A 60948-nucleotide genomic window follows, 5' to 3' on the forward strand; every position below is an offset into this window, starting at 1 on the left:
TATGAAGGGAGTGATGAGCATGAAAAATAATGAGCGGATGTGCAGATTTCTACAGATGACCTTCATCAGACTTCTTCTTTTCTCTCTGTCACTCTCTGACTGTGGCCATTGGGCATTATTTCACATTAGCAGTACTTTACAGGAAGTATTGCGGAAGACATCAGACAAACTGCCATCTCCGATAGGCCTCAGTTTATTGTATGGAGCTAATAGCTAATTCACATACAACATGGTCGTGTTGCCGTAAATGAGATCAAGCATTTCCTCATCACTCCCTGATAACTACATCAGCACATATGAATATTCATGAGTTGTCTGACTTTAGGAGCATCCACAGCACACTCTGAATGACCAGACTTTATATACGTGGGCCATACACACCAAAATGACCAGAGTTTATACAAGTGATGCCGAGCGCACACATCAAGACTAGTTATGATATGATGGGCAAAGGTGGCAAGCTTGAAGAATGGAAATTAATGGGTCTTCTGTCATTAATATGACTTGTCTGATTAAGCTTAACAAACTAACTTAATCAACATTGCTCAAGTCAAGACCAGACTCACGAAAAATCAAAGTGAATTAAATTCTGTGCAATGGATCATTAAGAAGTCTTGGACAACCTTGTGGCGATGCCACCATAGTATCTGTTATTCCCACTTATGGTGAGCGCAGTGGTTTCAAGAACTGATGGAATTAAGAGAAAAAATAGCCTTCATGAAACCTAGCTGATGTCTTACAGAAAAAATGCTGATACTCTTCTTTCCAGTCCATTAAAAACTGTTTGTGAGAATACATGTCAGCATGTGTTCATGTGAATTCCCAAGTGTGTGTGTGTGTGTGTGTGTGTGTGTGTTAGAGCTGGAAGATATGGAAAAAAAATCCATATTGGGATAAATTGCCTGAATTTACATGATAACGATAAATAGAACGATACGTTTATAACATTAATGTGCACCACAGTTAATTTTTTGATCGTATGAAGGAGGAAGAAGGAAGTGTAAAAATGCAAGAGGGGCCAGTAAAGAAGTAAAACAGAGGAAGGAAAAGAGAAAGTAAACTGAAGAGGGTTTATATTGAGAAGCTAATAAAGGCCCTCAAGGCAGGGCAGATTCCAACCACTCTCCCCATACGCGTCCTTACATTTCTATCAGGGCAAGGCTTTTTATGGCATTTCTACTTGGCTGGTATGTGATCTCAGCTGTGAGCGAGTGTGTCAAGTCAGTGACATATGAGCGTCTATAATGTCAGTGAGTCACTCCCCCTCTTCCTCGGGCCCGGCAGCTGTGTCAGGGACACCTGTTCAGACCACAGGGAGAATAATGAGCGCAGGCACTACGCTTCATGGTCCAGACACAGAACTGTCTGAAGACTGCACTGTAAAGGGGTTACTGTGAATTTTACTGTTTCTTGGTTGCCAGTATGGATTAATATTTTCCCGAAAATCTACCAAGTACAAAACAGCGCAGAGAAGCGGGGGAAATGTTATAGCGGTATTTAGACATGCATAGGCGAGAGACGTGCTTTGATAGTGCAAGCCATGGATTACAGAATAAAGTGAGGAATTTTCATGCTAGACCGTAGTCAAGAGTAGTAGTAGTCCTCTGTCGCTCAGCTGGTAGAGCATGGCGCTTGTAACGCCAGGGTAGTGGGTTCGATCCCCGGGACCACCCATACGTAAAAATGTATGCACACATGACTGTAAGTCGCTTTGGATAAAAGTGTCTGCTAAATGGCATATTATAAGATTTTGGGTTTCAATGGGATTGGGACTGGATAGGAAAATAGCCTAGGCTCTAGGACAAGAGAAGATACAATTTTCCCTCATGCCTCTGAATTGTTAACAGAAGCCTATGTAGTGAATTGTGCATAGGCCTATCAAATTTGTGACTGTCTGAAGAGTCACAATGACAGCTAAAAGAGGCACACGTTTTTTGTAGTCTATACAGCGCATTCGGAAAGTATTCAGACCCCTTGACATTCTCCACATTGTTACGTTACAGCCTTATTATAAAATGGATTAAATATTTTTTTCTCTCTTATCTACACACAATACCACATAATGACAAAGTGAAACAGGTTTTTAGAAATTCTTCCAAATGTATGAAAAAAAAAAAAAACGTATTCAGACCTTTTGCTATGAGACTCGAAATTGAGCTCAGGTGCATCCTGTTTCCACTGATCTTCCTTGAGATGTTTCTACAACTGGATTAGAGTCCACCTATGGTAAATTCAATTGATTGAACATAATTTGGAAAGGCACATATCTGTCTATATAAGGTCACGCAATTGACAGTGCATGTCAGAGCAAAAACCAAGCCATGAGGTCGAAGGAATTGTCTGTAGAGCTCTGAGACAGGATTGTGTCGAGGCACAGATCTGGGGAAGGGTACCATACCACTTCTGTAGCATTGAAGGTCCCCAAGAACACAGTGGCCTCCATCATTCTTAAATGGAAGAAGTTAGGAACCACCAACTCTTCCTAGAGCTGGCCGCCCAGCCAAACTGAGCAAAATCGGGGAGAAGGGCCTTGGTCAGGGAGGTGACCAAGAACCCGATGGTCAGTCTGACAGAGCTCCAGAGTTCCTCTGTGGAGATGGGAGAATCTTCCAGAAGGACAACCATCTCTGCAGCACTCCAACAATCAGGCCTTTATGGTAGAGTGGCCAGACGGAAGCCACTCCTCAATAAAAGGCACATGACAGCCCGCTTGGAGTTGTCTCAGACCATGAGAAACAAGATTCTCTGGTCTGATGAAACCAAGATTGAACTCTTTGGCCTGAGTGCCAAGCGTCACGTCTGGAGGAAACCTGGCACCATCTTTACGGTGAAGAATGGTGGTGGCAGCATCATGCTGAGGGGATCTTTTTCAGCGGCAGGGACTGGGAGACTAGTCAGGATCGAGGGAATGATGAACGGAGCAAAGTACAGAGAGATCCTTGATGAAAACCTGCTCCAGAGCGCTCAGGACGTTCCAAGATGGCGAAGTAGTGCAGTCCTGTTTCTGTCGTGTGTCTGTAAATAGCCTGTAAATACCTTGTTTTTTTGTATTTTTCGTACCTATTTCCCTATCAGACTTTTCATCCTTCTACAAAACATACTTTCCTGCAACCCGCCTCACTCAATGTGGAACGGATTCTATTATTGACTTACCTTTTATCTAGAATCTCCAGTGAAACTAGCTAGCCAGCTAGCCAGCTAACTAGCTACTTGCTATTAGCCATAGCTAGCGGTGTTTCACCCAGAACATTGGATTTTTTTCTGCGGGATTAATTTTAATCACTGGACATTGATCACCGGATATTCGGCCAGTCTGCACAGCGCGTTATCGACCCAGAACATATCAGTTTTTCCGCCGGAATCATTGAATCACTGGACCTTTAACTCCGGATTCGTCGCTACCAGCTAGCTACAACAAAACGGACGCTGTGGTCTGGCTAATTATCCTGAGCTAGGCCCATCTCCCGGCTATCTACCTCTCTGTCAACCGGACGGGACCACCTAGTGTTGATACGGAGCCCCGCCGATCCTACACGACTGGTCTGCCGACGAAATCGTCTGATGTGGTTACGACGTTAACCACGAAGATTCCATCCATCTGCTAGCCCTGGCCCGTTAGCCGTGGCCTCTTACTCACTAGTACTTCACCACCGGACCTTATGATAACTCAGCTATACAGCTGATATCTGCTGGACTGTTCCTTTTTACGGTACTACATCCTGTTTATGTTTAGCCTCAGCCCAAACATGGTTAGTTTATTGTTGTTTCGGTTATTTCTAATTGTACTATATCACTGTAGACCCCCCAGCCTAGCTAAACCTGCCTTAGATAGCTCCTTTGCCCCTCCCCCAATACACGCGGAGACCGACTCAATTGATGCCTCCAGCGATGCTATCTCTTTCATTGTTACCCAACGCTTAGGTTTACCTCCACTTTACTCATATCCTTCCATATCCTTGTCTGTACATAATGCCCTGAATCTTTTCTATAACACCCGGAAATCTGCCCCCTTTATTCTATGTACCCAACGCACTAGAAGACCAGTTCTTAAAGCCTTTAGCCGTATCCTTATTCTAGTCCTCCTCTGTTCCTCTGGTGATGTAGAGGCTAACCCAGGCCCTGCAGCCCTCAGTATCACTCCTACTCCCCAGGCGCTATCATTTGATGACTTCTGTAATCGCAAAAGTCTTGGTTTCTTGCACATAAATATCAGAAGTCTACTTCCTAAGTTTGAGTTATTCACTGCGTTAGCACACTCTGCCAACCCTGATGTTCTAGCAGTGTCTGAATCCTGGCTCAGGAAGGCCACCAAAAATTCTGAAATTTCCATCCCCAACTATAACATTTTCCGTCTAGATAGAACTGCCAAAGGGGGTGGAGTTGCAATCTACTGTAGAGATAGCCTGCAGAGCTCTATCATACTATCCAGGTCTGTGCCCAAACAGTTTGAGCTTCTACTTCTAAAAATCCACCTTTCCAGAAATAAGTCTCTCACTGTTGCCGCTTGCTACAGACCCCCCTCAGCCCCCAGCTGTGCCCTGGACACCATATGTGAATTGATTGCCCCCCATTTATCCTCAGAGTTTGTACTGCTTGGTGACCTAAATTGGGATATGCTTAATACCCCAGCCATCCTACAATCCAAGCTAGATGCCCTCAACCTCACGCAAATTATCAACGAACCTACCAGGTACAACCCTAAATCCGTAAACATGGGTACCCTCATAGATATCATCCTGACTAACATACCCTCTAAATACACCTCAGCTGTCTTCAACCAGGATCTCAGCGATCACTGCCTTATTGCCTGCGTCCGTAACGGGTCCGCGGTCAAACGACCACCCCTCATCACTGTCAAACGCTCCCTAAAACACTTTAGCGAGGAGGCCTTCCTAATTGACCTGGCCCAGGAATCCTGGATGGATATAGATCTCATTCCGTCAGTAGAGGATGCCTGGTTGTTCCTTAAAAGTAATTTCCTCTCAATCTTAAATAAACATGCCCCATTCAAAAAATACAGAACTAAGAACCGATATAGCCCCTGGTTCTCCTCAGACTTGACTGCCCTTGACCAGCACAAAAACATCCTGTGGCGTACAGCATTAGCATCAAATAGCCCCCGCGATATGCAACTTTTCAGGGAAGTTAGGAACCAATATACACAAGCAGTCAGGAAAGCAAAGGCTAACTTTTTCAAACAGAAATTTGCATCCTGTAGCACTAACTCCAAAAAGTTTTGGGACACTGTAAAGTCCATGGAGAATAAGAGCACTTCCTCCCAGCTGCCCACTGCACTATCTACACCGATAAATCTACAATAATCGAGAATTTCAACAAGCATTTTGCTACAGCTGGCCATGCTTTCCATCTGGCTACCACTAACCCGGCCACCAACTCTGCACCCTCTGCTGCAACTTGCCCATGCCCCCCCCCGCTTCTCCTTCACACAAATTCAGACAGCTGATGTTTTGAAAGCGCTGCAAAATCTGGACCCCTACAAATCAGCTGGGCTAGACAATCTGGACCCTTTCTTTCTAAAACTAGCCGCTGAAATTGTCGCTACCCCTATTACTAGTCTGTTCAACCTCTCTTTCATAACGTCTGAGATCCCCAGAGATTGGAAAGCTGCCGCGGTCATCCCCCTCTTCAAAGGGGGTGACACTCTAGATCCAAACTGCTACAGACCTATATCCATCCTGCCCTGCCTTTCGAAAGTATTCGAAAGCCAAGTTAACAAACAGATCATCGACCATTTCGAATACCACCGTACCTTCTCCGCTATGCAATCCGGTTTCCGAGCTGGTCACGGGTGCACCTCAGCCACGCTCAAGGTCCTAAACGATATTATAACCGCGATTGATAATAGACAGTACTGTGCAGCCGTCTTCATCGACCTGGCCAAGGCTTTCGACTCTGTCAACCACCGCATTCTTATTGGCAGACTAAATAGCCTTGGTTTCTCAAATGACTGCCTCGCCTGGTTCACCAACTACTTCTCAGATAGAGTTCAGTGTGTCAAATCGGAGGGCCTGTTGTCTGGACCTATGGCAGTCTCTATGGGGGTGCCACAGGGTTCAATTCTTGGGCCAACACTTTTCTCCGTGTATATCAATGATGTCGCTCTTGCTGCTGGTGACTCTCAGATCCACCTCTACGCAGACGACACCATTTTGTATACATCTGGCCCTTCATTGGACACTGTGTTAACAAACCTCCAAACGAGCTTCAATGCCATACAACAATCCTTCAGTAGCCTCCAACTGCTCTTAAACACTAGTAAAACTAAATGCATGCTCTTCAATCGAACGCTGCTGGCACCCGCCCACCCGACTAGAATCACCACTCTCGACGGGTCTGACCTAGAGTATGTGGACAACTACAAATACCTAGGTGTCTGGTTAGACTGTAAACTCAACTTCCAGACTCACATAAAGAATCTCCAATCCAAAGTTAAATCTAGAATCGGCTTCCTATTTCGCAATAAAGCCTCCTTCACTCATGCTGCCAAACATGCCCTCGTAAAACTGACTATCCTACCGATCCTTGACTTCGGCGATGTAATTTACAAAATAGCCTCCAACACTCTACTCAGCAAATTGGATGTAGTCTATCACAGTGCCATCCGTTTTGTCTCCAAAGCCCCATACACTACCCACCACTGTGACCTGTACGCTCTTGTTGGCTGGTCCTCACTACATGTTCGTCGTCAAACCCACTGGCTCCAGGCCATCTATAAATCACTGCTAGGCAAATCCCCGCCTTATCTTAGCTCATTGGTCACCATAGCAGCACCCACCCGTAGTCTGCGCTCCAGCAGGTATATCTCACTGGTCATTCCCAAAGCCAACACCTCCTTTGGCCGCCATTCCTTCCAGTTCTCTGCTGCCAATGACTGGAACGAATTGCAAAAATCTCTGAAGCTGGAGACTCTTATCTCCCTCAATAACTTTAAGCATCAGTTGTCAGAGCACCTTACCGATCACTGCACCTGTACACAGCCCATCCGAAATTAGCCCACCCAACTACCTCATCCCTATATTGTTATTTATTTTGCTCTTTTGCACCCCAGTATCTCTATTTGCACATAATCTCTTGCACATCTAGCATTCCAGTGTTAATACTATTGTAATTATTCTGCACTATAGCCTATTTATTGCCTTACCTCCATAACTTGCTACATTTGCACACACTGTATATATATTTTCTGTTGTATTTCTGACTTTATGTTTTTTTTTTTTACCCCATATGTAACTCTGTGTTGTTTTTATTGCACTACTTTGCTTTATCTTGGCCAGGTCGCAGTTGTAAATGAGAACCTGTTCTCAACTGGCTTACCTGGTTAAATAAAGGTGAAATAAAATAAATAAATAAAAGGACCTCAGACTGGGGCGAAGCTTCACCTAACAGGACAAAGACCCTAAGCACACAGCCAAGGCAACGCAGGAGTGGCTTCGGGACAAGTGTCTGAATATCCTTGAGTGGCCCAGCCAGAGCCCGGACTTGAACCCGATCGAACATCTCTGGAGAGACCTGAAAATAGCTGTGCTGCGACGTGCCCCATCCAACCTGACAGAGCTTGAGAGGATCTGCAGAGAAGAAATGGGAGAAACTCCCCAAATACAGGTGTGCCAAGCTTGTAGCGTCATACCCAAGAAGACTCGAGGCTGTAGTCGCTGCCAAAGGTGCTTCAGCAAAGTACTGAGTAAAGGGTCTGAATAGTTATGTAAATGTGATATTTCCGTTTATTTTTAATACATTTGCAGAAATTTCTAAAAACCAGTTTTTGCTTTGTCATTATGGGGTATTGTGTGTAGATTGAAGAGGAAAAACAACAATTTTATCCATTTTAGAATAAGGCTGTAACGTAACAAAATGTGGAAAAAGTCAAGGACCCTGAATACTTTCCGAATGCACTGTATATAGGAGTTTTCTGTAGGGTTTATTAATGGCATTCAGGTCGCGTGTGCAGTCCGGCAATGTCAATTGTGCGTGTGCTTTGAATTTATGGCGACTTTGTGTGAAGTAAATAAACTGGGCTAAAGGCTTCCATGTGACAAACTGTTTGGATAATGTGCCATTTAGTTTTTTGCTAATCTGCTGCTGCGAATGTTGTGTATTTTGTGGAATTGCATTAGTGCGACATTGAGGAAATGTTTTACTTCCCAGGTCTTGTAAATGTAAATGTCTTGTCATTTAATTATTTCGGGAAATGTGAAGAGTGATCCCGGACAGTCCCAGGATCCCGGTTACCCATGTTAATCCCTAGTTGCCAGCTAGTTACTGTATTTCATATTACAGTACTTCACCAAAACTGTCTGAGCATTTCCCAACACGAGATGAACCATGTAGAATAGAGTGCTAGTTCCATCTGAGTTATCATATTCAAGGTGATTACATCACATTCCATATCATGGCGCATTAGACCTATGATGGTCAATGGTGAAACAGTTTAAAACATCCATCAGCAGCCTCTAGCTGTAGTGTTCAAATGAACATGAAATGTCTGGTGCTCTCATTGGTGGTTCTCCCGAGTGGCGCAGTGGTCTAAGGCACTGCATTGCAGTGCTAGCTGTGCCACTAGAGATCCTGGTTCGAATCCAGGCTCTGTCATAGCCGGCTGCGACCGGGAGACCAATGGGGCGGCGCGCAATTGGCCCAGCGTCGTCCAGGGTAGGGGAGGTAATGGCCGGCAGGGATGTAGCTCAGTTGATAGAGCATGGCGTTTGCAACGCCAGGGTTGTGGGTTTGATTCCCACAGGGGGTATGAAAAAAAAAAACGTATGCATTAACTGTAAGTCGCTCTGGATAAGAGCATCTGCTAAATGACTAAAATGTAATGTAAAAATGTGTTCAAAGGGGCATGACACGTCTAGCTACCTCCCATTGGGGTTCAGCTCAGTGGAGGGGAACAAGGCCCAGCAGCAGAGCAGAGCCCATTTTACTCTCTACCCCCTGCAGGGATGTCTAGGGGTCACTGGGTCACATCTCAGGGAGGTCACCGAGTCAAACTTAACGAGGCACTGTACAAAACAACAGGAGGGGGGATAGTCACAGAAGAGTGATGGAAGGATGTGCAACTGAGTGTGAAGAGTGTGAGTGCAGAAGGGAATGAGCAAATTAGGAGCTGAGCAGCAACAAAGGGAGAGCGTGAAGAGACCGATCCCAGGGGGACGCCGTGTTGCCATGGGTACTACAACAGCACTTAACATCCACTTCCTGCTTTCTCCTCATATCCACAGAAGCAATGCTATGCTAGCTTGCTATGATGAGTGCATCAGCCAGGGAGAGGATTAATTAATAAATAAATAAGACTCTCCATTCCTTCTGTTCTTGGCCCACATATTCAAGAGCGAAGAGATGTGATCTAACATGTTACGTGTAGACCTATGGAATATACGGGTGGTGTAATAAGCAATACCCAGACAAAAACATAGGGCAAGGCAGATAGAATACAGTGACACACCTTACTGTATGCTAGCGCACTGTCAATGACTGTTAATGATGTCATACAATGGGGTCACATGTGAGGAGAGTGACAGCACAATTGCTTAAAAATACATAATCTCCTTGTCTCCTCCCCTTCATCTGACTTCAAGAGACTTGACAGGTGAAAACAATATGGTGGAAGCTCATCTTTAGGCTGGCTTTCACCTGGTCTGTTCTTCCAGATCAGAGTGATGAAGAAGAGGCGAAGAGAATATGGATTTTTAAGGCAATTGAGACAGAGCCTATGTCTGCACAGCATTATTTTCTCTTTGAGCAAATGGTTCATCATCTTCCCTTATGAAACAGCTGAGGATTCTGGGAGCTTCAGCTCTGCCAGGTACATAAATATTAAACGGTCCATGGAGCCAATAAAACATGTGTAATGCAGAGCATGAGGTGGGGACTGTAGCAGGAGAGTGTGAATTGGCAGGTGGGTGGCTGGGTTAGACAAGGTTCCTCAACAGAGAGAGGTACAGTATTAAGCATTGTATTCTTCTACATCCCCCGCCTGAGCCTCCTAAGGATGCATTACAGGATTCCAGAGCAGATTTGCAGTTTTCCGCTCCCCTTTACTCCGTTTTTTCCCCTTTCTCTCAGCCAGCCCCTCGGTCTCGCTCGCTTCCTCTTTCCCCGCCGTCTCCCTCGCTTCCTCTCCATCTCTTGGTTTCCCTCCCTCTCGCTCTCTGGCACTCCCTTCTTTGATCAGATGCTGAAGCTATAAACATTACCAGCTGGCTTTGTGCTCAGCCTAAAGAAGTCAGCCAGGGTGGGGGTGGAGGATTGGAGGACTGGAGGGGCTGCGTTTGAAGGGAAGTAACTCTACTCTCTGTGGCCTCGGCGCCCACAGTCGACATCTGGGAAACTTCTCCATTTCACAGTCCTGAATCAGCTAAAACAAAAAGGCTCTAGACATGGAATTGCAATCACACACAAAGGGGTAAACAAAAAGCAGTGTGAATCACTACTGATTAGTCGTTTTACGATCATATAGTTTCTCTGAAGAATGAGTTATGGCAGCTACAGATTTAAGTGGGAATAATGATTTGGAGTAGGTGGAAACAATAGGAACTGTAATTTGCTACACATGTACTTATATTGTATTAATGAACAAACAATAGGCCTATTGTACTATTTCTCAACCTCAAATCTATTCACATTTCACCGGGCGGATAATGTTTCAGTTCAAGACCTTGTTTGGACTTCACACAGCTAAATCAGGTTCAGAGGAGAGTGTTAACAATTCATCACTGCATATGACATGCCTTAGCTTCAGACCCAGCTTCAGTGAGTATGTGCTCTTACAAAAAAAAATCCACACAAAAACAAAATCGGTGTATCACATATGAGGATTCGACAGGATCACCAATACTCACTGAAGAACAAATCAATAGCATCTGTTGGAGACAGACAGGTAGCGTGGCGAATGAGGTGAGCTCTCTGGTCATTCTCGCTTCTCTTCTTCGCGAAGAGCATTACCCTCTAAGCGCTCCCCTGCACGACTGGATCCCTGGTTTGAACCGTGAAGGATATCGTTGCCGGGCGTACGTCTTTAGACCCCGTCGAAAGGTTGAGTAATGACCGAAAGTTTTTGCTTTGTGTACAAACTGCAGTCTCCGTTGGTAGCTAGCTTCATGGCTAGCTATTGTGACTCGGTTAGCCCATGCTGCAAGACTTCGGCTAACTAGGCTAGCTCCCGTGTAGCTCAGTTGGTAGAGCATGGCGTTTGCAACGCCAGGGTTGTGGGTTCGTTTCCCACGGGGGACCAGTATGAAAAAATATATATATGCACTCACTAACTGTAAGTCGCTCTGGATAAGAGCGTCTGCTAAATGACTAAAATGTAAATGTAAAAGCTAACCTGCACACACGGTAGCATTGCTAGCTCCCTTCTCTCATATAGCTTAACCTACGTTCACCCGTTGCGTTAAATAGACAAACTATCTCAGCAAAACGGCTCCTTCAGTCGCAGGAGCAAACTCTGCCCCCACGTGTTTCCCTTCAGCCATCACTGAGCTAGCTACGGCAAACCTTCACAACCATCCCAGGACAAGCTTAGTCCAGCACTCAAACCCCCACGTTCTTGTGCTTGCGGTTCCATGATTGCGGTGAAGGATTTCCACTCTCAATGCATCAAATGGTATACTTTAAAAGCTAGTATACTTTAAATGCCCGGATGTCATACTCATTTCGGCTTTGACAACAGCTGATCAATTAGATATGGGGATGCGCTACCGAAATCAACGAATAGCAGGAAACAACGCAATCACGCATGACACATTCTCAGTATGCGAAAATCGAGTATGGTTTAAATTAGGGTTGGGCCGATATATGATTAAAGTGAATATCGCGATATTTGACATTGATGATATATCGTATAGTCTTGCACGTCACTCTATTTGATCGCTTTCAACTCAAAACGGTGCAGTTTTATCAGTTAGACTGTATGAATATGTTGAAAATGAAGCCTTATGTTTTGCCATTCTAAGGTTATTTAATTAGAATGGGACTATAATATCGTAAATAAGCACAATTGCAGTCTGGAAATATCTAGTTATTAACGGTGCGAAACGATTATATTGGATATAGCGATATTTGGAGTAGTATATCGTAGAAGAGGTCTCCCCAAATGTCCCCCAACCCTAGTTTAAATGCCAGGATGTTATACTCATTTCGGCCATTTTCCACAGTGCATTGAAAGAGGAAGGCTGCGAGTGATAGGCCATAGTTCTCTTCAAGTAGCAAAATAACAAAACTAGGCTTGTTAATCGGGAAGATGCCCGAAGCTTCTGTGGTGGTGTTCAAATGTAGGCTAAGTAGTTTTTGTTCTCCTTAAAATGATCACGAGTATTGCATCGTAGGCTACATCTTTGAAAACAGACTAACTGGATTTCTGTTTTCGCACTGAAAAGTGTATTGTTGTCTTGGCCTTCGTCAGAGTTTTTTAACTAAATACTAAACCATCTTTTGATTTCTGAATGTGTCGGCACCGGGGACTCTGGACGTGGCTGTGTTATTGATGTCATGTTAATCAGGCCTTTTGATTTGAACACATTGATTGTTTTAGTTTTGTAGGCTAGGCTACCTATTTAATAAATGGATCAAGCCTTACCAGTCATTCTCATCTCGTTCCCAATGATCAGTGCTTTAGTTTATTATGTTGCTGTCCAGCGGTTCTGAATTTGCTATGCAGTTTTGGTGTACTATGTAATGAACTTATCCTCTGAGGTAACTCTGGGTCTTCCTTTCCTGTGGCGGTCCTCATGAGAGCCAGTTTCATCATAGCGCTTGATTGCTTTTGCAACTGCACTTGAAGAAACTTTCAAAGTTATTGAAATGTTCCAGATTGACTGACCTTCATGTCTTAAAGTAACGATGGACTGTCGTTTCTCTTTGCTTATTTGAGCTGTTCTTGCCATAATATGGAGTTGGTCTTTTACCAAATAGGGCTATCTTCTGTATACCAACCCTACCTTGTCACAACACAACTGATTGGCTCAAACGCATTAAGAAGGCAAGAAATTCCACAAATTAATGTTTAACAAGGCACACCTGTTAATTGAAATGCATTCCAGGTGACTATCTCATGAAGCTGGTTGAGATAATGCCAAGAATATGCAAAGCTGTCATCAAGGCAAAGGGTGGCTACTTTGAAGAATCTAAAATATATTTAGATTTGTTTAACACTTTTTTGGTTACTACATTATTCCATATGTGTTATTTCATAGTTGAGATGTCTTCACTATTATTCTACAATGTAGAAAATAGTAAAAATAAAGAAAAACCCTGGAATGAGTAGGTGTGACCAAACTTTTGACTGGTATTGTATACATGTTACAGCACTTTGGTTTCACTAATAAATATATTGAAATGGAACAAAATGATCCGTTTCTGTCTTCAGCCATTTAAAAAAAAGACAGATGGGCTATATGGTCTACTACAGTATAGGTCGAATGTGATAGTCTGCCTATAACCAGCCTGAGTATTCTATTCAGTTTAGAGAAATTAATCAAATTAATGCGATGCATGTCTGTTGAATTTGGACAAATTCAACTGCACTCGACCCGCCCCACCTACTCAGCCAATCAGGAGCAGATACCGAGGCATACTGCATACTTTTTACTAAACGGTACGTGCTAAATAGTATGCGACGATAAGTAAATAGTATGCAGTTTATGTATGTAATATGTATTCGGACTGCCAGTGACAACATCCCTACTAGACACTGGACATAAGACCCCTGTTCCTCACATAATAGACCCATTGAAATGCTTCGCTAGGCCTAAAACCACTGTCTATCACAGACCAGACTTGAAACTAGAGCAATGTGTAAACCACACCTGTTGCAGCTTAGAGTCTGGTCAGAATTTCAAGCTTGCGGGTGTGTCCAGAGCACCATTGGTTAACAGTACATGGGGATAGGTTGTGTCCTTGGATGTGGCATGCTTGGCATGCAGCCAGAGTTAAAATAAACCCACTGTACCTGACCAGCTGTGTCGTACAATCCCAATAAGTACTGCTTCCCGCCAACGTTGACACTCACTGCAAAGCAATGGAAAAGTATAGTTTAGAAGGGTGGGGGGGGGTCTCGGAGCCAAACAAGTGGCTTTGATTACAGAAACAGATGTATTCCTATGCAATCTGAGCCAAAAAGTAAGCAAAACATTCGAATATACACTTCACCTTCTCCTAAACATTGGATTTTGGTAGACTATCCAAGCAAATTGGCATAGAGATTAAACTCATGCAACTATAACTAGGCTACTGAAAGAATGATGTCAGCTTTTATAATTAACGATTGGCTAATTGGTAATGGTTCCATTCGAGACAACACCCATATGTATGATAATGTATGATCATTACATGCTCCAAAGTCCCCTTACCTGCATAATGGTCAAACACAGTGGGCACATACTCCTCTGGAAAGGCGTCGTTGGCATAGCTCATCAACAGACACGTTTTGCCCACAGCACCGTCTCCAACCACAACGCATTTCAACATAATAGTGCCGGTTCCGTTTGCCATGATGATCCTATCATCACCATCATCCTCCGACGCCCTGTTTTCCTGAGATGCACGGCGATCCCCACACCACGGGCATCACCAGAGTCAAGAGTCCGACTGCGCGACGCACCGAAACCAATGGAAATTCAATTTCTTCTCATCGCCACCGTGTTGGCTTAAATTAGTTTCCTTTCTACCCTGCATACACAAACTGCACATACACTGTGTAGGGTGGCTATCTACCGGTTCAGCAAAGTCTATAAAGTCCCTGCGGTCGATACGGCGTCACTCCCGTCTCCCGCCCTGTCGGTGATGTCTTTGCAAGACACGCGCTTGGAAGCCCACTGCCGAGCTTGTTCCCCAGTTCGCCCCTTGACTCTCCGTCCCTCGCCTAAATTGCATTGGCACTATAGACAAGGTAGGTTCGCTTGTTGTAGAGGCGGGGCTATATCCGAGACCAAGGGGCTCTGGTAAAAATCCACAGATTGTGGATAGTTTATTGATTTTAGTATACTTCTTTGTAAAATTATATTTGTCATCGTTCTTACATTTGATTTGCATCTTTAGACAAACATGTTTTGGCATATACCTTATGCATAATGGTGTTCGATTTAGAGACTTTCTCTATTACTTTCCTGATAAATCCAAAATTATTACAAAATTGCACAAAATCATTAGCTCTGATTATACTGCCTAGATCTGCATTAGCCAAAGTATGACAATGTCATGATGACCTGAAGATTTAGACTAAGTGAGAGGTCTGGGGGTCTCCAGTAAGATATGGTCGTTGGCGATGGATGAGAGAGTGGAAGGGAGTTATTGCGAGGATCCGGCAGATGGAGACAACACAGGAGGGAGTGGATGCTGTGAAAATACAGTAGAAGAAGAGATGGCTTGACCTCTGTGTTGCACTCATCTTCATTACCTTTCTCAAGAGGAGGAGGAAGAACAAGCAAACAAATGAACACACATGCACAGGCACACACAGACAGACACAAACACACACCTGTGTTTCTGATAGTGGTGGGAACAGCTGTCTCGTTAAACATGTTTGTCCCAGCAAACATTTGATGGCCTGGACTTCTCTCTCATATTATATTTCCATTTGATATCATATGTCACATGTGCACATATGCATACATTCCCACCCCACAACAACCCTACAGTTCATGTCCACTTTGTTGATAGTCCCTAGCCAGATGTCTACGGTCCAATCAGAATCAGGGGGCGTGGCTAAGAAGAGCTGAGAAGATGTGCCTTTGAACCTTCAGTGTAGCCCTATCATCACATTTTGACAGTTGCTGCAGCTGTCACATGACCAAACAATTACCTCATACTTGCTGTTAAAATCATGTAACTTATTAGATGTTACATATGAGCCAATCAGAGAAGAGAAGCAACAGTCTTTAGTCAAATTCCAAATGAGACTATCTGCATTGCCTTTATGTAATCTATAATGAATGCACATAAAATGCATATATTAATTTAGCCTACTGTATATGAACTGTATATAATACATTGCTTCATTTTACCCAGATGTATAAGCTAGGTTACTGGTGTAAGTTTGATGTTGGTAAGCTACATGAGTTCATTAGTGAGCTGCTGACCTTATTTCCCAGTGGATGACATTTAATATCAACTGTCTATTTTTGTAACCAGACTAGGTTTAAAGGTGAAGGCATCTGTAAAAGACATGGCTTGCCTTTTATCCTGTCCCAGTAGTTCCTTTTTGACTGTTTGTAGAGAACATTTACTTGAAATTAAATGTGCATGCAAATTAATCAAAATCTGTGTCTCAGTATCTACGGTAACTGATAACAGTCTCCAGCACTTCATTTGGATCGGTATGCTCTTCTATCATATTTCTAGATAATACCTTTTTTCATGTCACATGTGCACACAAATACATGCACAGACACGCACATGCACGTACGTACACACACATGCACATATACGCACATGAACACTCCTGAGTGGCGCAGTGGTCTAAGGCACTGCATCGCAGTGCTAACTGTGCCACCAGAGATCCTGGTTCGAATCCAGGCTCTGTCGCAGCCGGCCGCGACCGGGAGACTCATGGGTGGCGCACAATTGGTCCAGGGTAGGGGAGGGAATGGCCGGCAGGGATGTAGCTCAGTTGATAGAGCATGGCGTTTGCAACGCCAGGGTTGTGGGTTTGATTCCCACGGGGGGCCAGTATAAAAAATAAAAAAAATAAAAAAATGTATTCACTAACTGTAAGTCGCTCTGGATAAGAGCGTCTGCTAAATGACTAAAATGTAAATGTAAACACATACACGCAAAGACGCGCGGAAACACACACACAGTGTCAATTTTCCAATGTGTAACAAGCTTGGGGAAGACAGGCATATGAGTGATGGTTTGTTCCATCAGCTGCTGGCAGTTCTAGGGTATGAGTCCAGCCTTCACTAAAAATATGGCCTGTAATTTCACCAATCCCTCAGTGTGGTCCTGTATTGCACATTCTAATTTAAGAGCTCATCTCAGGGCTTTTGATTGCTCCCCTCTCTCCTCTCTCCTGTCTTATTGCACGTCTTCACTTCCAACCATTGATGGAATGGGATGGAGAAAAGTGTTTGTGTGTGGTGTGTGTGGTGTGTGTGTGTGGTGTGTGTGTGGTGTGTGTGTGGTGTGTGTTCGTGTGTGTGTGTGTGTGTGTGTGTGTGGTGTGGTGTGTGTGCGTACATGCATATGTCTGTGTCCTCTTTAGGTCTCTAAGGTACACTATTACAAAATATCACTGTATGCAAATAATCATTTTGTTATGTTCACCTCTGTATGCAAACATTTTCCTCCATGTTCTTCTATGACCTGTGTAATGAATGATGATACTGTGATAAACCATTTATCCTTTATTTTTCTCTTGAGGGTTGACTTTTTTTGAGAGAGAGACCTGAAAAAATGTCAGCACGGGGAAAGCATTAGAAGTGTACGTCGTCCATCAAATAAATATAATACATAAAACACAGGCACTACAATACATATAGAAGCAAAATTGAGTTTCTAAAATCTATCAAATGTATTATATAATATATGGTAATTAAAATTGGTCATCATTGTAATCTAGCATGTCCTTGAGCTCATAGAGTGACACCAATCCCAGTGGCTCAAGTTGCTAGTTGTCAAATTTACCAATACCACAATGTTTTTCCATGTGAACACCTGTTTCACATATCTAGGCCTACAGAGGACAACAGTACTGCAGTACTTCCTTTGCTGTCCTATATTTAGAGAGAAAACAAAAGCATGAGATCGCTCCCCTCCTCTGTTACCTATTGTGTTTGCTTTGGAGAGGAACGCCACACCAGAAAGTTAACAAAAGAAGGTAATATCTTGACTTGACTAAAAAGGATAATGACTGGAAGCCAATAGAACACAAAAAGTTAAAAGATTAAATTAAAAGATTAAATTAAAAGATAGAGATAACAATGAAGGCATTTCTGTGGAAAATAATCTAAATCCAAACATCCTGTCCTATCTGCTGTTTTTGTCATTTTGCGTTTGATGTAAGAAATGTGTCTGTGTCACGTCACCAGTGTGGGAGGAAGCTGATACATACGTTTAGACTTTTGTTTACCATGAACTGGATTGGTTTCAGATACTAAGATGAAAGATTTCCTTTCATCCTGCAACTCATGCCCCTTTGAAAGTCTGTTCTCAGACATATCAACCCTAACCATAGGGAGGCTGTTTCAGGTGAAAAGGAAGGTTTGCTCAGCTGGATAAAAGCCTGACTGCTCTGTGGAGGAAAATATACAAGTGTCACAACCATTCAGTGTCTTTGGCAATGATTGACCACAGGTAGTGACTCTAATCATAAGAGCAATGACAAATGCCACTTCACACAGCAGCTTGTATGGACAATTTAAGAGTTATGGTCAGAAACAGCATTATTGACCAGCACCTTGCATTCCCATACTATGAATCTGTGACTCATAAGCACCATCTAGTGGATATATGTTGCTTTACGCTGTGCAAGAGCAACAACGGATCAAATGCATGACAAATGCAGATGAGTGTAAAGGAATGTAAATTCAAGGCTTACTCAGTGGAATCACAACCATCTTGAAGGCCTACTTAGGCTCTCTGATGTGTTTGAAATACCCTTCATTATGGCACGATACTTTATGAATCAACATGATATTACTTCCTCTAAATCAAAGGTGTTTTAATACAATGGATTTATTAGAATACAAGTGCAGAAAACGATAGATAAATAAATAGATAAATAGATAGATAACCTAAAATTAATTGGGATGAAGTTCATGGGAGAATAAATTGAATCATTGTAGAATTACTAAGGACGTATGATCCTCTCTCTCTCGGAGAGCATTTTGTCCATAGTTGACATTCCAGAAACACAGACTACACAGTAAAACCCTCTTGTACTCCCACAAACCCCCTTGTTGTACATTTTCTTCATACTATACAAATATTTATACATTATTTAAAACATCTAAAGAATATACAAAATATTATAATAATAATAAAGAGATTGTCCATCGTAAAAATAAAAAAGGTGAGATAACAGACTTCAGCAGTAAACCAGTTTGTCCTCATTGTGGTGGCTGTCCAGTCCATCTCCCTCCCGCCACTCTCCCTCCAGCTCCCCCAGGATCTCCTGCAGGGACAGGGCCGGGAGCTCTGGCAGGGGGGCATGGTGCGGGGCTTGTCCTGGGTATTCTGCGGTAGATATAGCCATGCTCCAGGAGCCATCCAATCGGGAAACTTGGCCTACCATCGGTGGGATGTTTTCTTGTCCAACCTCCCAGCAGCCGGAATCCGTGGTGGCTGGGGCCTGGGTCTGGGAAATGGGGCCTCCAAAGGCTTCCTGGGGGTTGCTGTAGAGGGGCTGCTGCTCGGCTGAGCCATGGTAGAGGAAGGCCTTGCTGGAGCCTGAGCTGTAGTTCCTCACCTCCAGAGGAGAGGGGCTCCACATGGACTGCACTGGGGTTGTCTGGTCACCCGCCTGGGGCCAGGCTCCTGGAACCATCTGGTGCCCGGGGGTCTTCAGGGGCGGGCTGGAGCTGTATCCCAGCACCCTGGCCTGCCTCAGCCCGAACAGGGAGTTGTAGTGGCCAGTCTCCTCTGCTCCAGGGTAGGGTGGAGGGTAGCGTCCATAGAAAAGATCCTCCTCCACCTCCTCCTTCACCTGGACAGGGTAAGCAGGGGGCAGGCAGGGGGAGGTGGACAGAGGGGCCAGGCTGTGCTGGGTAGCCCCTGTCCCCATAGTGCGGGGCTGGGAAACTGGGTTCTGGACAGGGGTGAACCCACCAGGGGAGTGTAAGCCAGAGTCTGACTGGCACAGGGACTTCTTAGCTGCCTTACACTTCAGAGTCCGAGCCCTCCTGTTCTGGAACCACACCTGGAGAGCGATTACAAAACAACTGTGTTATAACACTGCATTTAGAATGGACATCCAATGCAAACAGATACAGTGTCGCAGTTAGTTGACTCCAATGACTAAGATAGAATTATCTGCTTTGAGCCCATGTTAATAATTTCCCAAGCCCACCCACAAACACCTGTAGAATATAGTGAGAGCGTTGGGGCTTATCTTGCTGTTGTCTCCTCTGTTTACTATAAGTGTTGTACATTCTACCAGTCAGACCAAACAAACAGATAAAACCGCTTACATCATCTTAGTGATTTAAAAGATAAACAGAAACCCTGATACCAGTATCAACAGCACCCATGCAGGCCACATTTGAACACAGAGCCTTCGTAATATAAACAACCCCCATTACATTCGTCTGTGCGTGAGTCTGTGTATGTGTTCCTGCATGCTTACATGTGTGCGTAGTTGCTTACCTGGATGCGAGATTCAGGTAGCCCTGTGTTCTGGGACAGGCTCTCTCTCAGGCTGATGCCAGGATAAGGGTCTGTCTCAAAGGTGACACGGAGCAGCTCCACGTGCTCTTTGGAGAAGCTGGTCCTCTTTCTGCGGTTGGTACTCCGGGACGAGGCTCCGGTGACGGCCACCTGTCTGAGGACATCTGAGGGGAAAACACAGGTTCCAGATCAGACATGAGCCAGAGAGGAGCCCAGGGCAAGACAGGTCGTGGAGGGGGTCTTATCATGTAGTGAGTCTGTCTCCAGGATAGGTTGCTAAGGCAAGAATCTATATGTGGCTCTCTATCACTTTGAAGCATTACAACTGGCAAATAAACCCCATAGGACAAAAACATCTGTAAAGTTCCTTTGATATTTCACCCCCCCCCCAAAAAAAAAAATGTCATTCTCCCACCAAAATGACAATAATTATCATCTGTGATTCACCTGGCCTACTCAAAAATACAAATCTGATATCCAGTCTAGATTCTGTGTCAGCCAGTGACCTCTCCTTACCGATGCTGGTGTCCTTCCACATAGCGCTGTTTGGTATCTAAGATGTGTAGGAATCTGTAGGTGTTCTGTGTGTAGGTATAGATGCTCCTTCACTAAGGCTCTCAAGAGCTATGTCTCCCAAATGTATTGACCGCCCTTTTATATTGATCGCAAGACTCTGGACCCAACCAGTATCCCCTCCTCAAAGAAGTGCTGATGATGTAGAGTGATATTTTTGGTGACAGTTTGGAGGGGGTATGTTTGTGTTGGCACGGGGGTTGTCTTAGAGGTACTGAGGTTAAGTTAATCTGAATGGTCTTTGGACTAACTAATGGCCCTCTCCCATCCACCCCATCGACATCATCCTCATCACATGCAAGGTCATTGGCACACAAGAAGCAGACATAAAATACATTACTAAATAAAATAATTATGACTAGCTGGAAATTGGTGCTGTATAACTGTAATAAATGCTTACTTATTTGTGTATAGCAAATGTGTAGTTTATTTATTGCATTGTGTAAACAAAAACGATTAAAACTGCTTACTTTTTTTGTAGTTGCAAATGCATGGTTTGTTTGCATTAATTAACCTTTGTTTATTACAGCAATTTCATAACTTGTGTTTTGTTGTGTATTCATCTGTCAGTGGTTTGTGTGCAGTGTGAAGTGAACTTATGTGAGCTTAATTATACTTTTTTAGCACTACCACAAATCCAAATGTAAACAGGAATAGATAGATGTGCAAGTATATCCATTATTAAACTTAATACATTATAGAAGGGCTTATAAAAAACAAGACAACAATTTGGATTATTTCAACACATATTGAAAATGATTAAGGGTGGGCGCTGAAAGTCATTCTCTAATGGCTGCGTCAACAAGCACAATGAAGTATTTTAATCAACCAAACAATTGGCTTGAAGAAATATTAACTCACATGCCTTCTTAGTGAAATGCAAAATGCCATTCATGAATATAACCCTTTTCACAACTGCTGATTTCTATTGAAATGCAACACAGATACAAGCTATAAAAATAAGAAAAACAAGGACGTCTAATTGTTTGGTGATTAATAGGACCATTATCAACATGCTGCCTCACCTTCCATTGATGTATAGGCCCAATTACAGTGAAAGGCCAGGGGTTGTACCAACTAATAGTGGGTACCAAGCTCATCACTGAGTTGTACTTGTCCAGACATGCTGGTTTCTTCATGGCCTATGGGAAAGACTGAGCCAGAGGACAGTGAACTTTCACCTCAATGACACTCCTCGCCCCTGATAGAACTGTAAGTCGCTCTGGATAAGAGCATCTACTAAATGACTAAAAGTTTTTTTATTTTTTATGTAGGGACACCACACACAGGTAGTTAAACACACAATTAGTTATTCTGTAAATAGTACAATATACTGTAATATATCTTACTATATTATCTCTTACTGGTATTACTATTAATATATAGTAATAATACTAAATAACATATAATAAAATGCAATAACAACGCTGTTATCTCTACTTTTAATATCAGCCGGTTAGTCATTCCTTGTCTTTTTATTCCTTATCTGGACTATGAGGATCAGTGTCTCCATGTTTTGGGACGGCTCCCGAGAGTCCCACCCTTTCAGGGGCCAGTGGACCTGACAGCAATTCATTCTGGGGGTTATCCAAATCCTATCAGACATTATGCGTGGCCCTTTGGTCCTTCAAGCCTCTTGCAAAATCAGCATTGTCCTCCTCAACACATACATAGCCTATAACATTTGCATTTGCACACTTCAGAATGTGTCATATGTTGGCTCCTCACATACTGTTTCATCACTGCTTCAAATAAAAGCTATATTACAAAATAAACACGTTCAACTCATAGCACAAACAAATACATTGTCTCTATTTCACAATGGCCTCATGAAGTCTATTCTTTGAGTCCATGAACTGTTTTTGTCAGGATTTAAATACTTCTGACACACAGTTTTACATGCAATGATCAGTGAGTAAATACGTAATGATAACTAGTTTTACCAATTTCCATTTGACTAATGGTGAAATTACCATAAAATGATTGATTCGTTATTGTCATGCAGATAGAGATATCTGTGAAGATCAGATTGTAAATACCTTAGGTCCCATGACCAGTTTACTGTAGAATCATTAGCTTAGATCTAGGCTACATCCATTAACAACTTGGATGGTTAATGTCCCACTTTTACTGAGCTTTAATCCTATAATTTTGAATAGAATAAAAGTAAATCATTAGCAAATAAATAAATATATAGCCTATATATTATTACACATACAATGCATGCACTTTTTTATTTTTCTGTTTATTTCAGTCAAGGCTATTCCTATTTCAAAACAAAATAACACTTGTCTCAAATCAATATTGAACCTTGGATGATATCATATGACTGATAAAGAAAGATTTACATAATCCCACTCTAACCCCATTCAGAGACAGCGGTCTCGGTACACATATATATTATATTATTACAAGCGTTCCACTGTTATTGTTGCACGTGCTGATTTGAGAGAGGGACAAGTTGAACGCCACCATGGCAAAAAGCGATGGGTGCGATTATTTTAGAAGAACCAGTATTTTTTGGATAACTACAGTGGCGCTTTCGATGGGATACTTCACAGTAAGTCAAAGCCACAAAACGTGGATGGTTTTGACGCAATACCACCGCAATTATAAAGCAAATTGTTAAATTGACTCTGTGCCACCGTGACCGTGCCGTAAACAGCCGTAAACAAAGCCAAGGTGTCACTACGAATGGACTCCGGATGGATCTCTATTTTACTCGGCCAAATTTGTGTTTTATTGAGGCATTTGTTTTTGTTGTTTATTATTCAATTCCCGTGAAGTCCATCGCGAAGTAGTACAGTATTTAGCTTATGAGGTTAGCCTAGATGTTGCGCTTGCAATGAAAGTGTATCCAGGTCATCAACCCTGCGAGTTAAATATTAATTATCCCTGCTGTAAGATCCCTGCAAATGTAATTAATTGGAATATTTGTACTTAAGTTAAACATTTCATATTGTATAGTTACCGTTGTAATTACCGATTTATAAGCTATCTATTATTGCAGTTACTAGTGGGGAGTGGCTGAATGGAGCTGCGCTGCGGAATGGAAAGGATCGAAATAATTCCATGATATTGTAGAAAGCCATTGACATTTCTCTAACTAGGCCTATTTATCAGCCATAGATAGCCCTATAGATAACGCAGTATGTTGTTAAAAATCGGTTTTTGGAACGTGGGGAAAGTGAGTTTAACCTAACGTAGCAGGCGTAAAAATATAATTTGGGTGAAATATGTCTCTTAGTTCTAGTCTGGCTAAATACTATCCCCCTATTGACACTTAATTTCCCCACCACATCTAGCTTATGCGTTGCCTTCCTCAGTCATGTAAGGCAGAGGTCATACTAATGTCAGGATGTGTGTGCAAACAAGGGTACCCCAGTGACAACTGCTTGCTAGCACTGTCAGCTCTTGGGTAGAGAAGCAAAATGAGTTTGGCTATATCTTAACAATGATAAGCCAAAAGTGAAGGGTTAGTGCACAATGGCCTCTGCACAAGCTGGAGGCCCTCTGGAATGGATAGGGCTGAATAGTATTTTTGTTAAGCATGTTGCAACCTGTCAGAGGTGTACATAATATACAAAACCCAATGTTACAATGACCATGTGATCATATTAGATAATGACTTGGATGTGTGGCACATGTGGGATATGTGTACACAATTAATGTTGTCAAAAGTTGGTGGAAGCAATTCATGTGTATGGGGCACTGTTTATAACATGCTATTTAGTGAAAACGATGTGTTTTCCATGAACTGACTGTCTGACCGCATCTCTGTTCTGTGTTTCAGTGGACGGTGTTCTGGCCACAGCAGGTCCCCTATGACAACCTGGGTCCGCTTGGTACCCTGTCCAGATACCTGGTGGACAATCACCATTCTCTCATGTACAAAGGGTAAGTTAGTGTTCCTCCATGATAATGTTTACAAGATTCTGTCATCAAGTAGTATTGGGCAAAATGTTGGCCCAACAGCTTTATAGTCAGAATGAGGATAGTCAATGTGAAATTGAAAGAAATGCTGACTGAAACTGCAGTTACAATGTACAGCACATGCAGCTTCTACAGTTGTAGGCCTAACTCTGTAATAACCAATCATTTTAGATGCAAATTAACAAGGAATAATTACTGCGCTGGGTGGGTTTGCCAGCACACCAGATCACTGTGAATTAGATTTCTAATGATGTGCCAAGTACCCACAGAATACAGAGGCTTGGTCAGTCTGCATAATCAACTGTAGGCCTCCTGTAGCTCAGTTGGTAGAGCATGGCGGTTGCAACGCCAGGGTTGTGAGTTCGATTCCCACTCACTAACTGTAAGTCGCTCTGGATAAGAGCGTCTCCTAAAATGTAAAACGTGTCCCACTCCCTTTCACCATTTTTACACTCTTATCACAACATTTTCAAACAGTGTAACACTTCCACTCATCAATCACATACATGACCACTTATGAAATATCAAAGAAACACTCACACATTTTATATCCGTACAAGACCAATGTGTTTTCTGTTTTTGAATCTCTAATCAATTGCTGTGGTGTGGGACCATGTCACGATCGTCATAATGAGTGGACCAAGGCGCAGCGTGATATGCGTACATCTTTTTTAATAGTGTACTTTTCCAACACGATACAATAACAAAACAACAAACGATACGTGACAGAAGATCCCACCAATACAGGACCAAGCAGCGTGTCCAGTAGCAAACGCCGGAGGTAACGTTAGTGGATGTCCTCCTGGGTTGGGGGCAGATCACGGAGGAGGAGGCCGTCCGTTACCGGAGGGCGATGAAGGGGGAGACCCAGGCAGGAGAGGAGAAGCGGCGCCAACCGGGCCGTCGTCGGACAGGCGAGAGGCACCCCCAATAACATTTTTTGGGGGGGCACACGGCATGGACGACGGGGCTGCTGGAGGCAGATAAAGGGCGAGTTTGTGGACGAGGAGAGAAGGCCACCAGGTTACGGGGGCCATTGGTCAGTAGAGGGAAGGAGAGTGTAGAGGCACGGCGAGAGGTACTGAGGTGTGTTACCAGTCCGGTCCGGCCCCGTTCCTGATCCCCACACAAGGCCAGTGGTGTGTGTTCCCAGTACGGTCCGGCCTGTTCCTGTCCCTCGCACCAAGCCTGTGATGCGCGTCGCCAGCCCGGCCCGGCCTGTTCCTGCCCCTCGCACCAAGCCTGTGGTGCGCGTCGCTAGCCCGGCCCGGCCTGTTCCTGCCCCTCGCACCAAGCCAGTGGTGCGCTTCGTCAGCCCGGTCCGGCCCGTCCCTGCTCCCCGCACCAAGCCAATGGTGCGCGTCGCCAGCCCGGCCCGGCCTGTTCCTGCTCCCCGCACCAAGCCTGTGGTGCGCGTCGTCAGTCCGGCACAGCCCGTGCCTGTTTCACCGGTGCCTGGTCAGGTACCGGTCAGCTGCTCCACACCGGAGCCTAAGCAATCCGCTCCACCGATGTCCAGTCCAGCTCCAGCCAGCGGGACCAGACCAGGGGCGCTACGGGGGGGTTGTTGGAGGGTGGTGGTCACGCCCGGAGCCGGATCCGCCTCCGAGTAGGAATGCCCACCCGGCCCCTCCCCTGTTGGGTTTATGTTGGCGCGGTCGCAGTCCGCGCCTTTGGGGGGGGGTACTGTCACGCCCTGGCTCTGGGGACTCTTGTATGTTGAGCCAGGGTGATAGTTTCTTTGTGTAGTGTCTATGTTTCGTTTTCTATGTTCTGTTCTAGGTTATGTGTTTCTATGTTGGCCGGGGTGGTTCTCAATCAGAGGCAACGAGAATCAGCTGTTGCTTGTTGTCTCTGATTGGGAACCATACTTAGGCAGCCTGTTGTGCACTTGTGTTTCGTGGGATCTTGTTCCGTGTAGGTTTGTGTTTGTTAACCGAGGACTTCACGTATCGTTTTGTTGTTTTGGTATTGTCATTTAAGTACTCATTAAAAGATGTACGCATATCACGCTGCGCCTTGGTCCGTTGCTTACGACGATCGTGACAGACCATTACACTGTAGCTAGAGGAAATCATTGGTCACTTGCCAGAAATAATGTAAGAATGTTTTTTAAAGAAAGCTGTTAGAGAGAGACTAGAAACATCCTCATTCTGAATGTTGTGTGTTGCTCTGTGTTTCAGATGGTGGGCAGCTTGGGTTGTCCACGTGGCAGAAGCCCTTGTTGCCATGAAGGTCTGCAGGTAAGATGGATGTTCATATATCCATGTCTCCTCTAGGGGGTGCTATTGTTCTGCTTTCTATCAGGCTCCCTCTAGAGACATGCTATCACACCTACTTTTAAACCCCTGTATGTCTAAGCCCTTAGATCGCAATATCTATTAAGCTATATGGAATTGTTTTAAGATGGCCATTTTAATTTAGAATTTTAGGACCCTTGTAGGTATAAAAAAAATATTTGATAAAACATTGAATTTGGCCTTTACTGCTAGAGCCCATAGAAACACATTGAATAACACATTAATAAATGGCAAAAGTAAAAAAATAAATCATTTAAATTTTATTTTGACCCATGTTTGGTCACGTTATTTTTGGCACATTTTACCCCCTACTACAATTTGTACTGCCCGGTACTGGGTTAACCTTCAGACGACTCCCCTGAAGCTTGTGTGTGTCATAGAGCAGAACATCCGACACCGTCGTCTTTGTGAGAGTCTCCGCTATCGATATTGGTGACATATTAGTTTGTAGTCGGTTTTGTGAAAAGACCTCTTCGAAATGAGGACGTCCGCGACAGAGTTCAGATGACTACCGTAAAGCTTGTGGATGTCGTAGAGCCAAACAACCGACACTGTCGTGTTCGTGAAAGTCAACCCTGCTTTGGCATATTAGTTTGTAGCTCACAGATGATTTCGTGACAATTTTCTTGTCCGGATCCTCTCATGTGTAGAAAAAGTCCGCTTTCACAAGCCCCATGTTATGGAATAGTCGGAAACCTCATATAGGCGGAAAGAGGGGATTGAGCTGCAGCCATTACAAGAAACGGTGTCTCTAGCATAAACACACATGGAGCTAATCGACTCTAGGGGGTTTAAGCCTATGTGTTAACTCATGTTGCCCAAAGGTCAAAGATAATTGAAGAAGTGGGAGTCATAGAGATACTGTTGACTGTACAGAATACAATAGTTTTATTGTGATGATTCTAGTGCACCATCCCTCATCATGTTTTGTTTTGGCCAGAAGGGGGCATCGTATAACTGCATGTCTAGTTACATTTAAGATCTTACTATGCTCAGCCTTCTGTCTCCTCTTGCCAATTTGGACTCTACTCAATACCTTAAGGGCCATTGTGTTGTAGTCACTGACACTGAACCTGAGACTAAACTGCTGCCTGTCTGTGTGTGTGTGTGTGTGTGTGTGTGTGTGTGTGTGTGTGTGTGTGTGTGTGTGTGTGTGTGTGTGTGTGTGTGTGTCACTCTCTTCACAGTAACAAAGGGGTGGACGGCACAATGACACGTTGCCTCTGGTTTGTCCAGACGGTGCTGTTTGGCTTTGCCTCTCTCGGCCTGCTACTCAAATACAAACCTGACCACAGGACCAAACAACACTGATGCCACAAGGAAGACCCTGCTGCAGAACAGAGTCTATAGTCTTTATAGACCACACCACCACTTCCTCTGAAAATAATGAGTGGCCATGGCATGCTGTGAACTTTTATCTGCAAACAGTTTTATCTGTTAGGGAACAAGATAGTTATTTGTGATTCCAGATTGTTTACAGTGCTCCGAGAGGACCATAGATACAATAACTTACAACATTGTGATTGTTAATTCTAAGGACCTATAGACCTTCTGATCGAACAGTAGAAACATTCAAGCCGTCAAAGCTCTTCATCTGACAATACATAGCTATTGTGAAGCTTCCCACCACACACCCAACATTCCTCCAAAAATAAATGCTATTTTTTTATCCAGAGCATATTTTAGGACAGAATGCAATGCACTGTTTACACAGAGATTATCACAAGGTTCAAAATGACAAAATATTTTCTGTTTTATATCATGATCATGATTTCTGTTTTATACCCCCAAATTGTAAAGTGGTTATCCCACTGGCTATAGGGTGAACGCACCAATTTGTGAGTCGCTCTGGCTAAGAGCGTCTGCTAAATGACGTTAATGTGCTCTTGAGCAAGGCACTTAACCCTAATTGCTCCTGTAAGTCGCTCTGGTTAAGAGCGTCTGCTAAATGACTAAAATGTAAATGTAAAATATGATGGAAAAGTACCAAGTTTTCCTACAGAATTTTTTCAAATCATACTAGAGCATTTTCCAATTTTAAGTTCAGATCACCCGTTTTAATCACTCTTTACATTGCTCTATCTTGTTTTAATGAAAAAGGACTACAGATGTTTCATACAGATGTTTCTTAACTTTCCTTAGATTACATTAGATTAGATTAATCCATTTGCCTTTAAGCATGAACATGCTGGGAATTTATTCACAAATTAATATAGATAAGGGATAAGATGAGAGACGAAGAGTGAAGTTGCCTAATTTATAGCGTGACAAATAAAGAGTGATTGATGAACAAACTTGGCTGTTTAAATCTACTTTGTTTTTGTCCACCTCTGTCTATCATACTGTCTACAGCTTGTGTGCTTGGACAGCCGTGATGAGGACATAACGTCATGGCGTACTGTCCCACAGAATCTCTTGTACAGGGCCCGGTTTCCCAAAAACATCTTAAGGCTAAGTTCATCTGATTAACTTAGCCTTAAGATGTTTTTGGGAAACCGGGCCCAGATGTAGATTGTTAAAGTACAAAGAGCTTCACCACTCCTAAGTGATTCCATATATTGAAACGAGTTCAGTGGAGTTTGTCCTCTCCCTCCCTGTAGTGCTGTCCAAATGAGCTATTTTTGTCAAAGGTACTATCGGTTTTGAGTCGGGAAGTGTGTACTTTTCCAACGAAAACATTTGAGATTATTTTATATGATTATTATATGTAGCCGGCTGCCACAGCAGCGGAGATGGGTAACAACTGCGCATGTGTGCCCTCGTGGGGGAGACCCTGCTATGTTTTAAGTGGGAAAGTACACATTTCCTGACTCAAAACCGATAGACAAAAATAGCTCATTCGGACAGGCGCTTTCAATAAAACAACTAATTTGCCCACACATCATGAATTCACTGACATCGGAGCAGAGCGAGGCCTGCATCCAGCAACGTAAACCCATTTTTGCAGCTGTTTCAGTACAGCACTACAGGGAGAGCGAGGGGGAGAGGGCAAACTCCACTGAACCAGTTTCAATGTATGGCATCACTTGGGAGTTCTGGATTTTGGGTAAACTTATCCTTTAATAAAAGGTCAATTATCTTATATGGCATATGCCCTATATCCTTGGGCCAATATAGACACTATACAAAGTTAAATACATTTTAGTAGGTCAGCTATATTTCCTTATATGACAAGGTCATATAGTTATGATAGTGGAGAACAAATATATTAATTGATTTAACACAGGAAGTGGTAACACTTTACTTGACACCCAGTGTCATAACACGTTATGACATGGTCATAATCATGTCATAACATTTACATTTACATTTTAGTCATTTAGCAGACGCTCTTATCCAGAGCGACTTACAGGAGCAATTAGGGTTAAGTGCCTTGCTTAAGGGCACATCGACAGATTTTTCACCTAGTCGGCTCGGGGATTAGAACCAGCGACCTTTCGGTTACTGGCACAACGCTCTTACCCACTAAGCTACCTGCCGCCGTAACATGTCATAACAGCTGACATAACTTGTCATAACCCATATATTTACACCTGTTGTGACATATAATGCTTTATTTTATGGCTGGTTATGACACCTACATAAGAGTGTCAAAACCCACATTTATTCCATTTTTTTTTTTCCTGCCAAGAAGTTTCCTTTCGTTTGAAAGTTTGTTTCTTAAATCCTTTGTTGTTGTAATGAATTCTTTACAGTCATGTTTTTTTCATCATATTTTAAATAACTTGTAGAAAATACACTTTATGACACTGTCAAGAAGCATTATGACCATACTTTGTCGCTTTACTTGGACTAAGAAAATACACTTTATTACACTGTCAAGAAGCATTATGACCATCATAATCATATAAGCCAGATATGCCTATCACATACATGCCCTTATATTATCAGTCAAAAAGAGGGTGTCTTGTCCTGCTCCTGAAATCTTCTCCTGCATTCGTCCCAGTCATCAGCAACAGAGCATTGGGGTAGGTGCATGTCTGACATCAATGTGTGCGCAATTACAATGATATATTAATAGGGTAAATTTAGAAAAAGGTTATATAACATAAACATACTGTTGACACGTAGGCTATGGTGTAATGGAATGTTTTGCCTTGTGTGGTAGGTTTTGTGGGTTTTGACACTCTTATGTAGGTGTCATAAGCAGACATAAAATAACATAATATATGTCACAACAGGTCAAAATATATGTGCCATATTATAGCAGGTTATGACAAGTTATGTCAGCTGTTATGACATATTATGACATGGTTATGACCGTGTCATTTAAGTGATAATGCCCAAGAAGCCGGTCTTTGGAGGATATATTGGGTGCCTTCGTAAATTCACTCTGGCTATCTACTCCGATTTCAGAGCACTCTCGTCTGAGTGTGCCAGAGCGCAGAATAACTGATGAATTTACGAACACACCCATTGACACAGGTGTTGTTAAGCCCGAGACAAAGTCGAGGTCCGGCAAACCGTGCCAATATATCCTCTAAACACTGGCTTCGAGGGCATTATCACTTTTATACAACGGGTTACCAACATATTCAAATATTGATTGACATATTTTCATTAAAAACGTTATTTTGATGCATTTATTCATACTATTTCATCCTTCCACAAGATATTGTCCCGACACAAATCTAGGATTGCTACCCAAGCCGGCTGGTCGTTCGTTCTATCGGTTCGGTTGCTAGAGACGCGACCCAGTCGTTAAGTCTTTTTGTTCTGTATCTATGGATGCAACCCAGTCATTTGTTCGAAATGTTCCATTGCCATAATGGCTGTCAATGTTCTTATCCCTTGCTTGCTAGCTAGACAACTATGGCTAATTTACAGTCATGTCAAAAAGTCCAGCCAGATTAACAGCAAAATAGCTGCATTTGCATTTGTTTAAGCAGTTTTCTAGTGACATTTATTTGGATACATCCATAACAATGAGCTAATGAGGCGCGATTTCGCCTGGCATAGAAAATGTGCTCACTCGCCAGGACACTGTTGTTCAGAGGAGCTAGCCAACAACACAGCTAACACAATCACTTCAAACTGAAGCTAGAAAGACTGAAAACTAGCTGCACTTCGTTTCGTTTGACCTTTTTTTAAATTGGCATTTCTTTCTTCTATATATCCATAAAAAGGATGCCAGCTGATTCATGATTTCAACTGGCTGAGAAACGCTGCCTGCCTGCCAGTCTCTCTTACAGTTTCTATTAATAATCTGTCAGTAGCTATCCATTTGATTACTTTGATTAACACAGAGCCTACACTCAAACATCTCCTCCTGCTAATATCTCCCCAGGTACTGTCATTATGTTTATTGAATCATTGTTGCTCCTGTCGAGTCTCTTTCAAATGCTCTGGCTTGCCTAGGGTCTGGTTTCCGAGACTAGCTCCAGCTATTAAAGCTATCACTGTCTTCATTTTGATACAACTGGTCATCCTTCAGATGATAAACAGGAGAAGCTTGCGGGGGCAGGTCATAGGCACCTAATCTTGGGGGACATTTGTAATATTTCAGTATCAATATCTGACTCGGTTCGGAGTTGATGACGTGTTTCTCTGTCTTAGGCACTGTATAGGACATCGGGAGGTTTAGATTGCTTCAATGATATACAGTGGGCAGTTTCTTAGTACTGACCAGGCCAAAGAAGCACAGCGGGGTCAGAATGTCCTCTGCTAACAAACTTAGGGAATTAGTCCATCTAAATCATCTCGTCTCTCCTCTGGCACTGTCTCCAATCATTAATCAATGAGATGTCATCTTCTGAACCATGAGGTAACTTTTATTTCAAGGCATTGCACACTAACTATTCCCTCTCTCTCTAGTTCTCTCTCTCTCTCTTTCTCATCCTCTCTCTCTCAGCAAGGAGTGGGCGTTAAAGGATCATGTATGATTCTATACAATAGGCCCACTTTATTTAGTTTAGATTGATGGGTAGGTATCAGATGCTCTAACACAGCTATGAACAATACGCTGTGCAGTTGATCCCATTGGCTGACCTTAACTGATCCTATCTCATCTGAACTGGACATACAAATTATCGTTGAATACATTATCATCAACTTTTATTTCCAGAACACATTGGTTTTAATTGTCACTACAACTGTTATGTTATAAATATAGAAATATGTACAACAATTCAATTCCCAGGCACAGATTAAGCCTAGTTCTGGACTAGAAAGTATGCTCAATACAGAATCTCCATTGAAATAGATTTTTAGTCCAGGACTAGCTGGGCTTAATCTTTGTCTGGGAAACTGGCCCAAAAGTACCCCCTGAGCTCCCTAATAACAGAAGTGTTGGGTGAAAGTATTGTTTTCTCATCAGAGCAGCATCTGCAGTAAATGCCATGTATTCCCGTATTTAAGTTTATCTCCCTGTATAATCTCTACTAATCAAAAGGCTTTATTATACTCACTGATATTCAAAAGCAATTGCAATTCTGTAGTTTTGCAGCAAAGAGTTCATGTGTTATGTGTTAGTTCGTATATATATTCACAATGTTTCTGTTTCATTGTATGTTTAATTGTGTGTGTGTCTGCGAGTGACGTGCATGTGTGTACGTGTGTGCATGCTTTGTCCGTGTGTGTGTGTGTTCAGAGTGAGAGCCGTGACAAGTGTTGATCACCGGTCCAGCCAGCGTAGTGTGGGGTAGCGCTCAGACAGTGTCCTGCGGAGCTGAGTGCTCTGTGTCTTATCTCTGGTCTCCACCACACACTCCACCTGTGGGCACACAACACAGATTTAATCCTAATCATCTCTCACTGCCACACACACACACACACACACACACACACACACAGTCTGTGAAATGTAAATAAACACTGGAGTGTCTAAGATAATAATACATTGACCCACTCACACACATTTAGAATATACCATTGCTATGCGGTTGTAGCATGACGCAACACGCTCCCAACACACTCAATGCATCTGAAGTCCCCATCGATTCCAGTTTGTCTAATTTCTATGACTAGATTAACCCGCTACATGGTAGTAACATAATATTCTACCTTCACATAACATACCTGTACATAACTTATTTTACAGCTGCCAACTTTACAGTCAGTTGACGTCACACATCTAGAACTTCTAAATCATGCTTGCCATTAGTAGGCAACGCCTCAATCAGAGTCATAAACCACTTCCAAATCAATCACATATTGACACTGTCTAGCAGCACTGGACCCAGAATCCGCCACTCATCTCACACTACCCTGCACTGCCAACACAGCGGCAACCGAGCTAGGGTTTCCATGGCAATGGCAGTGTGAGAAGCAGCTGAGTGGATTTCGGGGGAAGAGGGGAGGGAGGTTGGAATTGGGCTAAGGCTGTTGTACCTGGGCCTTGAAGAGATCGCCTCTGTCATCGTGTCTACGGTGGCAAACATCTAACAACCTGATGGAGAGAGAGAGAGAGAGAGAGAGAGAGAGAGAGAGAGAGAGAGAGAGAGAAAGAAGATGAAAAGAAGCATTACTGAGAGGTGACAGATGTAGACATACAGAACGAGAGAAAGAAAAAGTGGATGAGGAGAAAGCGAGGAGTAAATTAAATTAAACTAAATTCACATTGTTCTTCGTATCAGAGGATTTGTCTGTCCAGACTGATCATCCTGCCAGGTAAAGCCTCCTCCTGTCCTGTAGCTTATTCTGATGTGATCGGATGTGTGGAAGAACAGGGTCACAGGGCCAGATTGGGCACAGTGGCATTACTGTCACTGAGAGAGAGTGAGTGATCTAACTATACGCACCATTATCTAACTAGACACACTTATCGCCATCCATATGTAGCACAGATATCAGGACTGAGGTGATTAATAAGCTCTGGCAGTACTGGGTTATGGTCAGTCTGTCTGACCACACACTCTGACATGTGTGTAACATGTGTGTGTGTGTATTTCAGAGAAATAGGGAGTAATCAACCTCTTATACAGGTCGCAGTTGTAAATGAGAACTTGTTCTCAACTGGCTTACCTGGTTAAATAAAGGTAAAATAAAATAAAATAAAAATAAATACACTACTGTATCTACAGTGCATTCGGAAAGTATTCAGACCCCTTGACTTTTTCCACATTTTGTTACGTTACAGCCTTATTATAAAATGGATAAGAAATATTTTTAAAAACTCAGCAATCTACACACAATACCCCATAATGACAAAGCGAAAACAGGTTTTTAGAAAATTTTGCACATATAAAAAACAGAAATACCTTATTTACATAAGTATTCAGACTCGAAATTGAGCTCAGGTGCATCCTGTTTCCATTGAGCATCATTGAGATGTTTCTACAACTTCATTGGAGTCCACCTGTGGTAAATTCAATTGATTGGACATGATTTGGAAAGGCACACACCTGTCTATATAAGGTCCCACAGTTGACAGTGCATGTCAGAGCAATAACCAAGCCATGAGGTCGAAGGAATTGTCCGTAGAGCTCCGAGACAGGATTATGTCGAGGCACAGATCTGGGGAAGGGTAGCAAAACATTTCTGCAGCATTGAAGGTCCCAAGAACACTGTTGCCTCCATCATTCTTAAATGGAAGACGTTTGGAACCACCAAGACTCTTCCTAGAGCTGGCTGCCCGGCCAAACTGAGCAATCGGGGGAGAATGGCCTTGGTCAGGGAGGTGACCAAGAACCCGATGGTCACTCTGACAGAGCTCTAGAGTTCCTCTGTGGAGATGGGAGAACCTTCCAGAAGGACAACCATCTTTGCAGCACTCCACCAATCAGGCCTTTATGGTAGAGTGGCCAGACGGAAGCCACTCCTCAGTAAAAGGCACATGACAGCTCGCTTGGAGTTTGCCAAAAGGCACCTAAAGACTCTCAGACCATGAGAAACAAGATTCTCTGGTCTGATGAAACCAAAATTCAACACTTTGGCCTGAATGCCAAGCGTCACGTCTGGAGGAAACCTGGCACCATCCCTACGGTGAAGCATGGTGGTTGCAGCATCATGCTGTGGTGGTGCTTTTCAGCGGTAGGGACTGGGAGACTAGTCAGGATCGGGCAAAGATGGACGGAGCAAAGTACAGAGAGATCATTAATGAAAACCTACTCCAGAGCGTTCAGGACCTCAGACTGGGGTGAAGGTTCACCTTCCAACAGGACAACGACCCTAAGCACACATCCAAGACAACTCAGGAGTGGCTTCGGGACAAGTCTCTGAATATCCTTGAGTGGCCCAGCCAGAGCCCGGACTTGAACCCGATCTAATATCTCTGGAGAGACCTGAAAATAGCTGTGCAGCAACGCTCCCCATCCAACCTGACAGAGCTTGAGAGGATCTGCAGAGAAGAATGGGAGAAACTCCACAAACATAGGTGTACCAAGCTTGTAGCGTCATACCCAAGAAGACTCGAGGCTGTAATTGCTGCCAAAGGTGCTTCAACAAAGTACTGAGTAAAGGGTCTGAATACTTATGTTAATGTGATGTTTCTGTTAAAAAAAAATAAAAAAATTAGCAAACATTTCTAAAAACCTGTTTTTGCTTTGTCATTATGGGGTATTGTGTGTAGATTGATGAGGGAAAAATAATAATTTAATCAATTTTAGAATAAGGCTGAACGTAACAAAATGTGGAAAAAGTCAAGGGGTCTGAATACTTTCCGAAGGTACTGTATATTCAGATGTACAGTGTAGTTCATAACTATCTGTTCTCATGTTAGTGTTTAACTCACTTGATGTCCTCTCGGGCCAGGATGTCCAGTAGCTTGGCCATGTCCCCCGGAAAGTCTCCCAACTGCACCGTAAACTTGTTGACCCGGTCGTCCAGAACCAGGGCTCGGTCAACACATTGTCTGATCAGGTCCAATTCCATGTTAGCACTGCTGACCACCACAGCTACCCTGCAGCGGGCAGACAAGGACATAGATGGAGACTCAATTCATCTGAATATCAACAGGTTACATTTTTGACACTATGGGGTGAATCCTAATTTCCTTATGTCAAATTTTCATTTAGTCATGCATTGTTGTCAATGGGAGGCTAAGTGTTAGGATTCACTCCTATGTTTTGATACAGTAACACACCCTGGCCGAGCATTAACCCACCTTTTGCCCTTCAGCTCTGGTAGTTGCCCAGCCAAGATGGCCGCCAGTCCCATGGCTCCCTCTGTGTCCACCGTGGAGCGTTCAAACTCCTGGAACCTTAGCATGGCTACCAGAGAGTCCTCCTCTCTGTTGAGAAGAGTAAGAGGTCAGGGATACTCAGAGAGAAAGAACAACAACAACAACACCACCACAACAACAACGACAACAACAGCAGTACTGAAGGACAATGATCGAGACACTTTACTGCACTCTGGGCTCTAATTTGTGGCCATCTTGCTACCATATGCTCCTAAATAGTTAAGTTGTTACATTTGTATCATATTGCGGCGAGCAAAGTCAATATATTGTATAATTTCACCTCACCTGTGAGAGTGAAGAGGGAATTCAGCAACTTTTAAAAGTGCTTCTTTATTACAAAAAGTTAAACCTACATTGACCCTTAGATTTGATCAAGGTTTTATATATTTCAAAATGGCCGCCTATTGGTCAGATTATTGCAACTAATCACGTCATGTTTTGTGTTGTATTCCCATTGTGATTGGTCCCTGAACCCATAGGAGAACATTTAGCAATATACAAAAGCCTCCTTCTTTTCTATCTGTAAAAGGCTAAGGCAGAGACGCATTTTTGCTTTTAACACTCCATTTGCTCCTCAATTCATGCACCTTGGTAGGAGAGCGAGGTAGCACGGCAGTGTTCACTTCTCTTTGCACCTCACCTGTGACAACCATGGTTGCACCTTTACAATGCATAAAACCGTTCAAAATGTATGACCAGATAATTATTTTTCCTTTCTATCGCGGATTCGCAGGTCACATTTTATAATTTCAGAAACCATGTTGCGGGCCGCTAACTTGTTTGATAACAAGCAAATGTCCAGTCATGTTACCTAGCTGCCTAACAACCTGTTAACTTGCCCAGTAAGATAGCACTGGAAGAAAGGAAATGGGCTCCTCCAGGAGATGTGGATTCATATAGTCCTAGGGCTCTATTCAATCTGTATCACTGAAGTGAATGCAGTCTCTGCGACTGTGTGGGAACATTGCCTTTAATTGTCAATCACGCTATAAAGCTGAACTTCCGCAATATGGATTTAATAGAGCCCCTGGTGCTCCTAAATACTGCTCCTAAATACTGTTTGGTGCTTCTAACCTTGGGAGCATCAGTGCTACCAATGTAGAACCATGGCAACAATCACGGCACTGGGGAACAGAGGGATGTCTATGTCCATACATGTAGAATACAATGACTATGGCAAATGTGTGGTGAGATACCCTCCTTTCCATAGAGATGTAGTACCTGACAGAGATGACTTTATCCACAAATTTCTTAGCCAGCTGGAAGGTGTGGGTCCCCATTGAGTGCTCTAATAGGTCTGGGGATAGAGAGTGGGATATAGGCATTGAGTTCAGTGAGTACAGTGCCATGACAATTGATATCTATTTAAATACAGAGAAAAACCATATCAAATGGGGTAGGTGTGGGTTCAGATAGCCTACAGGGGTACAAGGGCACAGCACCTCCATAAAGCTTCTTGTTGGGGGTGCTGTATAGTTCTCTAGTCACTGGGCTGCCTGTTTTGAGGGACTGTAGTAGCAGCGGGAATCCTTCTGGTTCAACTCCCTGTCAAAGAGAACAATGGTACATGAATCCTGATATTATGCTAAGTGCTATGCTAAGTATGATGGGGATCCACATTTTGGAGAGCTTGTTTGCAACTTACTCACTATGACAATAGTACATTAAACAAATATTCAGAGTTGGAAACACTTACTATGACAGTGATGCGTGAGTTGAGGTGTTTGATGGCAGCTGCTGTGCCAACCAGTAGACTACACTGTCCACCAGCGGGCACAATGACTGCATCTAGTTTGGGCACCTGCTCATAGATCTCCATGCCTACTGTGCCCAGTCCTGCCAAGTACACAGCACTATCATCCCTGAGCGAGAGATAGAGAGAGAAAGAGAGTGAAATACAATATTACCATGTGTCCATGTATTAGTGTCACATTGTCGTCAGTGCATGTTTTAAAACAAAGGAGAGCTATGGGACTGGCGCCCAGGGTGACTTACTCTTCCAGGCAGAGGTATCCGTTCTCCTTGGCCAGGTGGCGGGCGTGGTTCAGGGAGTCCCTGGCCGTGCTGCCGTAGGAGATTACCATGGCGCCGTAGTCACGGTACATCCTAAGGTGGGGCTGGGCACAGCTGGCTGGCATGATGACAAACACTGGGATCCTCAACTGCACTGCATGGTGGGCCACGGCCATGGAGAAGCTACAGTCTGTAGCCACGATCACCCCCTTTTTCTGCTGCTCCTGTGGAGGGGGATAGGAGTTAGCTAACTGTTAAAGTAATTAGCGATTGTTTAGCTTGTTAAATACTTGTTAGCTTGTTAGCTACTTGTTAGCTTGTTAGCTACTTGTTAGCTTGACTTTTCTCCAGCTGGAATGCATTGAGAGATGCATTGTGATGCATACCTGGTTGAGGGAGGTGAGCATGTAGAGAACACCTCTCTCCTTCACTGAGCCCGTGTAGTGGAGGTGTTCCTTCTTTAGGAAGATCTCCATGCCATACTGTTTGGACAGTCTGGAGTACTGGGAACACAAACAAGCAGAATGCGAGTAAGCTTCTGTATATGAAGCAGGGTGCATCATCTAAAGTTATTACTCTTAAACAAAAAGGTACTACCTAGAATAAAGGGTTCTTCAACTATCCCTCAACAAAGAATCCTTTAAGAACCCTTTGGTGAAAAGGGTTATCCTACAGACCAGGGACATCCAAAGAACCCTTTATAGTTCTAGCTAGTACATTTTTTATGAGTGTATAGAAGGCTCTGAACATACCATGCAGGGGGTCTTCTGCATCCCCAACTGGATTTTGAAGGATGCAGCACTGATGTCATCGAAGCAGAGGTACTCAGGCTTGGGTGGTGTGACTACTTTGCTCTCGCTGCCTCTCTTCTTGTTAATCTTGGGCGGGTCCATCAGCTGGATCTCAGGGGCGCCCACCACCTTGATCTCCTTGGTCTTGACTTCTCCATTGAGGCACTCCTCCTCCTCAATACCAAAGTCCTTCAGGCGCTCTGGGTGGATGAGCGTGGGTCGCAGGCCCGCAACCCCGTTACAGACGGGGGCGTCGTTGTTGCAGGTACTCTTGGAGGAGGTGGAGCATCCCTGTTTTGTTGAGCCAAGACGCTGCTCCTCGCTGGGGGAGAAAGGAAGATCAACAGGGCTTGGAATTACTCCTCTCTGATTGGGTGTCTGTAAAGATGTATACAGCTCTGACCGTTATACACATGTATTTCAGGTCAAAGGTCTCAGCAATGGGCTAGAGTGATGAGAGGGAGCAGGAGGAAAGAATTGCTAATAGGCTGGGTGGAGATTTCAGGAGTAAGGTTTGTACGTGTGTGTGTGAACAAGGGGCGAATAGATTAGCCACTGCTTTACATTGTCTGGGAGTGATGGCAGTAACCTTGTGCTCTGTACAATAGGAGATCATCCACAGAGATCTTCCCATGTCTAGCTAAAACCTGGCTGTCCCTTATGACAACGGAAATAGCTGTAGGTTGTGACATATTAACCACACACACGCACACACACCTATTAACCACACACAGACACCCACCCACCACACACACACACACACACACACACACACACACACACACACACACACACACACACACACACACACACACACACACACACACACACACACACACACACACACACACACACACACACACACACACACCAACATACACACACACAGACACACACAGGGCTCTTAGGTTGTTGTCTGTTTGGAGGGTATTGAGGGGAAGGGAATGGTTGGAGTTAATTGAGTCACCTTTCATGTTCTCAGAGTTTCACCTCTGCTTGATTTATTTAATCTCTGATTAAACAATGACTCATTTTAATCATTTCAACGCAGTCTTTTAGGGACATGCAGTAATTAAACATAGCATGTGTTGAATAAAGTAAAATAAGAGAGAAGCTTATTATCAGTGATAGTTTGACTAAATCCTGTAACTCAATAATAACTTGGTAGAGTATTTAGTTGGATTGTTATTAAACCTAGTACTAATAATGATAGTAATGACTAGTAATGATAGTATTAAATAATTTAATTCCTTTCTCTTCATGTCAAAACATTTCTGTAATAGTCAATGGGATTGATAATATAGTTAATCGAACCATTGCCTTATTGTGGTTATTAAGATACATAGCTATATTATCAACAATCAGGTCATTCAGAATTAAGGCTCTCTATATAAAGACATACAGGGATTAGATCAGACCTGTTGGACATTAACCTCATTACTATCTCAATGTTAACACTTTACTGGATTCACCTACTAACATTGCCTTATAAACATTCATAGCAACTACATGTAGTATTCATTCAATTGTATGTAAATAACCTAATGCATTCCTATTCAAAAGTCACTCAAAAACATATTATATGCACTGCTGAAATGGATAGACCGTATGGTATAATTCAAACCAGCTGGTAAAATGTAACTTCACTTTAAGTTTCCATTGTGTATACACCACAGGAGGTTGGTGGCATCTTAATTAGGGAGGGCGGGCTCGTGGTAATGGCTGGAGCGGAATGGTATCCAATCCATTCCATTTACTCCGTTCCAGACATTATTATGACCTGACCTCCCCTCAGCAGCCTCCACTGGTGTACACATGGGCAGAACTTCCAAGAGCTAAGTCATAGCAAAGACCTCAAGATCCAAACAGCACCAGCACATAGAACCACCAGGTGGAGTTACTCTGTTGGCATTCTATTTCCCCAATATCTAATGTTTTTGGCTCCGTTTCCTGTTTCACAACCAGTCGTTCTATTAATATCGTCTACTCAGCCATAAGAGCTGCTTTACCCTTTCACCCCATTCCCCAAGTTAACCCTCTGATACTAATGTCCTTCTATACCGTTTGCCTCTTTAATCCTTCACACTTTCTCTCAGTAATACCACCTCTCTCTCTCCTTTCAATTGTCTCAGCATGTGTAAGACCCCAAACTTCTCTCTGTCTTTCGCTCCCTCCTTGATCGCTCTATCTCTCTATCTTTATGTCCAGTCTGTTTACCTGGGAAGGAAGAGGAGGATGAAGGATAGAACCAGGCGGAGGAGGAGGCATACCAGAGTGTGGAAGGCTGGCAAGAGGAATCTGTTCCCCGTGTCTGGAGAGGGTATCACAGGGGCAGGGGCACGGCTAGGGGGGGCCTTGGCTACTACTGTGGACCTGGGGAGAGCAGGGGAAGCTTGAGGTGTAGGTGGTGAAGGTGCTGTTTCAGGTGGAGGAGGAGGACAGGGATCGAAGAGGGCTTTAGATTTGGGGACAGGATGTGCTGGATAATGAGGAAGTGGTTTGCTGGTGGCTCTAGAGGACTTAGTAGATACCCTTGCACAAGGAGAAGGAGAAGGAAGATGGTGGAGTGTGGAGGTTGTTGCTGGTGGGGTTAGTTGACCTTGGGGAGAGAGAAGAGGTGCAGAGCAAGGATGAAGGAGAACAGGAAGAGGTGCAACACGAGGTGCAGCAGGAGCCACAGCAGGAGTCACTACAGGAGAAGCAGCAGTGGGAGTATTTGGCTCCTTAGGGTGTTGGGGGGGTACATCTGCAGCCAGGGCTCGGGTGGGGAATTCCTCTGTGTCTAATGGGGTACACTGGGTGGGGGATGAATCTGTAAAGTCCCACCTCTGCCAGAAGGGATCATTCTCATCACTATCGCTGAATCTCACTCTGTTGGGCGATCCATCTCTGACATAGTTGGCGTAGATGAACTGGGCAGCAAAGTTCATCCTGGACCACTTTTTCAGCTATAGTCCCAGGATCCACTCTGGATAAGTCCCGAAAAGTCCTCTCCCTGCTCCTCCTGTGTGGCGCGTCCAGGAGTGTGTGGGACAGTGTGTCGGCTCAGAGCACTCCCAAGGTGTTAACTGCGCAGTCCTGGATCCCTTCCTGGGGCTATTTAAGGGGGGATTACCCAGGGGCATATGCCCGCCCGCCGCTTAACCCTCCAGCCCAGCTTGCCTCCAGCCCTGGCCTGGCCCCTCCCTCCCCTTGTCTCTATTCCGGTCCCAGACCTGGAATAAACCTCCAGTTCTGTGACGTGTCGGTAATCAGACGCTCTAAGGGGATAGATACAGACTTACAGTTTATCTAGGGAACAATGATCTGGGATCTTAGGCAGAGATAGTCGAGATAGAGACACTAGGAGGATCAGAGATGAGAGAGAGAGAGAGAGAGAGAGAGAGAGAGAGAGAGAGAGAGAGAGAGAGAGAGAGAGAGAGAGAGAGAGAGAGAGAGCACTGACTTTGTAAGCAGGGAGATCCTATTCAGTCAGGATAAGAAGGTAGAAGCTTCCTCCACCTCTGATCTCTAAACTTGGATGAAGATGTCCCCTACAACTTCCCCCACAGTCAATGAAGGATCAACACAATCGTTGACCTTTGACTCACTTCAGATAGTACAGCTGTCTAAACGCTCACACATTAGCATATTTATGTGTGCTAATACTGTATCTCCTCATTGTGATTAAGATAGCAACATACACTATCTAGTAAAGAATGTAATATTTGATGTTTTCAAATATGTGTATCTATAAATCAATGGTAGGTAACAACACATCTGCCACGCTGATCCTCAACACGGGGGCCCCTCAGGGGTGCGTGCTCAGTCCTCTCTTGTACTCCCTGTTCACCCATGACTGCATGGCCAGGCACGACTCCAACACTATCATTAAGTTTGCAGATGACACAACAGTGGTAGGCCTGATCACCGACAACGATGAGACAGCCTATAGGGAGGAGGTCAGAGACCTAGCCGTGTGGTGCCAGGATAACAACGTGACCAAGACAAAGGAGATGATTGTGGACTACAAGAAAAAAAGGAGGACTGAGCACGCCCTCATTCTCATCGACGGGGCTGTAGTGGAACAGGTTGAGAGCTTCAAGTTCCTTGGTGTCCACATCACCAACAAACTATCATGATCCAAACACACCAAGACAGTCGTGAAGAGGGCACGACAAAGCCTATTCCCCCTCAGGAGACTGAAAAGATTTGGCATGGGTCCCCAGTTCCTCAAAAAGTTATACAGCTGCACCATCGAGAGCATCCTGACTGGTTGCATCACCGCCTGGTATGGCAACTGCTCGGCCTCCGACCGCAAGGCACCACAGAGGGTAGTGCGTACGGCCCAGTAAATCATTGGGGCCAAGCTTCCTGCCATCCAGGACCTCTATACCAGGCGGTGTCAGAGGAAGGCCCTAAAAATTGTCAAAGACTCCAGCCACCCTAGTCATAGACTATTCTCTCTGCACGGCAAACGGTACCGGAGCGCCAACTCTAGGTCCAAAAGGCTTCTTAACAGCTTCTACCCCCAAGCCATAAGACTCCTTAACAGCTAATCATGGCTACCCGGACTATAAGCATTTCACTGTAAGGTCTACACCTGTTGTATTTGGCGCATGTGGCAAATAAAATTTGATTTGATTTGATTTGACTGACTGAACTCTAACTGGAACAGTGAGAGAAGAGATAAAACAGAGGCAAAGGTCATCTTTGACATACACAATCCCATCTACACAAAAACACACACGCACACACACAAGCACGCTCACACACACACACACATCAGATTTAACCCATAACCCCTTTGTTAGTGACAGGGAGGGATGTCTCTGCCAAAGAGTTAACCGGTATCCAGAGCTGACCTAATCTTTTGGCAGGACAATAGTGTTTTGTAGGGTCTATAGAATGCTAGGAGACGGGGCATGAACTAACAAACTGGGCATGGGTGCAAGCTGGCCCTCTTCCCCCACCAAAGGTCCTTTCTAATGGGCTGTGTACCACTCGGCCACCCCTTACCCTGGAGCATAGGGGCTTAGATGACTGGGAGGCTCTGTTCCATTCAGCACAGCTCCCTGTCTATCTGATGATTGCCGTTTTGGCAGGCCAACCACTGTTGTTCCTAGAAAGGCTATAAGGGGACCTGGCTGTGCTTCCCACACAACTCTCCTTGCGAGTGAGCGTCCTGTGACAGTCTCTTGACTGCCTCGTTTCTCTGTTGTTGTTGAGTTTTGGCTTGTTAGTGGTATGCGGTAATAACATGTCCCATAACTAACGATCTACATGCCCCCCCCCCCCCCCCCTTTTTTCTCTCTCTCTTCCTTCCTTCCTTCAATCCTCCCTCTCTTTCTTTCTCTAACCAGTGGACTCTCTAACCTACATTCTTGCCACTATCGACATTCATATCAATGGTCTCTGGTCAAACCCACCATCCCCCTCTCTATCCCCTCACTCACTTTTCCTCCACTTCTTTCCCATTCTGCTTAGCTCTCTATCTTCAGAGCTGCTTACGAGGCCAGACAGTCAGCCCCTTATGGAGCCAAATAAAGTCAAGCTTAATGCTTAATGGAGATAACCATGTTCACTACGAAAGAGCCTCTGCAATGTGTTTGTGCGTGTGTGTGTGCACGTGTATGTGCATGTGACAGTATACAAAAACATTGTACAAAATCAATTAAGGCAGCTGTAACTACAAGCATTCCTACAGATTATAAAGGATATGTTTTCTTCACGCTGAATTGACCCAGTGTGTCATTACACACCATACCGTTCCACAATGATTACAACCCTATCTTCATGCCCTTCATACTGTGTTAGTATGAATCCATGTTGGAGTTACCTTCACTGAAAAGAGCTATAGGAGTAAGCTCTGCTGAGGAGTCCCACCCTAGAAAAAACCCACCCCTCCCTTCACCCCTCAGCCTCAGCCCCCTCGCAGATAGAGGGCTTTTGTTCTGCATCTAATGTTTTCATTAGGAAACTGGGCGCAACCGAGGGAGAGAGAGTGAGTGCAGGGCAAAGAGTGAGGGAGGAGAGCGAGAGAGAGACAGAGAGAGGGAAGGAAAAAACTGCATACAGTCTAGATTAGCATTCAAGAGATTGTTGGCCACTGAATACACTGAGTATTTCTTTCTCTCTTTCTTTCTTCCCCATATTTCTCTCATTGCAAGCACCAGTTACAGACTCTACTCTTACCCTCCAGCTCCTCTCCTCCGCCATGACCCGCCCCTCCACCATCTCACTGGGACTTCTGCTCCTCCTCATTGGCTACACAGCAGCAGGTAAGGTATGTGATTGGGTGTGGCTGGGGTTAGAGGTCATGGGGGAAAGGGCAGGGGGCACAGCAGATGTGTAAACAACCCATAAATAGATGTGTGGTTCACTCTGTTAGATTCTGTTCTAAGTTGTTTGATAGAAGTGCTATTTTCGAAGTGACTTTGTATCAATGTGACTATGCAGTGGACATTAATAGTTATTTGTGCTTAGTAAATAGCTGCAAATCATTTTTGAAACAATGTGATGTCTAACCTTACATGAATTGGAGATCTTTCCACTGTAAAATGGGCTTGCTCTTCAAGGAATATCCATCTTTGTCATTCAGGATCTGTCAATGAGCATATAGGTTCAGGATGTGTGTGTGCGTGGGTGATGGTTGGATGAACATGTGTGTGAGTGTGTGTGTGCATGATATATATATATATATATATATATATATATATATATATATATATATATATATATATATATATTTACAGTACCAGTCAAAAGTTTGGACACACCTATTAATTCAAGGGTTTTTCTTAATTTTTTACTATTTTCTACCTTGTAGAATAATAGTGAAGACATCAAAACTATGAAATAACACATATTGAATCATGTAGTAACCAAAAAAGTGTTAAAAAATCTAAATATATCTTAGATTTTAGATTCTTCAAAGTAGCCACCCTTTGCCTTGATGACAGCTTTGCACACTCTTGGCATTCTCTCAACCAGCTTCACCTGGAATGCTTTTCAAACAGTCTTGAAGGAGTTCCCACATATGCTTAGCACTTGTTAGCTGCTTTTCCTTCACTCTGCGTCTGACTCATCCCAAACCATCTCAATTGTGTTGAGGTCAGGGGATTGTGGAGGCCAGGTCATCTGATGCAGCACTCCATCACTCTCCTTCTTGGTAAAATAGCCCTTACACAGCCTGGAGGTGTGTTGGGTCATTGTCCTGTTGAAAAACAAAAAAACATCAAGGCAAGGGGGGGCTATTTGAATAATATCACATATAAAATATATTTTGATTTGTTTAACACTTTTTGGGTTACTACATGATTCCTTATGTGTTATTTGATATTTGATGTCTTCACTGTTATTCTACAATGTAGAAAATAGTAAAAATCAAGAAAAACCTTTGAATGAGTAGGTGTGTCCAAACTTTTGACTGATACTGTACACAAACACACACACACACACACACACACACACACACACACACACACACACACACACACACACACACACACACACACACACACACACACACACACACACACACACACACACACACACACACACACACACACACACACACCAGTGGTGTAGCACAGTTTCCCTGAAAAACTGTTGCAGTGGACAGAGAGAAACATTTGCAGTTTTATATGTAGAGATCCTATTAAATTACTAGCATTCTAATTCTAATTCTAATTATATGGTTTTATAGCTAATCTCATGCTATTTTACACAGCCATGAGGCTGGGATAAGATATTGCAGTTTAAAATCTAATTTCCTGCAATAAAAAAATGAATCATGGCTTATGATGTGTTCACGGCTTTTGACATTATCGATCATAGTCTGCTGATGGAAAAACATATGTGTTATGGCTTTACACCCCCTGCTATATTGTGGATAAAGAGTTACCTGTCTAACAGAACACAGAGGGTATTCTTTAATGGAAGCCTCTCCAACATAATCCAGGTTGAATCAGGTATTCCCCAGGGCAGCTGTCTAGGCCCCTTACTTTTTCTAATCTTTACTAATGACATGCCACAGGCTTTGAGTAAAGCCAGTGTGTCTATGTATGCGGATGACTCAACACTATACACGTCATCTACTACAGCGAGTGAAATCACTGCAACACTTAACAAAGAGCTGCAGTTAGTTTCAGAATGAGTGGCAAGGAATAAGTTAGTCCTAAATATTTCAAAAAGTAAAAGCATTGTATTTGGGACAAATCATTCACTAATCCCTAAACCTCAACTAAATATTGTAGTAAATTATGTGGAAATTGAGCAGGTTGAGGTGACTAAACTGCTTGGAGTAACCCTGGATTGTAAACTGTCATGGTCAAAACATGTGTATACAACAGTAGCTAAAATGGGGAGATGTCTGTCCATAAGAAAGGGCTGCTCTGCCTTTTTAACAACACTATCAACAAGGCAGTTCCTACAGGCTCTAGTTTTGTCGCACCTGGACTACTGTTCAGTCGTGTGGTCAGGTGCCACAAAGCTGGACCTCGAAAAATTACAATTGGCTCTGAACAGTGCAGCACGGCTGGCACTTAAATGTACACGGAGAGCTAACATTAATAATATGTATGTAAATCTCTCATGGCTCAGAGTGGAGGAGAGATTGACTTCATCACTACTTGTTTTTGTAAGAAGTGTTGTCATGCTGAATGCACCAAGGTGTCTGTTTAAACTACTAGCACACAGCTCAGTCAATTCACAATCCCCAAGTCAACAGGGAGGCGCATAGTACTACATAGAGCCATGGCTACATGGAACTCTATTCCACATCAGGTAATTGATGCAAGCAGTAGTATCAGAAAAATGATAAAAATACACCTTATGGAACAGCGGGGACTGTGAAGAGACACACACACACAGGCACAGACACACATGATAAGACACACACTCTACACACACGTACACATGGATTTTGTATTGTAGATATGTGATAGTAGAGTAGTGGCCTGAGGGAACACACTTAATGTGTTGTGAAAAGTGTTATGAAATGTTATGTAATGGAATATTGTAAAGTGTATATAACTGCCTTAATGTTGCTGGACCCCAGGAAGAGTAGCTGCTGCCCCTCCGTGGGACCCCAAAGCTTTTTTTAAGGGGGGGGGGGGCTTTGGGGTGGTGCGGGGTGGTGTGCTACGCCAGTGACACACACACTCACTTCCCTGACAAGCTTTACCTGCAGTGTTAGGGTATTTTGGTTCCCCTCCATGTTGATAACCAAACCAGAGAAGCACAGGCTGTTTAAACTGACAGAGCAGGGAATTCTGGCATTCAACAGCAAACCACTATGTTCAGGTTACATACGCTGGATAACTATAGAACTGAGACAGCATCCACTGTGTGTGTGTGTGTATGTTCACTGTGTGTGTGCGTTTCTTTGTGTGTGCGCAAATGTACATGCGATCACGTGCTAAATATGCATCTTTCACAGATTGTGATCAATTGATGTTCACATGTGACACGTCTTCCTAAGAAAAAAAGTCCTTAACTATTGTAGTTTGCCAACTGGCTCATACACCCAGATTAATTTCATTTACTGAAAGTTAAGGGTCCATATGTCTGTAGTACTGATGCAGAGACACCTGGTATGTTTGTCCATTGAGAGAAATCTAAAGAGGAGCTCTATCTTACATTCATCCTTTGGGTTTCCTTGGCTTTAGTCCTGGATATGATCTGTTGTGTTGTAATGGAGCTTATAAAATTGTACCGCGGGATAGCTCCATAAAAACAGCACAACTGGTAATCCATGGCTGCTATTCACAGGGCACTGGAGGACAGTCATGACGCCGGAAAATGTGTGTTAATTTTTTTGACAGGCAGGGAATAGACAACTATAAATATGAGGCCAAATTAAACCCTCAATAGACTGCTATATATCAGAGAGGAAGAGGCAAAGCGAGAGGGTTTACTCCACCTAAAATCTGTCCACGTTCAGCAGGTCATTAGTTATTAAGCAAGAGAGCAGTTTTTGTATGGGGGGCAAGGAGAATTTAGTCAAGATAAAAATGTATTGCTATTTTGATACGTGAGGCATATTTGATCTAATAGAAGTTTCGTAATGCTTAGGTTGTTACGAGTGTACTGATAGAAGTGTGATGCACGTGACATCACGGCAACTTTCAGAAAAAACACTTTACTTCGGAGTTGTCCCTTTTTGAAATTCGAGACAGTCTATGCATATTCATGAGGCTAGCATAGCATCTCACTTTTACATTTTAGTCATTTAGCAGACGCTCTTATCCAGAGCGACTTACAGTTAGTGCATACATTTTCATACTGGCCCCCCATGGGAAACGAACCCACAACCCTGGCGTTGCAAGCGCCATGCTCTACCAACTGAGCTACAGGGGACTACCTGCCATTGAATACAGGCGGTTGACGTCAACAACCATCATCAAATGTTCAAAAAAGAATTCAAATAACAAGATGTATCTACCAATCCAAAGAGAGTAAAAGGTGAGAGCTTGAGAGCTTGCCGTTCCGTTAGGTGGACTACTAATCCCATTGTTAGGGAGGAGACATAGGCATCTCGTCATTATATCCAGTATCTCTGTATACAGTATACAGAATGTTGTATGTAACTGTCTTTGTCTTGTGTTTGTAATACCCTTTAGCGTGCACATAATGTCACAAATTAACTTTACCTAAGGGCCTGGGACAATATATAGTAAGTAAGAAATGTCTAGCTTAAAGACCTATGTTAAACAGTTCTGTGATGTCATGGAAACCAGATGCAACAGGAAGTGTGGCTGAAGAGAATAAAAAGGACACCATGCAATAGATTATGCATGGTCTATGCTCCACGAATCATTAAGAAGAAGCTTGTCTTCACAGACATACGGACCACACATCCCAGCCACATTCATCACATCCATCGGCAGAGACCAGAGCTTCAGCTCACAGACAAAATAGGGGGCTCTTAAAAAGGGGGTGGGTGGTTAATTGGAACCATGAAACCTGGATGGCAAAGAGAAAAAGCTGGTGGAACAATGTATATGGAGGTTTCTTCACCACACCCAACCCATAAAGGTTCAAGGTTGATTCAAAGTGTGACCGCCTCACGGTTCACATCCAGACAAAGGGTTGTATCAAAGCTATGCCATTTCTTGTAGTAGACTACTTAGCCTAAAGGTGTACAGGTAAAACACAGGCAGGGATGCTGCTCCTTAATGCTTACCCTGGATCAGCAGCATCTCCTCTAAACAAACTGGTTCACGTCCTGGTGAGAGTGAGGGTGAACTGATCCCAGCTCAGTTTGTGGCAGCGCAATGTCAACAGAATGGCATGTGGTCAGGGGTTGTGGTGAACTGGATGGCTGGGCTGCAGGCTGCCTGCAGAGCAGAGCTGTAGAGGTAAAAGAAAACACTTGGAACGGGCTGTGAACCAGTCAGAGGGAGAGCGAGAGAGAGAGAGGAAGGAGCAGGAGAGGAGACAAGGAAGACTTGTTTTGGTGACCTTTAGCGATTAGCTGGATGAAGATGTATAATGGAACTCAAGCTGTGGATAGAGATAGTAGACAGAAATACACTCTGTATTCTCAGGCCTAGGGAGGATTTGAGAATTTTGCTGTGCTGGGTATTGGGGTCCATACATACTACAATGTGTCCTATAGTCTAGGCTGTATGTAGGATACTAAGATATTGTAATGTAAAGATAACGTGTGTTGATAAAGTCAGAAATACAGTTAGAAATCATTTTTTATCGTATGGAAAATCATGCCTTCTGCTTTATGTTTTCCATCAGGACCTGAGTCTGAGCTCCAACCCAGAGCTGTTCGGTCAAGTGCCTGTCAGGACCACAGTGCTCTTCATGACAGACTGGATGTAGTGGAGAAGGTAGAGTAAGAAGCAATGCTTTTCACTGTCTCTTTCTGTCACACTATAACAAAAGAATATGATGGTGTTATAAAGCCTTCATAAACCCTTTATCCCTTTAACTGTCTCTTCTTGAAAAACATGTTGAAAAAATTATTTGACCTTACATTCCTATTACTAATAACTCAAATAAGAACTAGAAATATATATTTTTCAACTTTATGTTTAATTTGTAAATTACAGAGCTCTACCAGGTGGTTGAGAAGTCACATTAGAATGGCAATTTGCATAGAATTGTTACTCATCTAAAAAATAGAACATAAATTACTTAGGCCTGCTTCAATGGCTTTCATAAGTAGGCAAGCATTGTTAAATGAGGACTGATGTCAAATTTGAACACATTATGGTAATTTTGTGTGTCCAAAGATGAATATTCAATTACATTGAAATTCATGTGTTTTCAGGTAGTGTACAGTGCAATATCCCCTAAAATGGTTTTCTTGAATTTGAAATGATCTAGGTCAGGGATGGCCAACTAGCGGCCCCCCTTTTGTAGGCCCACAGATCAATTTCCCCAAAAAATTCAATTAAAATTAGGAACACAGTCAGTGTCTCAACTTACTGTTGAGAGTTAGAATAGTAGATACACAATGCATTTTGAAATTTGGTTGTGCATCAGCAGTTTTTCTCTTGTTATGTCAGTCACTGACAGTCACTGAATTAGCCCATGCCATCTAAACATTTTTTAGATTGGTAAATTCGTCTAGCCAGCTATCTACAGTGAGGGAAAAAAGTATTTGATCCCCTGCTGATTTTGTACGTTTGCCCACTGACAAAGAAATGATCAGTCTATAATTTTAATGGTAGGTTTATTTGAACAGTGAGAGACAGAATAACAACAAAAAAATCCAGAAAAAAACGCATGAAAAAAAGGTTATAAATTGATTTGCATTTTAATGAGGGAAATAAGTATTTGACCCCCTCTGAATCAGAAAGATTTCTGGCTCCCAGGTGTCTTTTATACAGGTAACGAGCCTAGATTAGGAGCACACTCTTAAAGGGAGTGCTCCTAATCTTAGCTTGTTACCTGTATAAAAGACACCTGTCCACAGAAGCAATCAATCAATCAGATTCCAAACTCTCCACCATGGCCAAGACCAAAGAGCTCTCCAAGGATGTCAGGGACAAGATTGTAGACCTACACAAGGCTGGAATGGGCTACAAGACCATCGCCAAGCAGCTTGGTGAGAAGGTGACAACAGTTGGTGCGATTATTCGCAAATGGAAGAAACACAAAATAACTGTCAATCTCCCTCGGCCTGGGGCTCCATGCAAGATCTCACCTCGTGGAGTTGCAATGATCATGAGAACGGTGAGGAATCAGCCCAGAACTACACGGGAGGATCTTGTCAATGATCTCAAGGCAGCTGGGACCATAGTCACCAAGAAAACAATTGGTAACACACTACGCCGTGAAGGACTGAAATCCTGCAGCGCCCGCAAGGTCCCCCTGCTCAAGAAAGCACATATACAGGGCCGTCTGAAGTTTGCCAATGAACATCTGAATGATTCAGAGGAGAACTGGGTGAAAGTGTTGTGGTCAGATGAGACCAAAATCGAGCTCTTTGGCATCAACTCAACTCGCCGTGTTTGGAGGAGGAGGAATGCTGCCTATGACCCCAAGAACACCATCCCCACCGTCAAACATGGAGGTGGAAACATTATGCTTTGGGGGTGTTTTTCTGCTAAGGGGACAGGACAACTTCACTGCATCAAAGGGATGATGGACGGGGCCATGTACCATCAAATCTTGGATGAGAACCTCCTTCCCTCAGCCAGGACATTGAAAATGGGTCGTGGATGGGTATTCCAGCATGACAATGACCCAAAACACACGGCCAAGGCAACAAAGGAGTGGCTCAAGAAGAAGCACATTAAGGTCCTGGAGTGGCCTAGCCAGTCTCCAGACCTTAATCCCAAAGAAAATCTGTGGAGGGAGTTGAAGGTTCGAGTTGCCAAATGTCAGCCTCGAAACCGTAATGACTTGGAGAAGATCTGCAAAGAGGAGTGGAACAAAATCCCTCCTGAGATGTGTGCAAACCTGGAGGCCAAATACAAGAAACGTCTGACCTCTGTGATTGCCAACAAGGGTTTTGCCACCAAGTACTAAGTCATGTTTTGCAGAGGGGTCAAATACTTATTTCCCTCATTAAAATGCAAATCATTTTTTACATGCGTTTTTCAGGATTTTTTTGTTGTTATTCTGTCTCTCACTGTTCAAATAAACCTACCATTAAAATTATAGACTGGTCATGTCTTTGTCAGTGGGCAAACGTACAAAATCAGCAGGGGATCAAATACTTTTTTCCCTCACTGTATATACTTTGCTTCAAGTGTAACCTCTCTTTCTTTGTATCTCTCACACACAAATAAATCTAGCCTTATTTAGTTTCACATTTCCGAATTTCCAGGGCAGACATTCCATCATCCAAGGAATTTGGGAGATTTCCCAGTGGTGTGTAACATTACTACTTTGTATCAACAACAAAAAAAATTGGATGGTGACACCAAAAGAATCTGCACGATTTCCTTTAAAGGAAATGTTTTTTGTACTAACAATGCCCATCCAAACTACTTAGCAGTGGAATTCACTCAGTCACACAAAAAATCCTCTTTGGTTCACACCGCCCAGGGAGTATTACTGTTGAGTGAGTATTGAGTGCGTCTGAGGAGAACCTATTCCCTAGCTATTCTATACTGTAGGTCATGGTTTCATAAACCATCGGTTGGGACCCAAAGTGGGTCCCGGGCATGTGATATGTGGGTCGTGAGTTATGAGAATACATCTAAAATAACAGACAATTTCTTCTTAATTTGGGTTGTTGGAGGACGATTTGGGTGATGGGAGGACGGTCAATTTTTCATTTGGGTCTCGAGCTGAAGAAGTTTCAGAACCCCTGCTCTAGGTGTTTGTATAGAATAGTTAAAACAATTTTATACCACAGCATTGTTGAATACTCATTTCTGATTGGCTAGAAGGGCATTCTAGAATGGACATTAAAACCAGATAACGGGACAGTTGGAAAATATATCAGGACAGTTGGAAAATATATCGGGACACCTTGCAATCATGACGCAATATGTGCCTACACATGCAGACCGTACTTCCTACAAAGTTACATCAAGCTAAACCAACAACTACACAAACTGAAATTGAATACATTGTAAACGCAGGTCCTCAAATGACAGCTTCATTAAATAGTACCCGCAAAACACCAGTCTCAACGTCAACAGTGAAGAGGCGACTCCGGGATGCTGACCTTCTAGGCAGAGTTGCAAAGAAAAAGCCATAACTCTGCCTAGAAGGTCAGCATCCCGGAGTCGCCTCTTCACTGTTGACGTTGAGACTGGTGTTTTGCGGTACTATTTAATGAAACTGCCAGTTGAGGACCTGTGAGGCGTCTGTTTCTCAAACTAGACACTCTAATGTATTTGTCCTCTTGCTCAGTTGTGCACTGCGGCCTCCCACTCCTCTTTCTATTCTGGTTAGAGCCAGTTTGCGCTGTTCTGTGAAGGGAGTAGTACACAGCGTTGTACGAGATCTTCAGTTTCTTGGCAATTTCTCGCATGGAATAGCCTTAATTTCTTAGAACAAGAATAGACTGACGAGTTTCAGAAGAAAGTTCTTTGTTTCTGGCCATTTCGAGCCTGTAATCGAACCCACAATTGCTGATGCTCCAGACACTCAACTAGTCTCAAGAAGGCCAGTTTTATTGCTTCTTTAATCAGCACAACAGTTTTCAGCTGTGCTAACATAATTACAAAAGTGTTTTCTAATGATCAATTAGCCTTTTAAAATGATAAACTTGGATTAGCAAACACAACGTGCTATTGGAACACAGGACTGATGGTTGCTGATAATGGGCCTCTGTACGCCTATGTAGATATTCCATTAAAAATCAGCCGTTTCCAGCTACAATAGCCATTTACAACAACAAATATTTTAGCTTTATTTAACTGCCATGCAAGTCAGTTAAGAACAAATTCTTATTTACAATGACGGCCTACGCTGGGCCAATTGTGCGCCGCCCTATGGGACACCCAATCATGGCCGGTTGTGATACAGCCTGGAATCAAACCAGGGGGTCTGTAGTGACGCCTCAAGCACTGAGATGCAGTGCCTTAGACTGCTGCGCCACTCTGGAGCCCAATGTCTACACTGTATTTCTGATCAATTTGATGTTATTTTAATGGACAAAAAAATAGTTTTCTTTAGAAAACAAGGACATTTCTAAGTGACCCCAAACTTTTGAACGGTAGTGTACTATGCGTTTTTGCGGCTTCACTTGAAGAAACTTTCAAAGTTCTTGAAATTGTCTGGATTGACTGACCTTCATGTCTTAAAGTAATGATGGACTGTCGTTTCTCTTTGCTTATTTGAGCTGATCTTGCCATAATATGGACTTGGTCTTTTACCAAATAGGGCTATCTTCTGTATACCCCCCTACCTTGTCACAACACAACTGATTGGCTGAAACACATTAAGACGGAAGTAAATTCCACAAATGTACTTTTAAGAAGGCACACCTGTTAATTTAAATGCATTCCAGGTGACTTCCTCATGAAGCTGGTTGAGAGAATGCCAAGAGTGTGCAAAGCTGTCATCAAGGCAAATGGTGGCTATTTGAAGAATCTCAAATATAAATCTATTTTGATTTGTTTAACACTTTTTTGGTTAATACATGATTCCATATGTGTTATTTCATAGTTTTGATGTCTTCACTATTATTCTACAATGTAGAAAATAGTAAAAAAAATAAAGAAAAACCCTAGATTGAGTAGGTGTGTCCAATCTTTTGACTGGTAGTGTAAGTATTTAGACCCTTTACTCAGTACTTTGTTGAAGCACCTTTGGCAGCGATACTTCTTCCATACTTCCATACTTCTCTGCAGATCCTCTCAAGCTCTTTCAGGTTGGATGGGGACCATTGTTGCACAGCTATTTTCAGGTCTTTCCAGAGATGTTCGATTGGGTTCAAGTCTGGGCTCTGGCTGAGCCACTCAAGGACATTCAGAGACTTGTCCCGAAGCCACTCCTGCGTTGTCTTGGCTGTGTGCTTAGGGTCGTTGTCCTGTTGAAAGGTGAACCTTCACCCCAGTCTGAGGTCCTGAGCGCTCTGGAGCAGGTTTTCACCAAGGATCTCTCTGTACTTTGCTCCGTTCATCTTTCCCTCGATCCTGACTAGTCTCCCAGTCGCTGCTGCTGAAAAACATCCCCACAGCATGATGCTGCCACCACCATGCACCATGGTCCTCTGTAGCTCAGCTGGTAGAGCACGGTGCTTGTAACGCCAAGGTAGTGGGTTCAATCCCTGGGACCACCCATACACAAAAAAAAATTATGCACGCATGACTGTAAGTCGCTTTGGATAAAAGCGTCTGCTAAATGGCTTATTATTTGGACTTGGTCTTTTACCAAATAGGGCTATTTTCTGTATACCACACCTACCTTGTCACAACACAACTGATTGGCTGAAACGCATTAAGAAGGAAAGAAATTCCACAAATTAACTTTTAACAAGGCACACCTGTTAATTGAAATGCATTCCAGGTGACTACCTCATGAAGCTGGATGAGAAAATGCCAAGAGTGTGCAAAGCTGTCATCAAGGCAAAGGGTGGCTATTTGAAGAATATAAAATATAAAATATGTTTTGATTCGTTTAACACTTTTTTGGTTACTACATGATTCCATTTGTGTTATTTCATAGTTTTGATGTCTTCACTATTATTCTACAATGTAGAAAATAGTAAAAATAAAGAAAACCCCTGGAATGAGTAGGTGTGTCCAAACTTTTGACTGGTACTGTATCCAAATGAATGTCAATAGAAAACAACTACTTTTCTGCATTTCGTGTTTTTATATTGACATTTCTTTCTATATATCCATAACAATTATGCTGATTCATGATTTCGACTGGGTGAGAAAAGCTGCCAGCCTATCTGTCTCGTCCCGACTCCTGACACGTTCATTACCATAGGACAGCTGGAGCTCGAATTTCAGTATTGAAACAATGTTGCAAATGTCGGAGAGACAGACAGCAAGGTTATTACAGATATCCACTGTTGAAAACCAAATGCTAGTCTAAAAGAAATGGGAGATAATGTCTAGATGCTTTTTACAGTGAAATCTAGTATATAAATTACCTGGATGAGCTGACGAGACAGTGGATTGCGCAGTCAGATGCAACAGAGTAAATAGGGATTTCAACGTAATAGATTTTGCCGGTGGTAACTTGTGGAATAGACACCCGCTGCAACGCGGTTTCAAACAATCAGCATCCAGGATTAAACCCACCCGTTATATAATTCCTTATAACGTACGGTATATTTGCACAGTAGAATTCAATGGTTATAGTTAATTCTTACATTCTATGTTTGAGCTGCTTTTGAAAGCAAAAGTCGAATTGAAAACATTATTGGCATTGTTGAATTTGATTTTCATAATGGCAAGCTAGGACTGATGGTTTGGTTAGCTAAACTGGTTCCCACTGTCGCTATCTAGTAAACTTGGTAGCTACTTCAGTGAATGTTGAACACATTTTTCCTGGCAAATGAACACATTTCTAGCGGCAAATGTGTTGAGTTATAGTCACAGTCACGACCTTTTATAAGCAAATTAATAATTTTGCTTACAATACTATAAGCACACATCTACAGGTAGAAAAAAAAAATAACATTATATACAGTGAGGGAAAAAAGTATTTGATCCCCTGCTGATTTTGTACGTTTGCCCACTGACAAAGACATGATCAGTCTATAATTTTAATGGTAGGTTTATTTGAACAGTGAGAGACAGAATAACAACAAAAAAATCCAGAAAAACGCATGTCAAAAATGTTATGAATTGATTTGCATTTTAATGAGGGAAATAAGTATTTGACCCCTCTGCAAAACATGACTTAGTACTTGGTGGCAAAACCCTTGTTGGCAATCACAGAGGTCAGACGTTTCTTGTAGGTGGCCACCAGGTTTGCACACATCTCAGGAGGGATTTTGTTCCACTCCTCTTTGCAGATCTTCTCCAAGTCATTAAGGTTTCGAGGCTGACATTTGGCAGCTCGAACGTTCAGCTCCCTCCACAGATTTTCTATGGGATTAAGGTCTGGAGACTGGCTAGGCCACTCCAGGACCTTAATGTGCTTCTTCTTGAGCCACTCCTTTGTTGCCTTGGCCATGTGTTTTGGGTCATTGTCATGCTGGAATACCCATCCACAACCCATTTTCAATGCCCTGGCTGAGGGAAGGAGGTTCTCACCCAAGATTTGACGGTACATGGCCCCGTCCATCGTCCCTTTGATGCGGTGAAGTTGTCCTGTCCCCTTAGCGGAAAAACACCCCCAAAGCATAATGTTTCCACCTCCATGTTTGACGGTGGGGATGGTGTTCTTGGGGTCATAGGCAGCATTCCTCCTCCTCCAAACACGGCGAGTTGAGTTGATGCCAAAGAGCTCGATTTTGGTCTCATCGGACCACAACACTTTCACCCAGTTCTCCTCTGAATCATTCAGATGTTCATTGGCAAACTTCAGACGGGCCTGTATATGTGCTTTCTTGAGCAGGGGGACCTTGCGTGCGCTGCAGGATTTCAGTCCTGAAAATTAAAATTATAGACTGATCATTTCTTTGTCAGTGGGCAAACGTACAAAATCAGCAGGGGATCAAATACTTTTTTCCCTCACTGTAAGGGATAATCAACTCGGGGCTCTATGCGTTCTCTGGAAAATAATGCAACTCTGTGGAAGGTCAGTTCCACTCCTCTAGCGTGTTGTGGAACACACCTTCCACTTAGTTCATTATTTTCCATAGAATGCATAGCCCCTCATTGATTATACCTTACATAACGGTTTTTTTTCTCTACCAGTAAATGTGTGCTTTTAGTATTGCTTTCTTTGGCAACTGTGGTATAAGCTGGATAGACAGCTTAAACAAATGCAACGGAATAAACTTAGCTGAACATAAAGAACGAACGACTGGGTCACGCCTAAAAATATCGAACTAATCTAACAAATGACTGGGTCACGTCTCTAGCAATCAAAAGATGAGAAAGTAGGAATTCGCTTATAAAAATGAAAATATCAGCGAAAAATACGTATTCCTACTGTGTGCTTTCATATTGTTTTCTTTGGCAACTGTGGTATAAGCGGGATAAACGCCTCCATTCTGTACATTACCTTGGAAAAATTAAGAACTCTGTGTCGTCCATTATTTCCAAGGCAATGTACAGAACGTCAGTTTATCCCTTACGTAATAGCTTCACCTTGATAGGCTACATAGAATTTTTGCCATATTTCTTACTATCCAATTCTTTCAGATCTGCACTCAGATGGGTCTAGGTTCTAGGGGTAGGACCTAGGAATCAATGTGAGTTGGGCTGATAATGACCCTGTCTGTCCCCTATATGTCCCCTGCAGCATGTAGAGGACACAGTCCAGAAGCTGGAGGCTGAGCTGTCTGTGCTGCTGGATGCCATAGAGGCCCCTGAGTGGAGCCCCCGGCTGGACACTGCTGGAAAACATGTGGTGGACATCCTGGATGGCCAGGGACTGGGAGAGGGGGGGGACTCCTGAGAGAGGACGAGAAGAGCGGAGATCTCTGTTGGGCGGCTATGCTACTTCACTCTGCCCTGATGAGGGTGCACCTGGCAAGGACAGACAATGAAAGACACTTTAATGTACAATCTTTGTTTTTCTGGAGTTGTAATTGTACACAGACTGTATAAAACAAGCCCTTTAATAAAGTGTAAACACAGGCTTAGTATGTATTCTGTGGTACAGTTGATAGATTCCGACACTAATTATTATTTGTCTGCATAATACACTCCTCTAATCCTCGGACACTCTCATTCTTTCTCCCTTCTTAGACTAAACCTGAATCCCTACACACAAGAGTAACTGTGTCTCAGCCTCTCAGGATGTTTACAGTTCTAAACCATTGATACTATGGTTTTATCTAGTAATGTATTCTGTTCTGTGTGGGATTGTGTCCCTTTCCTGTCCCATGCCTCTGTTCCAC

General features: G+C 43.2%; 5 protein-coding genes across 5 annotated transcripts in view; 2 read left to right on the forward strand and 3 right to left on the reverse strand.

The window, feature by feature from the left end:
- The window catches only part of LOC311130445 (rho-related GTP-binding protein RhoQ), an 18246-nt gene extending 3350 nt beyond the window's left edge, over positions 1-14896 (reverse strand). Inside the window, exons 1-2 of the mRNA XM_084163171.1 lie at positions 14367-14896; positions 13967-14025 (exon numbers count right to left, since the gene is read on the reverse strand). Coding sequence (XP_084019297.1) covers positions 13967-14025; positions 14367-14508 — 201 coding nt within the window. The 5' untranslated portion in view covers positions 14509-14896. The remainder of the gene's footprint in view (positions 1-13966; positions 14026-14366) is intronic.
- Positions 14897-19042: 4146 nt separating this feature from the next.
- On the reverse strand, positions 19043-20878 carry mxtx1 (mix-type homeobox gene 1; the record flags this gene model as incomplete). The annotated part of the gene is made up of 3 exons (XM_084166974.1): positions 19043-19873; positions 20320-20504; positions 20857-20878. The coding sequence occupies 3 exons, from the start codon at positions 20876-20878 to the stop codon at positions 19043-19045; spliced, it is 1038 nt and encodes a 345-aa protein (XP_084023100.1).
- A 2456-nt stretch (positions 20879-23334) lies between these two features.
- Positions 23335-29440, forward strand: tmem254 (transmembrane protein 254). Its single transcript, XM_084157175.1, has 4 exons — positions 23335-23473; positions 24707-24810; positions 27030-27089; positions 28334-29440. Exons 1-4 carry the CDS (start codon positions 23387-23389, stop codon positions 28455-28457), a joined length of 375 nt encoding a protein of 124 aa, XP_084013301.1. The 5' UTR covers positions 23335-23386; the 3' UTR covers positions 28458-29440.
- Positions 29441-33759: 4319 nt separating this feature from the next.
- LOC311127371 (L-threonine ammonia-lyase) lies at positions 33760-43000 on the reverse strand (the record flags this gene model as incomplete). The annotated part of the gene is made up of 11 exons (XM_084159213.1): positions 33760-33858; positions 34476-34533; positions 36817-36984; positions 37189-37314; positions 38488-38563; positions 38709-38811; positions 38963-39128; positions 39262-39503; positions 39666-39782; positions 40032-40392; positions 42897-43000. 11 exons carry the CDS (start codon positions 42998-43000, stop codon positions 33760-33762), a joined length of 1620 nt encoding a protein of 539 aa, XP_084015339.1.
- Positions 43001-46023: 3023 nt separating this feature from the next.
- LOC311140821 (placenta-specific protein 9-like) lies at positions 46024-60685 on the forward strand. The gene is made up of 3 exons (XM_084176064.1): positions 46024-46330; positions 51804-51895; positions 60348-60685. The coding sequence occupies exons 1-3, from the start codon at positions 46267-46269 to the stop codon at positions 60501-60503; spliced, it is 312 nt and encodes a 103-aa protein (XP_084032190.1). The 5' UTR covers positions 46024-46266; the 3' UTR covers positions 60504-60685.
- Positions 60686-60948: the final 263 nt, after the last annotated feature.

This window comes from Coregonus lavaretus, assembly GCF_964263955.1.
Source record: "Coregonus lavaretus genome assembly, chromosome: 1".
NCBI classification, from domain to species: Eukaryota; Metazoa; Chordata; class Actinopteri; order Salmoniformes; family Salmonidae; genus Coregonus; species Coregonus lavaretus.

What these genes read in the sequence shown, in the direction of transcription:
- tmem254 (XM_084157175.1), top strand. Translation starts at nt 23,387, where the DNA reads ATGGCAAAAAGCGATGGGTGCGATTATTTTAGAAGAACCAGTATTTTT. An exon ending in CATTCTCTCATGTACAAAGG is followed by an intron (nt 24,811 to 27,029) that starts GTAAGTTAGTGT and finishes TCTGTGTTTCAG; the next exon opens with ATGGTGGGCAGCTTGGGTTG. An exon ending in GTTGCCATGAAGGTCTGCAG is followed by an intron (nt 27,090 to 28,333) that starts GTAAGATGGATG and finishes CTCTCTTCACAG; the next exon opens with TAACAAAGGGGTGGACGGCA.
- LOC311140821 (XM_084176064.1), top strand. Translation starts at nt 46,267, where the DNA reads ATGACCCGCCCCTCCACCATCTCACTGGGACTTCTGCTCCTCCTCATT. An exon ending in CATTGGCTACACAGCAGCAG is followed by an intron (nt 46,331 to 51,803) that starts GTAAGGTATGTG and finishes GTTTTCCATCAG; the next exon opens with GACCTGAGTCTGAGCTCCAA. An exon ending in GACTGGATGTAGTGGAGAAG is followed by an intron (nt 51,896 to 60,347) that starts GTAGAGTAAGAA and finishes TGTCCCCTGCAG; the next exon opens with CATGTAGAGGACACAGTCCA.